The 72,089-nt window shown below is 38.9% G+C and overlaps 1 protein-coding gene across 3 annotated transcripts; it reads right to left on the bottom strand.

Annotated features, from left to right (window-relative positions):
* Positions 1 to 34,519: 34,519 nt before the first annotated feature.
* Positions 34,520 to 67,660, bottom strand: SS18 (SS18 subunit of BAF chromatin remodeling complex). Of its 3 annotated transcripts, XM_060775192.2 has the most exons (11): positions 67,453 to 67,660; positions 62,444 to 62,520; positions 60,231 to 60,315; positions 52,857 to 53,010; positions 49,622 to 49,849; positions 48,604 to 48,771; positions 47,566 to 47,670; positions 45,034 to 45,126; positions 44,211 to 44,327; positions 39,586 to 39,719; positions 34,520 to 36,147 (listed from the first exon to the last, which is right to left on the bottom strand). In XM_060775192.2, the coding sequence occupies exons 1-11, from the start codon at positions 67,519 to 67,521 to the stop codon at positions 36,121 to 36,123; spliced, it is 1,257 nt and encodes a 418-aa protein (XP_060631175.1). In that variant the 5' UTR covers positions 67,522 to 67,660; the 3' UTR covers positions 34,520 to 36,120. The 3 variants fall into 3 exon arrangements, with proteins under 3 accessions (XP_060631175.1, XP_060631176.1, XP_060631178.1); XM_060775193.2 differs by lacking the exon at positions 45,034 to 45,126 and having other exon boundaries at positions 67,453 to 67,658; XM_060775195.2 differs by lacking the exons at positions 45,034 to 45,126; positions 47,566 to 47,670 and having other exon boundaries at positions 67,453 to 67,658.
* Positions 67,661 to 72,089: the final 4,429 nt, after the last annotated feature.

The raw sequence follows: 72,089 nt of genomic DNA, 5'->3' as shown, positions 1-72,089 counted from the left end.
ACGTACAAAAACTCTGCAATATAATACTTGTTGTAGTATACTGGTCGTGAAGTGATTTATAGTTTCCAAAACACAACATCAGTGAACCGCTGCAAGCTAGCTAGCAAGTGTCTGAGAAGGAATCAAAAATACAGCAGAGTCCTTTCACAGCAAACACACGCTTCTCCCCATCTATTAGCAGAATCCAACTGCCAGCACTTGACCTTATCTACACACTTTATAGTAAACTCACAGATTCAGGTTTTCATCCAAAATATCCAAAGGCTTTAATCTTCACATTTGCAATATACACAAAATGTCCAAACAGGATATGCAGATCCACTTTCCTTGTACTTGCAAACTATCAGAGTCATCAGATAGTCACATACAACATAGGCAGATACTCACACCAAGTCACACAGGAGAGAGAAAGATGGATTCCTTCATCTACCTTATATAGCCACCTGCTGATTGGTCATCAGTAAGGGACACTGGCTGATGCAACCCCTTTGCAATAACCCTCACATGGTTATGACATATATGAGAAAATGAATTCTGTTCCCCCCACCTCTGATCATCATAATTTTGTTTCCAAATGACATCTCAGAAAAAGGTGAATTAATGCAGAGTAAACCAGGTTTTCCCAGTTTACTCTGCATTAATTAAACACCTCTAAAGATCCAGACCTTAAGATAGGTCTGGGTCTTTAGAGGTGAGGGCTCTGTGGGGATTGACTTCTTAGACTGCTTCTGCAGTCCCCACAGCCATACCACTTCTTCGGAGTCTCAAAAGGCCGGAGGAGCAAGAGGGCACCACTTCCCTTCCCCCCCTTCCCCCCATTTCACCCTCCCAAACTTAGCAGAGGTGCCTGCAGGCAACTCAGACCCCTCTATAGAGTCCTCCTGATGCTTGGAAATGATGAGAGAATGGGGGGGGGGGGGGGAGATGCCATCCCGGATCGATCTTTGTTTGACTCTGTATAGCATCTAGTCACCTGCCAAGGGAAAGCCCAAGGTTGTGGGTGGGAGGACTAAAACCCTGGAGAAAGCAGGTTATTTTAATCTGCTTCCTCCTGGATTTTAGATAAGTGTAGAAGGTCCCTAAGTGTGCAAAAAAATACTGCCTCATCCTCTGATCTCTGCCTCACCGCTTGCACTAACTCAGCCAGTGGAAAGGTGAGTATTTGGAGTGGCCATCCTAGCAAAGCAGTCCTATTCTCATCCCAACCTGTCAAGTTTTTTAAAAGAAGTCTAATTAAAATTAATGAATTTCTGTTTTCAATTTATCTTTCCTCGTTTTCTTTCTCTCCCTCTCCTTGTTGCTGGCAACCATCCAGGTGATCATTCCTCCTCCCTGTCCTGCCTCAGTCCAAGTTAGAGCACATTCAATAATGAGCAAGAGGAGAATGCCCTTTTATTGAAGAGTTACAATAAAAACTAGTAAATTATAGCTCTGACCATTACAGGCAAACCAAGACAAATCCTTGTAATTTACATGTCATGTACAACCGAAGTAAACAGATTCAGTTCTTTTGTATAGCATTCATTGCACACACAAAAAATACCCAAACCTCTCTGATGTTCTAGTATGATATGTGAGAGATATTGCACGGTCACATGCCATTATGATAGACATGTGAAAGCAATGTCCGACAATGGAGCCGGCGTACTTTCCCCCTAAACCCACCTTATATTCTGTGTGCTATGTGTTGTCCATTTCTGCTTTAGATAGACACATCTTTCTTTTAATACCCACTCCTTTCGGTGTGTGTTTCTGACATTTTAGGCTCTATGCCTTGATCCACAAGACACAAACTTTTCACTTCTCCCCTCCACTCTTGGGATGACAAGATAAGAAAGCAGGCCCTTGGTAAGGTGAGTCAGTGTGAAATTGGCCCTTACTTGAGAAATAATGGACTACTTTGTCTACACATTTAATATGTATCTGCTGTCTCTCAAGAGAACTGCTCCACCACTTATACTCAAAGGCTTATGCAGTTTGCAAGAAGATCCAAGAAAAACAAAGTGTAGACAAGCTGTTTGCAAAATAAATTTATATGCCAACATGCTTTAACATTTTAAAAACTTCTTGCTGAAAGGGAAATGGAGAAGAAGCCAAGATGGGTGATAAGTCTCAAGCGGCTTTTGTTTCCAGCAGCGGCACACTAGGGATTATTTACTAAGCTATTACAACAGCAACACACACAAAAAAGAAAATACTAAAGCAAAGAAATCCCTTTGGCTCCATTTTCTAAAATCATAGGCCTCTGGGGAGCTCTAGCAATAGACTCATGAGGCTACTCTTAAGTAAGCTAAAGATTTCAATCCATATTATCATACTACGATATATATATGGGCACGCACATTGCTCCTTCGACAACTACAACAACATTAAGCCATACTGAAAATGTAGTTTCCATCAAACAATTATCTGAACCATTTGGGCCAAGTTCCAAAACTTTTCTCAGTAAAAGGTCCCATCACAGTAACACAGGAAGCATTTAAGCATACAGGCGAAAGCAGACAAGCTTCCTCATACCACTAAAGAACCATCATAGACTACCATCCATTTTAGAATTATTTCAAAAAGCAAATCTATACTAGGTGGATTACTCCAGCGTAGTTCTGCCCCAGATCCAGCATGTATATGCTGAATTCAGGGCCAGTATCCAGAAAACTGAGACCTCATCAACCCTGTCACTTTGTCCTATGTGTTGCCACCACCAGAGCCACAGAGCTCCATGTGAGCACCTAGCCATCACTCATCATGTCTGCTGATATCAGAATGGATGCTGCATGATCAACAAATAGGGAGATAGACTACCTCCTTCTTACTAGTTCCATGGGAGCTCCATTCTGACTTCAGTAGATGTGTCTGCAACATCAGACACTTGGATGGAGCTCAATGGCAGCCAGGGAACAATGGTAACATGGGGCTGAACCATCCCTTTCCCCTTTAGTGATCAGCACAGTGAAAGGATGATGGTGGCAGTGTCCATCTGAACAGAGGATCAATCTGAATAAGGCCTAATCCAAGTCTCTGGACTGCTGCAAAGTCTTGGGATACTCCAGAGTTTTCTGTAAACTCCATAGTACTCCCTGATTTCACATAAAATGAGGCAAAATCAGATTAAACCTCCCAAACTCCAGATCCCCACTGGAATTTGCTGTGTGTTTTGAGAAATGCAAGTGATGGATTTATCTGAGGCCCCTTCTACACTGCCATATAATCCAGATTATCAAAGCAAATAATCCACGTTATCTGCTCTGAACTGGAATATCTGAGTCTACACTGCCATATAATGCAGTTCAAAACAAATAATCTGGATTTTATATGGCAGTGTAGAAGGGGCCAGAGTTTCTTGGCCAGTGTAGAGAAACCAAAAGTCTAAAATGCCTCTGACTCAAATTAGGGACTTTAACCCACACTAATTTCCCCATGTTTTCCTCACCATTTTTCAATACTGTGGCAACAGAGTCCAACTAAAGTCTTCGCATGACACACAGTCACTTTTACTTATTTATTTATTTATTTATTTATTTATTTATTTATTTATTTTTATTTTGAATACTTTTACCCTGCCCTTCGCAACCCTTGGGGTGACTCATGGTGGCTTCCACTTTGCATGACGCACAGCCACTTGCATGCACAGTGGTTGCATGTGCAAATCCATCTGGCCACTATGTGAAGATGAAGATAAAGGTCCAATGAAGACAGTGTGTGGATGTGGAGGAAAGAAGAGAAACGTTGTGGGATGGCTGGCCACCCTGGAAGACGAATTTTGCCAAGATAGACCACATCATCCCTCTTTCCTCCACTCCCCACTTCCCTCCTGCCTATGGGATAAAATCATAGATCTCATTTGAGAAAGTGCATAAGTGCATTACAACAACCTTATGGGCAATGAGTTACTTTGGGGTAGAATGGTGGCACAGCAGCATTTTGAAAAGTATTGTGACAATAAGCAAAGCCATGACCTTTTGAAGATAAGCAGCAATGTTTCATTTATGTATTACCACTGGCTTTACAAATACAAGATGGACAGATATTGCATTTTAATAGAACATTTGTGTCCTGCTCAACACCTCAACACCTTTTTGTTGTTTCTCCTTCCCAGTCCCCAAGACATGGCACTTGAGAGTGTAGTCTGCCTGGCAGCCAGGCACACTTCCTAAAGTGGCTAAAACATGATGTGTCTTTGCTCAGGTCTCCTTGCCTCTTGAATGGTTTTAAAGGAAAATGTCATTCTGAAGTAATGTTGTAAACTCTGCTCCATTGCCTATTCACCATTCTTGCAGCGTTTGAAATTTCATGGCGTTTATATCAGATTTCATGACTTTTATGCACACTTTATCCCTGTGACATAAAATGCTACTATTTCACTTACATTTTCATGCTCTAGTCTGTTGAAAGGAAAGTGATGCATAGCATACATTTTAGCAGCAGCAACAGCATAGGCAACTCTGACAATGGGCCCTTCCACACAGCCATATATCCCAAAATATCAAGGCAGAAAATCCCACAATATCTGCTTTGAACTGGGTTATCTGAGCCCACACTGCTATATATTCCAGTTCAAATCAGATAATCTAGGATTTTATTCAGCTGTGTGGAAGGGGCCAATGTGGATAGGTATTGCCAAGTTTAAAAATACAAGTTTGCATCATTAATTTCACCAGCTCATATGCTAAAGTAGGGGGTTCAGAATGAAGAACTGAGAGCCTAGTGGGGTAGCCATCGGAACCAATGATGCTGAATGCAATGCAAAATGGTCACATTCACTTTTCTAAGCATTATTATCATGACAAAAGAGAAAACAGGAAAAGATCCCTGCACCTGGGAGGTTTATGGCCTTTGTTGCACAAAGCAGGCGAACCACCACTGAGGTTAGACTCACCAAAGTTCCCTCTCCCATGACACCATGTATATCCTGCTAAAGGTCTGTCTGCTCCCTGTAATTCACCCATCTTTCACTATTGATGAGAAAAACCCATCAATGTCTCACATTCCTGCAACATTCCCCTCACCTACTTTATGTGCTGGATCAGTTCCACTTCTGTGCCGGCATACCACCAGCAAAGTGAAATCAAAGAGTAGGATTCCTCTCCATGATTAAATTGGATGAGGAATTTGGTATCTAAGAAGAATGTAGGTAAAATAAAGTTTTCCCCTTGACATTAAGTCAAGTCAAGTCTGACTCTGGAGGGTGGTGCTCATCTCCATTTCTAAGCCGAAGAGCCAGTGTTGTCTGCAGACACTTCCAAAGTCATATGGTCAGTATGATTGGATGGAGAGATGCTACCTTCCCACCAAGGTGGTACCTATTGATGTACTGACATTTGCATGTTTTTAAACTGCTAGGTTGTCAGAAGCTGGGTCTAACCAGTGGGAGCTCACCTTACTGCCCTGATTCAAACTGCCAATCTTTTGATCAGCAAGTTCAGCAGCTCGGCGGTTTAACCCGCTGTGCACCAGGAGGCCCAGTAAATAAATTTAAAAAATGAAATACTACAAAAGAAATAAAACATACGAATATTAATCTCTCAGAATAGGTTTGTTGTATGCTGGACACGCTATTTTATTGAGAAAGTAATGACACATAGTATTGGTATGAGTCGCAATTCTAGTGACAAAAGTATAGCCATTGCAAACTTCATTCCGTACACAAAAGAGATAATGATTATTCAACTAAAAGCAAAACCCACAATTATTAATATCATACACATGTATGCTCCAACTGCTAATAAATGTGGGGAAAGGGGGGTGGATGAAGAAAGCACTTATTAAGCACACCAATAAAGATGACATTTATATTTCATGACAAGATATTTTAATACCAAGATAGAGAAAGTAGCAAGATAAAGCAAATAAATGTGACCAATAACAATGTGAGACCTCGTTTTTTTAAAAAAAAACTAGGAGTGAATGATGGAAAAATATTAGGACTAATGGATGAGAGATGAAAATAGAAAAATAATGATCACATCAAATACAAAGAATTGCATAAGAATATCCAAAACAAAAATCAAGGGAGCCAGCAAGTAATGGGCAAAATCTGTGGGTGTTTTAATACAACAACAACAAGAACAACAACAAAAGAGCCACTACATTATCAATGTATACCAAAAAATCAAGTAAGTGCCAAACATATTTGTAATAAAGCATCTATGTCTAATATTGATAAATAGGAATAACTCTTGTATACTTAAAGATAAAATTGCAATTTGAAAATTAATGAGCTATTTGGAGATAATAAACCTGACTTCATTATACTTAACTAGAAATATAAACAAACAAACCAAAAAGAACCAAAATTTGAAATGCAATATGGTTGATTGGAAAACAACTATGCTTTTGGGTTTGGTGATGGTTTTGAAGAAATAAAAAAAATCAACAGTAGAAGATATTCAGGTATTGTTGTAAACCCTTTCAATCAAATCTGTAGATCTGGGTTCATTCTTGAAATTTGGACAGGGTTCATTTTTTACTATAGCACTGATAAAGGCCAATTATTTCAGTGACTAAGGGATGCTACAATGAATAAGCCATTAACTTTAAGGTTGTTAAAAATAATTTTAAAATTACAAGTGTAAGGAAACTGCAGTGCCTCCATCAATACATACACACAAGCTCACAGAAGCATGCTATGTTGAACTTAAGAACTTTAAATAATTATTCTGTATCAATTTGGGATCAAGACAGTAAAGACAACTCCCAGGACAAGCATCCCTGATACATGACCAAAGAAAGTAGGCTGTTGAATGTGCAAGACAAGAGTTGGTCTGTAGCAACACCCTGGCTTCATCAGACCTTACCTGGAATATTTTGTTCATTTCTGGGCATCATGGTTCAAGGATATTGATGAGCCTTACTGTGCCAACTAGGAGGCAACGAACATGGTAAAAATTCTCAGACAAGTCCTGTGTGGAACAGCCAAGATAACTCAATATGGTTTGCTTGGAGAAGAAAAAGCTGATAGATGATATCGTTGTCACTTTTAAATATATGAAGGAATGTACTATAGAAGACATGAAGCAAGCTTGTGTTCCAGAGATTAGAATACAAATGGCTTTATTCAAATTACAACAAAATAGATTCTATCTGGAGCCCCTGGTGTCACAGCAGGTTAAACTGCTGAGCTGCTAAACTTGCTGACCGAAAGGTCACAGGTTCGAATGCAGGGAGCAGCGTGAGCTCCTGCTGTTAGCCTCAGCTTCTGCTAATCTAGCAGTTCGAAAACATGCAAATGTGAGTAGATCAGTAGCTACCGTAACAGTGCTCCATGCAGTCATGCTGACCACATGACCCTGGAGATGTCTACAGACAACGCCAGCTCTTTGGCTTAGAAATGGAGATGAGCACCACCTCCCAGAGTCAGACATGACTAGACTTAATGTCAAGGAAAAACCTTTTAGATTCCATCTGAACATCTGGAAAAAAATTCCTGAATGAAAACGCTGTTTGACAGTGTCACAGACTGCCTCAGTTGGTGCACTATCCTTCAGAGGTTTTCAAACATCGCTCGGGATCAGATTAGCTGAACTCTTGTGACCCTTTCCTATTTTAAGATCCTATTATTCTATCATTTAATTAGTATTAAATTAGTATTAAGAATTATTTTTAGCTCTCTTCAAAACCAAGTATTTGTATACTTTTGTTATTCTTTGTTTTTCGGGCCCTCTTGAGTGAAAAAATGTTAGCGATATTTTAAATAAATAAATACAGTATACCACTGCATGTCTGTTTCTATCTCATTTTTTCAAGATGTTCATCAACTCACACATGTATATGGAACTATGACTTCTACTTTTGATAGCCAGGGACAAAAGTTGACCAACAGGTTAGGAACACATATGCTCAGGAATAGTTCCTATAGCAACAGAAACTATTTTTAAAAACTCATTAAACCCCCCAAATTCACAGGACAACCAGGATGGCTTTATTTTTAGATGTTAGTAACTATGATGGAAACCTAATGCTATCAGAACACATAGCTTCACAACCATCCAGTCTTTTTAAGCAATCGGTCTAATTGATTGAACGCATAGATCTAAAATCCTTCAACAAGGGATATTTAGAAGTTCTTTAGTGAAGACAAAACCTTTAATCAAAAGGTAATCTTTCATGAGGAGAAGACATTCAATAAGAACCATGCAAGATAATTCACAATTTCTGAGGCCTTATCAAGATTATTTGGGCACTAATATATGGAGTTTATAAAGAAAAATTCACTGAACTATTGGAACCACACATTCAATGATGGGAAAGATTAACAGGGCTTGATCTCTCTGGAAGCCTTACAAACAAAAAGGTAGGGAATTTACATTTCTGAGTTTATCCAGAAATGAAAAAAAAAATCTCTGAAAATGTTTGACATTTTCAGTTCTTTTCTTTTTCTTTTTCTTTTATCTGCATATTGGAGCCCCTGGTGGTGCAATGAGATAATGGGTTAAACCCTTGTGCGGGCAGGACTGAAGACCGACAGATTGGAAGTTCGAATCTGGAGGGAGCGCGGATGAGCTCCCTCTGTCAACTCCAGCTCCCCATGCAAGGACATAAGAGAAGCCTCCCACAAGAATGGTAAAACATCTGGGCATCCTTGCAGACAACCAATTTCTCAAGTCGCTCCTGACATGAAAAAAATCTGCACATTCCCAGGTTTGTATCTAAATTCCTTCTTTAAACGTTTTAGGTTCCCCTCCCTCACTTTCTTTTCCCTTGTCTTCCTCCTCCTCCTCCTTCTACCACTGACCATTTGTCACCTGAAACTCATACCAAATTGTGGAAACTGGTTTTCACCTTTTCTACTGAGCCTTCTTTATTCAGGAGTTATAATCAATATGCTAAAGTGCTTTAGCAATATTATCATCAGTTAAAGGATTGGATCATTTTGTTTTGGTGCAAATATTCCTCCTTTCCTCGCTTGATCTTTGTTGAGCCTGTCTTGGAAATACTGTATTAATTTACTAGACTTTAATACACCATTGAATCTAATACATACCTCCATTTTCAAAACCCTGAAACCAAAAAAAGGGGTATTTGCTGCCAAATGTAATGGGCAGCAACAAAAAGAGCACTCTTCATAATTTGGCCATTGCAGTTGCTGCCTGCTTAGAATTTCTTCTTTAAAAACAAAAGTGTTGGAACACCAAAGCTTCAAGCCATAGAAACCCACCGCTAGCTTAGCTGCTCAAGGCTGCTGGGCCTTGTACTCCAACATCAGCAGGGTCACATTATCCCTACCCCTGTTCATGGCAATATCAAATATATATGGTTCATTACTGCATTGCTCCATCACCTTGCTACTTCTATTTGACATATGCATAAAAAAACAAAGTGTTGCAGAAATTGTTATCTTATTATGCAGCTTCCTCCTGCTTTCTAAATCTTGCAGATGTTTGGGTCCCAGTGTTACATCTTAGAGGATGGAGTTAGCAACTGCTATAATTAAGCAATACAGTACCATTAAGTCACTTGAGAGGGAATTAAGAACTAAACTACTGCTCTGTGCCAAGGAACACAAGACACTGAGTTGAGATCTTTATTCAGCATATGAAGGTGGGGGTAACTTTACTTTCAAGGGTTTTTTAAAATGTCATTTTATTTTGAAAGAAAGTTTAAAGATATAGGCCAAGATTCTATATGATGCTCATGGAAGCTTATTCCTTTTCCCCACAACTGTGCAGTAGTAGCACAATTGTTACTACAGGACATTAAGGTTGGGACATAGCTGTGGTCAGGCATTATCCAGTTGCCATTATGTGACTGGAGTGACAGCATTGTGCAGGGATGTATTAGGTACTACCTTGTGCAACATCTGAAAAGAGCAGAGGATTTGGGTCATAGCCCTGCTCTTGATCCCACCTCCTTCGCAGGCGCAATTGGTGGGGATGAAAGACAGGGCCTTCTCAGTAGTGGCCACTCAGCTATGGAACTCCCTCCCCAGCGAAATCAGATCACCCCCCCCCCTCTCCTGACCTTCAGAAAGAAAGTAAAAACATGGCTCTGGGACCAATAAGTGAAGTAGAATTATGTGCAATAATTACCAGAATGGCATTTGAAGATGTCCTCAGGTTGCATGGTTTTAATGATGCGTTTTAATGTTTATATTGCTCTTTAATTTTTTGTTTTAATGTATATGTTTATTTTCTATTGTCTATTGATATGGCATCAAATTCCTGCCAATTGTAAGGCCGCTCTGAGTCCCCTTATGGGCGAGAAGGATGGGATACAAAAACAGTAAATAAATAAAATAAAAATAAAAATAAAATAGCCTACGAAATGCTGCTATTCTTATTCCTTTCATACATTTAGCCCTTTGTATTCACAGATTCTACATCCATGGATTCAATCATCCCTGGCTTGAAAGCAACTATGCTGTTTTTTATAATGGGACTTGAACATCCACTGATTTTGATAGACGCCGAGGTTAATTAAATAATACAGTGTGGATACAGTGTGGATTTAGATTAAAATACAGATTCAAATATAATTAATACATTTAAAATAACATTTAAAATGTACAATCTCACCCCTCCCCCCCCCCCCCAAATCCCAGCCAATAATATGAGCCCAAAGAATTTGAAGTGGAAAAACCTTTTAGTTTTAACTTCCTGGACCTTTGGGTAATTTTTGTCTGTTCCAAGTTTGAGGTGTGGTTTTTCAGCGTAGTAAAGCATCTTGGGAGCTGCACTAAAATTCTGCAGACCAGAATTCAAATTGAAAGTCAGCCATGAAAACCCTCTGGATTACTTTGCGCAAGTCTTGCAAACACACACACACACAGAGAGAGAATCCCATGATAAGTTCACCTTAGGATTGCCATAAATTGGAAATGACTTGAAGGCACACAAGAGTACTAGAACAATAAACTGCCATGCTTGAAGCTATCGGCTGTCATTTGGAGCAATTTTCAAGAGATTTTTTTTCATCCCTTCTCTCCTCCCCCCCCCCCCCCAAAGTAAATGTGGGGTTCAAGAGTTCTGGAAGTGGGGATACTTTTTGTGTTGCAAATGCCTGCCACTTCCCCACACATGGTCTAAGACAAGCAAAGTGAAGACGGTCCTGTCTCAGGAAGTAGAATATGTGAATCTGCCACTTTGTAATTTTATAGGAAAGGTTCTTTGTTAGATTTTTATTTATTCTAAAATTCAGGAATATCTAGGCTCCATAATAGTTCCTTATTTCTAAATAGAAGGTCTTTTTTCCAGGATACTGTTCAATATTTTTGGAAAAGGGGAACTGCTGGTTAAAGAGAAGATGAACACAGATCTGCTGTGTTTTATCCTTACCTGACGTGCAGCCTTTTCCATGGTGTATGTGAAGAGCTTGTTTTGGGATTTTTGTGTGCAGATCCTGAGTCTTATTGTAATTGTGCTCAGTAACCAAAATGCCATTGCTGTGATCCAGAATCTAGATATGTTCTATCTTAGGCTTGATTCTATTTCTCACCACAGACAAATATCTCTAAAAGATTTGTTGTTGTATGTCAGAGCAATTCCTGTAAAACAATTCTGTTTGTTTATTCTGACGGCTTCCTTGTAGCTTTCTCCTTCTGCAAGTAGCTTACTTTTGCCTTCACAAAGATCACTGTATATGCCCCCTTCCGATTTCTATCAACCGTTCAGCATCCCTTCTTGATGACCATCCACCATGTCATCATATGCTTGTTTCTCCTTCACTGTTTGTGATAATGGTATTTCTTGATTGCTTTTGACCACCAGTCACCCACCCACTAATTTCATTTTTGTGGAACTCAGCCTGACCAGCAAATATCAAGTTATATTTTGGCTAACTATACTTCCATTTTACAGAGCTTGCTATTGTATGTAAGTCACCCCAAGTTCAGTTAATCTATTGCAACATTTTTAGTCATGGAGCAAAAAACAATGAGTGGGTAAGAACACAGGTTGGCAAGCAGTGAGTAGGAAAAGAAACTTGACAACTCATTTCAGAGGAAAATGTTTGGGGGCTGACCCAGCTCTGCCTGTATTCAGAAGTCATTTTCCTAATTAAGAACTTTATCACACGGGGCAGCAAAGCAAAATTCCACCGAGATAGTTGTGTCTGTTGTCAGTAGTTATTGCATGGCATCATGTGCATCCTGTTATCATGTTGTATTCCTCCTGTGACTGTAGCACTACTTTTCATTGGTTGCTAAAACCCATCAATGCCTCCCAGTATCATTGCTTTTTCATTACTTACTTAAGTTGCTAACTTTGGCTACTGTCTTTTGTACTTTTGATCTCGAATGTTCTATATAGTTTTAAACTCTTGTCATGGCCTTTGGCTAGCACAATAAATGTACTGAACCTGGAATGTACTTGTGATATATCCCTTCTGTTGCAGTTCTGATATACCAGCAGCTGGTTGTGGACCTCCTTCTCTTCTTCTCCTTCCTCCCAGATTGTGGGACCACAGGTTGCCAAAACAATGCCATTGTACTAATTCATAGAGGTACATTACTAAACACTGAAATCCCAATACATTTCCATTCCTTACATTGCGATCGCGATGAGACAAAAAGGTGCTGTAATCAAGTCCTAAGACTTAGTGGCTTTCAGATACAGAAAAACTTATAGCTCTGATCATAGATGTTGCTTAAGAACAGGGGAGGAAGATAGTGGCTGCCAGTTTGCTACCGGGCACAATTCAAAGTGCTGTCTTTGACTTATAAAGCCCTAAACAGCTCTGGCCCAGTTTACCTGTCCAAACGCATCTTCCCCTACAAACCATCACAGAGATTAAGATCCGAGGAGGAGGCCCTGCTCTCCATCCCATCATTGTCACAGGCACAATTGGTGGGGGCGAGAGAGAGGGTCTTCTCAGTGATTGTCCCCTAGCTAAGGAACTCCCTTCCTGGTGAGATCAGATTGGCCCCCGCCCTCCGGTCCTTCAGAAGGATTGTTAAAACTTGGCTGTGGGACCAAGCTTTTGGGACAGTGCAATAAAGCAGCAATAGGGAACCTTGCGAGGCCAATTAGATTAGACGCAGATGGTCAAGACAGTTTTAAACAGTGTATTTTAGCACTGAGACATATGATTTTTAATGTTCATGTAGCATATAATGAATTCATGTCCCGGCATTGAATGTTTGCCATTTTTATGTTTGGCTCCGCCCTGAGTCCCCTTCGGGGTGAGAAGGGCAGAATATAAATGTTTTAAATAAATAAATAAAATAGTGAGAAGACAGAGAAAAGCTTGTGCCTGGACAATCTTAAAAGAACAAAAACTGGAGAACCTCAAATACAATCTATAAGAGCGAAGGGAGATATGTCTCAAGGTGCTAGAAATAGTCTATTAGCTAACAAGCCAGATACCCTGAGGCCTTCCTCAGGGGAATCTACAAAAACTCATAGAACAAAATGTATATCCAGGGATAGCTGTATTTGCTGAGCCGTAAAATATAGCAGACTCCATAAGATATTGCTGTGGTGATATCTTCATTATGCCAACCAAAAGAGGAAAAATACGTTAGTAAGGTTCGATGTAGGTAAAGCTGAGTTTGCTGTGTATGAGGTGTTTCAGACATAAAGGTAATGCTACTGTACATTGATAGATTGTTTTGTTGATAATGCTTCTAGCCACATATGGCTTTTTGTGAGGATTTGTAGGCAAAATACAGAAAGCCTTGTGGAGCCTCTGTACAAGTTGTTGCATACATAACATCAAAAGTAGCAAGGTCATTCGTATACTTGTACGAGTATTGTTAATAACCTGTGCTGTATTGGTTTTATTGTGAAGCACTTTGAGTCTCTTTTTAGAGACAAAAAATAGGATACTACTACTACCAAAACAACACAACCACCACCACCACCTGTATATGTCCGGTATATGTGGTGTTTTGTATAACTCCCTGAAGAAACCCTTAGAGGATAAAAAGTGTCCAGAATGAACACCATCTTCTTACCTAATAAACACCATCTTCTAACATCTTGAAACATGTTTTTCTTTATTCTTCAAGACAAAGTTACACGGGCATCTAAGAGAAATGTTATGTTTTAGTCTGCTGGTTTGTTTCATGCCATGGTACTGTAAGGACAAAGATGGCCGTTCTCCTATTTGTGAATCCACTTCCAAACTTTCAACAAAGCTCAAGTGACCTTCTAGTTTCTTTCAGGGTTTATGTTCAGCTATTTGGGAATTATTTGCTTGTTGTGGGTACACTGTACCACATAGAATTTCCTAGCCCGGGACTGAGGAGATCTAACCAGCCTATAAAGCTGCCTGAAAGACCCTGAGTCTGTTATTATGCCTTAACCCAAGCTATCTCACAAAACTGCTGTGAGGATAAAATAAGTGGGAGAAGAATCACTTGGAATAAAAGTACCATATATACTCGAGTATAAGCCGACCCAAATATGAACCGAGGCACCTAACTTTACCACAGAAAACTGGGAAAACGTATTGACTCAAGTATAAGCCGAGGGTGGGAAATGCAGCAGCTACTGGTAAATTACAAAATAAAAATAGATATCAAAAATACATTAATTGAGGCATCCATAGGTTAAATGTTTTTGCATATTTATGTAAAACTGTAATTTAAGTTAAGATTGTCCAACTCTAACCCATTATTCTACCCTTTTTCAATGTGAATGTACTTATATATCCTTCCAATAATAATAGAGTAAAATAATATACCTATTATTATTATTAATAATAATAATAATAATAATAATAGAATAAAATAATGGAAATGTAATAATAATATTAATAATAGAGTAAAATCATAAATATAATAAGAATAAAAAGTAAAATAATAAATGTAATAATAGAGTAAAATAATAAATTTAATAAAACAATAGAGTAAAATTATAAATGTAAGAATAACAATAATAGAGAAAAATAATAAATGTAATAATAATAAATAGAGTAAAATAATAAATAATTTTGACTCAAGTATAAGCCAAATTGAGCTTTTTTAGTCTGAAAAAGGGGCAGAAGAGCTAGGCTTCTACTCTAGCATATACAGTATTTTATAGAAATAAATAATATATATGTGGTTCTTGTGGGGGTTTTTTGGGCTATAGAGCCATGTTCTAGAGGCATTTCTCCTGACGTTTCGCCTGCATCTATGGCAAGCATCCTCACACCTCTGAGGATGCTTGCCATAGATGCAGGCGAAACGTCAGGAGAAATGCCTCTAGAACATGGCTCTATAGCCCGAAAAAACCCACAAGAACCTAGTGATTCCAGCCATGAAAGCCTTCGACAATATATATGTGGTTGGTTTATAAAGTACAAAAGAGGAATTACTTAATTACTATCTTGGAAAAGAAAAGAGAAATGTATATCCTGCTCGCTTCTCCACAGAAATACTAAATATGAGCCTGTACGCACAGCATTAAAAGAAGTTTTTTTAAAAAGCCCAAACCGAAAGTGGTAGCTAATTGCTACACATTTTGCCAGCATGAACAGAAACCAAGGGAATCATCATTACAATATATTGCTGCTCTGAGGGAACTAATTGTTACATGTGAATTTGGAAATATGGCAGATGAGATTATTAGAGATCAGTGTATTGAGAAAAAAAGTCTCAGATAAGACAATGCATGCCTCTAGAATCGCACTGAAATAAACCCAAGCCAAGCTGAGACAGCTACAGCGCAAGCAAAGAATAAGAGGCTTTTTAGAGTTACAATTCAAGTTGTGGGTATACCCTATTGTTAGTTCTAACTATAATAGACTCACCCAACCAGTGGATTTACCTATGTGTTGACCCATTGTTCAACAATTGATTAGATAGGTCAAGTCAAGTTGGGATGAACCAACTAGTTGGGATGCAGAACATTTGTAGAAAAATTCCAATGGTAATGCAGATAAATATTTGCAAAGGAATCTAAAACAAAACATCAAACACATAGCAAAGCCAAACCATAGGAATACAACTCTGTTGTTGTTGTTCCTGTAGCATTTTATAAGAAACATAAAATCTAATGCTAGTTCAGTGCAAACTCTGTAATAAGATGAGGCTCTGGGTTATGTCCAGCTAGCAAACACATGCATTTCCTGTGTTAGATGTTGGCATTTTAAGGACAATAGAGTCTCACTTATCCAACCTTCACTCATCCAACATTCTGCATTATCCAACACAGTCTGCCTCCTGCCCAAATCCACAGGTGTTTCAATACATTGCAATGTTTTGGTGCTAAATGCATAAATACAGTAAATACTACATAATATTACCATGTATTGAATTGCGTTTTGTGTTGATCTGTTGCAAAACATGATGTTTTGGTGCTTAATTTGTAAAATCGTTTTCCTTAGTCCCTCCTTATGATTCAACATTTTCACTTATCTAACATTCTGTCAACCCATTTACGATGGATAAGCAAGACTCTACTGTACAGATAAAATTGTCCTTGCACATATCACCAGGAAGAGGGTAGTGTGCTTTTTTGTTGTGCTTTGTTATAACCTCAGGAATGTCATGATAGCCATGTTTAAAAATCTGAATGTTAGATAACAAGCTTGTTTTCTGCTACTCTATGAAGCCAGGGCCCCTTCTACACTGCCATATAGTCCAGATTATCAAAACACATTATCCATATTATCTGCTTTGAACTGGATTAGATAAATCTACACTGCCATATAATCCAGTTCAAAGCAGAAAATCTGGATTGTATGTGGCAGTGTAGAAGGGGCCTTTGGTGCAGAGCAATGGATTCAAACTGCAGAAGAAAAATTCCACCTAAACATTAGTAAAAACATCCTGATAGTGAGAGCTGTTCAACAGAGGAATATGCTGCCTTGGAATGAGGTGCACATGCATTCTATTTATTTGGAGGTTTTTGAAGGGCCTATTTTCAAGAAAAACAAGATTCATCTCTGTGAGCTCATCTAGAATGCTTAATGCAACCTAGGCCCCTTGCACACTGCCCCTATATCCCAGGATCTGGTCCCAGATTATCTACTTAAACTAGATTATCTGGCAGTGGAGACTCATATAATCCAGTTTAAAAAAAGAAGATAATCTGGAATCATATCCTGGGATACAGGGCAGTTCAGAAGGGGCCCTAATGTTACATCTGCAAGAGAGAAGGCGCATTTTGCATGCAGTACTGGAAGATCATAAGAATGGACTATAGAAAAGATTCATTCTTGGAGGAGTGCATTTAATCATTAAGAATGATCATTAAAAATAGAGACATTTGCATTTGTTTTTGCATGGATTTTGGAGAGATGAATGAACCCCATTCTGTTTGACAGCAACTCACTTTGCATACACTGAAATAATTGCAATACTTTATGATGCAAACATGTTTCTATCTCTGGTTTGTAGAATGAGTATCATCAGGTTATATTGCACAAACACAACAGAGACCTCACTGCATTTGTGATGGACTATTTCATTTTAAATGCATTCCTTGTGGACTTGCATCAGCACCCATTGGAGAAATATGCTGCTAATCCTTAAGAAACACCATGGAGTCCATATATGGAGAATACTCTTGGTTTTGAAAACACTCCTGAATTACACGGAAATAATATACAGGTTTTATTAAACTGCACCACTGTGTGAAATGTCTCCTGTGGTTAAAACAGAACTAGTTTTCAGACATTGTCATGTAGAATTTCAGCAGCTGAAACTGTACTTAGACCATGTTCTGGTAATTTCAAATGTACATCATCCAAGAGTATCACACACCTTAAAGGTGCTGCCACATTGCTTTTTCTTTCGTCCCCTTTTACCCTCCTTATTCTTCTTCCTAGGATTCACATCATGGGCTGGGGACAAATTGCCACTCATGGCCATCACTCTACCGTGTGCCATCATTTGTCGATTTCTGGGAGTTTCACTTTAGCTGGGCTAGCAGGAGGTACATATACAGATGTATATGGTTACCTAAGAGCCTAAATACCCTAAAGATACTGTATAAGCTCTTGTCTGGTCTTGGAAGTCAAGTAGATTCAGCCATGGTTAGTACTTGGATGAATACCAGGTGCTATAGGGCATATTTCAGTGGAAGGAACTGGAAAAATCACCTCTGGGTATTCTTTGCCTAAGAGAACCCTATGAAACTCAGGTCATATAATCCAGATTATCCAGATTATCAAATCAGATAATCCACATTATCTGCTTTGAACTCTGAACTCAATTAAATCAGTTTATACTGCCATATATTCCAGTTCTAATAATTTTATATGGCAGTGTAGATGGGGGTCATAGGGGGTTGCCATAAATCAATAAGTAACTGAAAGACCCACCCCACCCCCACCCCCCCCCCCACACACACATTTACCCAAATGACTAACTTCTCTCTCATATTCAGTCTTTCTCATATTCAGATATCTAGAGATGTCATCTCAATACTGCCTCATGTTCCTAATGTCTACTTAGGAGTCATTTGAAGTGGGTCTTTTATTGTGATGGCTCCCTCTATGTGAAATGCTCTTCCCTTAGATCAGAAAATAGCAACTGTATTCTGTATTGGGGGGGGGGGTCATTTAAAACCCCCAAGCACCATTACTAGGTCTTGTGGCATCATTGTGTAGTGACGTCATTTCCAATATCATTTTTTTCCCTTGTTATTTTGGGAAGTGTTTGGGAGTGGGGGAAGCAAAACCATTCTGGAATATTTATCAGCAATGAAGGGAGATTAAACAAACCAATTGTTATTTATTTTTTTGGGAGTTCTGGAAGTTTGTAGGGGTTTCTGGTGGAGCACAGAGAACTGCACTTCTCCTTCCAGCTCGGCCTCAGATATTCAACATGCTCCAACTATTCTTGTTTTTATATGCATGTTAAAACACACACACTTATTTAGCCAAGTCTCTCTGTTTTGTACACATTAACACATGATTCACAAACATTATAAATTTGTATAATCCCCAAATATGCCAAAATCCATAATTGTGTCTGAGATAGGTGTCTGAGATAGTGACAGATTTGTTTTCTGGTTGCTCCATGTGCACAAACTTTATTTTATGCATTAAAGTGTTAAAGTATAATATAAACTTACTTTTGGGCTGTAAGATGTACAGCACATGTGTAAAACTCATGTGGATCAAATCTGGCCTGTCATATCATTTCATGTGGCCCTCCACATACTAGACTACAACTGCAAAGATACAGAATGGGGTACGTGAGGCTCGAGAGCAGTACGTGTGAAAAAGATCTTGGGGTCCTCGTGGACAACAAGTTAAACATAAGCCAACAATGTGATGCGGTGGCAAAAAAAAAAAAAAGCCAATGGGATTTCAGCCTGCATAGGAGTATAGTGTCTAGATCCAGGGAAGTCATGCTACCCCTCTATTCTGCCTTGGTTAGATCACATCTGGAATATTGTGTTCAATGCTGGGCACCACAATTGAAGAGAGATGTTGACAAGCTGGAATGTGTCCAGAGGAGGGTGACTAAAATGATCAAGGGTCTGGAGAACAAGCCCTATGACAAGCGGCTGAAAGAGCTGGGCATGTTTAGCCTCAGAGAAGGCTGAGAGGAGATATGATAGCCATGTATAAATATGTGAGAGGAAGTCATAGGGAGGAGAGAGCAAGTTTGTTTTCTGCTGCCCTGGAGACTAGGATGCAGAACAATGGCTTCTTTGGAAGCTTTTAAACAGAGGCTGGATGGCCATCTGTCAGGGGTGCTTTGAATGCAATTTTCCTGCATCTTGGCAGAGGGATGGACTGGATGACCCATGAGGTTTCTTCTAACTGTAGGATTCTATGATCCTGTATTCCTCATCATTAGACATCATGACTAAAGCAGATGGGAATTGTGATACAATAACATATGGAAGGTTGCCGTTAGTTTTGTTTAATAAGAATGTCATTTGACCTTTCCCCAACTTTAGAGGCACAAGTGCTCTTGGGTTGCAATTCCCATAATCCCCAGTTGTCATGGCAGATAATAAAAAGGGATGGGCATTGTTGTTCAATAATATCTGGGGACCTAATTTGGGTATAAGCTATAGAACACTGATATGTGTGTGTGTGTGTGTTTGTGTGTGTATGTGTGTGTGTAGACAGATAGATAATTGGCTCTCTGTATCCATGGATTCTTGTCCATGGATTCAATGGCCCTTTGAAGACAAGCATAAGACTGATGTGGCCTTCCATGAAAATGAGTTCGATGCCTCTCACATATATGGAACCTAAATGAATTTTGTATTTAGATGTGGGTCCATTTCCAATATCTCTTTATTATGTCTGTATATGCAGATATGGGTGGTCCAAAATCCAGGAAAAAAAATCAGGAATTCAAAACACTTCTGGTACCAAGTGTTTCAAATGAAAAATATTCAACCTGGATATGGCTTTGAAATGTTGGAATCTTAATGGTATCCAAATATTGTGGATTAATTAATTAATGTACACGTATTAATATTTTTGCTGCTGGGGCCATCGCTACATTAAATTCTGGTAGGGGCAAGCATTCAGCTTCCTTCTTAACATTTTAGTACTTCACTATTCTTTACAGTGGCCAGAGTTCATCCCCTGTTTTAGAAGTCACAACAACCCCTCAGAGTGAGATTTTGGTACACCAAGCAGTATGTATATGTGTGTGTATGTGTGAGAGAGAGACTGAGAGAGAGAGGGAAAGAGCTGACACTGTGGCCTCCCATATGACAGACAGAAGATGATAATATGTACTTCTGGGCTATCCTCTTTTGGGAAACGTAGTATTACACATACAACAAACATGCAACTTCTAAATTATTCATGATAACCACTGTCATCAAAGATATTTCTCATAAAAGAATAAAAGGAGGAAGAAGGGAGAGAAGTGTGCATTTATTTTTTAAGATACCCCTCAATAGAAATGTATCTAATGGCCAAGTTGCTCGTTATGGTTTAGTAATCTATTTCATAGAAACTTTATTTAAGTCAGATTTCACATTCCAACTGTAGGAAATGCCCCAGTAGAATCACCTTTTTTGCATACAATAAGTCTTTTGTTGCATGACACTGTACAGCTAACCTCAAACAGAACTCCGCACAAGCTCTCTTTGGGAGGCAGTAGAAGAGAAAATGTAAACAGAATTATTACACAAAGGCCTGGTGCACCTGCGATGAAGCAGGAAATTCACATTCAACACAAAGGCCTGTAGGTAACACTGGTCTTTCTGCACCTCTCTAATCTCTGTTTATCTAAATTCCCCCTGACCTTGCTCACCTGCTTCTCCCAGCATCTTGTCCCCTGGAAGAAAACGATAGTTAAAAGCAAATGGCATATTGATCAGCAGCGATAAAATCACAACTGATGCTTGCTTGCACAGTGTCCCCAGTAAATAGCAAATAATAATAATTTTGCTCAAAGCAAACTCTTGTCTGGTCCTAGAGAATAAGAGATATAAAGCTGAACAGCCTGTCTTGTGGAAAGAAAACACACACCTTTTGAACTTAACTTTGGGCATAACATTAAACAGCCCTGCTGTTTATAATGCTAAGTTATAACATTTAGTGTTAAATGCATTTTAAAGAAAATATTGGAAAGCTTGGCAAACAGTAGTTTGGAAATCCTTATTTTAATTATTCCTAACAAAATCTTCAGCTTTATGGGTTTCCATGCAACATTAAAAAAAAACTATATAGCACCTCAGTTTCAATAACAATAAGACTAAAAACCACCAATACCATAAACATACCCTCCAAAAATTTCCCAGTTGAAAATCAGGACACATGTGGACAGGTGACATCAAAATACAGTCAAAATGCCAAAAATTATTAATGGATTAGGAGATGCTGAAGCAGTTTGCTTTTCCCTGAGCATACTGAGAAGGGCAAGATACTCCCCATGCTCTCCTCTTCTCCTTGTTGTGTTGAATGCAAGTGTTGTGCTTAAATTTGTAACAACTGAAGCAAGGTGAGGACAAAAAAGGAAAAGTGGAAGGACTAGAGAAAAACTGGAACATTTTAACAATTACTGAAAAAGTGGAGTGGCAGAGGATTAACTGGAACCATCTCTACCAAATCAGAACAACTGGAGGATATGCCAGCCAGAAAAGAAACAATTAAACAGATGTAAATAAAACCAATATAAAATGCTTTATCAGGTAGAAAAGGCTTTACCTGAAAAGACTAATGACTGTAATAAATAATAATAATAATAATAATAATAATAATAATAATAATAATATTTCTTACCTGCCTCTCCTTGTGGTTCAAGGCAGGTTACAGAATAATTAAAACACAAACATTGGAAGAATATCACAAATACACATATTAAATGTATTTCTATAAAATATGTATTAAAATACCCAAACATAGAGTAAACAAAGGACACATGTTTAAAATTAATGTTTTAAAAACTGTCTGGGTAGGCCTGCCAGAAGAGATAGGTCTTTATTTGTGTCTTAAATTCCAACACCTGATCCAGCTGTTGGAGCTCTTCTGGCAGGTTGTACCACAGTCATGGGGCAGCTGATGAAAAGGTCTTCTGAGTTACAGTTGCCAGTTGGATTCTGGCAGGCTGGAGTAACCACCCTCCAGAGTGCACCCTTGGTGTGCAATGTGAATTGTATGGGAGAAGACGATCCTTTAGGTAATCTGGACCCAAACCTTGTAGGGCTTTAAAGGTCAAAACCAATACTTTGTATTTTGCTCAGAAACTAACTGGCAGCCCATGAAGTTACTTTGAGATAGATGTAATATGTTACCTCCTAGATGTCCTGTCTGGCTGCCATATTTTGAACCAACTCAATCAGGAATTGAATTCTCCTCAGGCTCCCTTCCCTTCTGTAAACCACCTTAATATTTAAACAACATCCCCCCAAATGCCCTTTCACCGCCCATAAATGAAATTGCCAAAGGAAAAGACTGGAATTGAGTCCAAAAGCAAGATCCCAAAAGCAGCAATGGTACTGAGATAGAGCATGGAGCTAGCTAGCATGTAAGTGGCTTTCTTCTTCTGATTGACTCAGGTAGGCAGCAGGGTTCACAGCCTCACAGGGAAACCTGTGTGAGCAGGGCTGCCTCCCTCCCTGCACTCTATGTGTAGCCAAAAATCCCCAAAGCAGCAATTTTGGGCAGCCACATGGTCTGTTGCAGCAAAAAAAAATGGCGATGGAGGTCATGCAGTTATGACTGTCTGAAAGCGCCAAAACAGCCGAAGCCCAATTTAAAAAACGGATCTGAGCACAACACTATTCATTACTACCCAGTACTTCAGCTGACTTTTCTCACCATCAGCTGGTGTATCAGTCTCAGAGTGACTAGTATCTACCCAGTGAACTGATTTTCTACAAATACAATATATAACACAATAAAATAGAAGTCCTCCCAGGCCTTGTGAACTCTTGCTTCCTCCTTGGAGGTTGCTGAGTTACACCCAGTTGGGATGGGGCTAGACTGCAGTCTACTCACAAGTAGCCCAGAAAACAGCAATGCTGGATGGAATGTTTCAGGTCTCTTGTAGAGTAGTAGTAGCAGCAACTGGAGTAGTTGCATCAGCAGCAGACTCAAGTCTTGCCAGGCATTGTGAACTCAGCTTTACACTACTCCCTCCTTGAAGGTTGTTGAGTCACACCCAGCTGGAATGGCTCTGGGCTGCAGTCTACTCACAAGTAGCCCAGAAAACAGAAAAATTAGATGGAATGTTTCAGACCTCTTGTAGAGTAGGAGTAGTAGCAGCCAGTCACAGCAGTGGCAACAGCAACAATAGATTAGTAGTCAGCTGAACTTCCTTTAGAAGAGTTTTCTAGAATTAGGGGACTGTCAAGAGAAAATGGCCAATGGCTTTCTACTAACAGTTTTTATATTGAGTTGTTGCGTGTTTTTCGGGCTGTATGGCCAGGTTCCAGAAGTTTTATATTCTCTTTTAAAGAATATATTTATTGTCAATTGTCTTAGGAGCACACAAATACTTTCAAACTGCATTATATGGCCGTGTAAATAGGGCCTAAGAGACCTCCAAGATAACTTGTTAATAACTGTCCTACTCAGGTCTTGCAAATCCAGGCATCCTTGACTGACTTAATCCACTTGTAATGTGGTCTTTCTTCTTTTCCACTGCATTCATCATGTGGTCACCAAAACAAGAAATCCAGTTATCACACAATAACAAATGCTTCATTAATATTTTTCCAGTCTTTTAAGTTCTGTTGGCTAACCCAAAGCCCTTCATCATGGTTTGTAGGCTGACCAAAGTGTGCCCAGAAGGCACTTTGTGAGAATTAGTAAATCAGAGCCTAGCAAGTAGACTAACAATATGCTCCTAAAATTGCTTTCATAATCAAAGAAAAGCAAGCTACAAATGCACAATAAATAAATAAATCCAGATTTTTGTCTTTTTCATGCAAGATTAAGCATCTCAACAGTCCAGCTGGAACATAAAGGAGGGTGCTATCCTTCAGGTACCTTATTCCCATCTGTTTATGACTTTATTATTTGTGAATACCTCTTGGGACTGAGCTCAAAAGTAAACTGGAAGCTAGTAAAAATAATTTCAAAGAATACTGTATTCTGTTGTATTTAACCAATTCCAATTGACTACCGAATAGGAATAATTGAAGCACCTTTACAGTAACCACTTTCTTGTACCAATCTGCAAATATTTTCTCTTGTTGGACCAGAATTCTACATGCATGGAGTATACTAGCCAGCATTTCATTTGTTTAAAAAATAAGTTCTGGAACTCTCCACTCAGGGAAGCCAGAAGGATAGCAGGGATGGGGCCATTCTGGTTTCCCTGGTCAGGAAGTTCCAGAAGTTATTTCCAGAAAGGAGCTACTATAAATACCCTTTGATGATTCTTATTCAACCATAAGACAGCTCATTCTGGAAAAAAAAAATTCTGATATCATTATGTAAATTTAGCTAATATGTGGACATAGAATTTGCACAAATCACCTTCCATTAGTCTTAGTAGAGGCGAGCAGTTGCGCCACACTGATAACTTTTTTTGCAAAAAAAATTATTAAAAGAGTATACAGTTACATGGAAAGTGGGGGGATATTGTAAAGATGATAGAAAAGTAGGAAATAAGCTGGGGTAGAGAGAGGCAAAAAATGGGGAAAAAACAATAAAAAAAAGAAACAAGAAGCATTAAAAAAAACCCTGTCCATAAGGTGCAAAGACCCCCCTCCAAAAAGGGAGAAAGGAGGGGGGAGAAAAAAAGAAAGAAAGAAAAGGGGGGAGAGAAAAAAATGACTTCCATCTAGTCTTTGAAGATAACTTTTACATGCACCTCAGTCTCTCTCTCGCTTTTGAACACACACACCACAGGATGTATTTGTACATAAGATATGAATGCCAGGTATTAAGCTTATCTATTACTATCTGTCCTGAGTGGCATAAACCACTTAAAGTCTTGTGTTCTTTTTGAGCCAGAGAGTCCTTTTGTCCTGGCAATGCTAGAGGCTTCAACCTACAAATTCCTATAAAACATACACCAATATGTGTTTGTGTTAAGACAATTTGCTGCCCTTATAGTCAGATGGATCATCTGGTCTGGAAGGACATGTCTCTACAAAGCATCTCATTTGTGCTTTAGGTCAGCTTCCTAATAACAAAGAAGCCATCCTCCCTCCATTGAGGGCTTAGGCAGTATCTCATGTTCTCAGTTTAAAGGTCTTGTCAGGAAAGATCTCTTCATTTTGATGTCTCTGCTGCCCGCTCAATTCCAGGTACATCTTGTTGCTTTGCTCTGTCACTTGTATCACTAGCAAAGCAGCTCCAGCACTCACCTTGCTCTTAGAAAGAAGCAATGGCCGGAACTGTAGAACTCAACTTAAATATTATTTTGATACAAGAACTATGGGGGAAATTGGCAGAGACCAAGGTTTTAACTGCTTCATTTTGCTCTTCCAAGCATGAAGATGGTGCTTTAATAGGCATTTGTATGATACTCTGCACAGTAGTATCTGAGCACCTACTGATTTTCAGAGCAGTTCCAGCTTTGCTTTCCATTTCTAATCTGAGCTCTGGCATTATCTGCTCCCTCCCCTGTGTCTGATCAGACTAAAAATAACACAAAACACAACTTGGATGGGGAAAGAAAATAAATGATTTCAACTCTTTAAATCAGCTATTCACCTGTACATGAAGAAGCTTTTGGCCTTTACCTGATGAAGTGTTCCTGGTGGCATTGATGTAGCCCTTGTTCTTCCTCTGCCATGATGTGAAGGAAGAAAGCAAGCATAATATTTAGACTCTATTCCTTAATATTGTGAATGTGTCTTAATACTAAGGCACTTCTTTGAACAGTCTTGGAAAAGTAGCTCTATGGAAGCAGATGTTAGATACTGCTGGTGGAATTGCTAAAAGGTAAAATAATATTGGGAAACTGTTTCAAACACTTAACATCACTGATTTTTAGATACCAAGGAATTATCTGATAGATTATAGAGATGGAGCTGAATAAGTACATAGCATTTATTAGAAGCTGAAAAGAGCAAAATTAGCTATCCTCTGAACCAACAGTGGGCAAAGGGTAGCCCTTCATGTGTTGATGGATCACAACTCCCAACATTTCTCATCATTAGCTATATCGAATTGATAGAAGCTGCAGACCAATGACATCACAAAGGTCACACTGTCTCCACCCTGCTCTAATTTAAATCTGTCTGTTATATTAGTCCTAGCCTGGATGATGGTTCACATTTTTATACACAGCTTAACTGGGCAAAAGTAACATAATCGTTTGTTTGTTTGTTTTTCTCCATGACATCCTTGAAAAGACAATCTTGTCATTTGTAGAATCACAATATAATTTTTATAACTGATTTTGTAGCTTGCAGAATTGTTAATACACACATTCTTCTGTATAGAACCACCTCGGAGATTAAGATCTTCTGGGGAGGCCCTGCTCTTGGTCCCACCTTCTTGGTAAATGTGACTGATGGGGTCGACAGACAGGGTCTTCTCAGTGGTGGCCCTCGGCTGTGGAACTCTCTCCTTGCCTTCCGAAGAAGAATAAAAACCTGGGTTTGGGATCAGGCCTTTGGAGAAGTAGTGCAATAATATAATTGGAATATGTGCAATGACTACAGAACAGCCTCAGACTATGATTTTTGGATGGAGTGATTTTAATATTGAATGTAATTTTTAAATTTTTAATATGTATTAATTTTAATTCAATGGATTTTAAGCTTAATGCATGTGTTTAAGGCATTGAGTAATTGCCATATGTAAGCTGCCATGAACCCCCTTGGGGTAGAGAAAGGCAGGATATAAATAGGATAAATAAATAAGTCAATTTAATTTTGTTTTGATAGCAATATCAAAATATACACCAACATGTTAGACTATATTTATAAAAGAGCTATGTGATGCCCTACACTTGACTGCAAGTAGCCAATACTGAGCTATGAGAGCTCCTGCCCAGCAAAAAGTGAAGATCTGCATTAGACACATCTCTCTCCACTATTTATAATCACATATTTCTGTTTTTACCTCTCAATCCCTTTTATAGCTATTGGGCTGTCTGTGTGATCAGCGTAGATCCCACAAAACCTATGTTTATAGTATTTGAGTCAACAATGTCCCTCTATTATTTTCTTTTTTAAAGCAAGGTCGAAAATATTTTTGCTGTCATAGGGTGCATCTACATTATAGAATTAAGGCAGTTTTGACACCACTTCAACAGTCATGACTCTTGTCATTCTACCTAACAGTAGGGCTGGCATTGAAAAATAACAAACTGACACAACAGGGCAGCAATTAAGACAATCACATGTTTTTGTTTTTTCTCCGAATATTTTGTTGCTTTTGAAATTATTTCCCATGATATGAAACACAGCGTAGTAGTAGCTGGTTTTGCTGAAGAAACTAATCTTTCAGGTACATATTCAATTAGTAAGGCTTAATCCCTCCCCACCACCACCCCCTACACACACACACACACACACACACACACTTCCACCAGCAAATCTTCCTCACTGTTTATTTAAAAGAATCTAGATCTTGGAGCCAGCATTTGCACTAATGCATTTTACATTAGCGGGCTGCATCAAGAAACCCTGACTTTTGGTGCCAGGGGGATAATTAATATTAGAATATGTTTGCAAAATGATTGTATTTATGTGGGAGTGAAGACTAAGCACTAACTTGTATGGATTAAAACAGGCATCCTGTAGTGGAGAGGGAGATAGAGTAGAGAGTAAGGTTTAAGACTGAACTATATTTTCAGCACCCCTCTTGTTCTTTAAAGATTAAGGCCCCTTCCATACAGCTGTATAAAATCCACATTCAACTGGAATATATGGCAGTGTGGACTCCAATAACCCAGTTCAAAGCAGATATTGTGGATTATCTGCTTTGATATTCTGAGTTAGATGGCTGTGTGGAAGGGCTCTAAGAAACAATTAGTTCTGTTGAATTTGGACTCAGCTTACAGTGGTTGATTATATCCTCATGGAAAAATCTGTTTAGAAAGCATACTTTGAGGGCGTTGGAAATGGCACCTTTCATGTTTATGCACATTCTCAGAAATCCCATCCGAGTTGGTAAATCTGCATGCTGTAGTTGTTTCATAGAGCAAACCCAGGTTTGTGCTTAGGACAGGGAAAAGAGTATTTGTAAATTCCATTTTCTCCCCCATTCAGATTTTGCAAGTCTTGTTTTTAGTTTAAAAATAAAGAAACTTGCAAAATACCACAACCAAAATGTACTTCCATCTGCATCAGCCAAAATCAATAGGCACAGCAAATATGGACAATGTAGCCTTCCAGATACAAGGGTCCCCAGCTCCCATGATCCTATTGGCCAGCCCCAGCCAATGGTGAAGAATGGTAGGAGCTGCACTCAAAGCCTATTTGCCTACCTCTGAGGACCGGACTATACCTACTTTAGTTTATTCCATGCATGTTCTTGTTTATTGTATCAGCATTTAAACTTCCTGTTGCAGATCACATACTCAGGAAAACAAATCTTCTTATTGAAATGTACATCTGATTTAGGATCATTCTTTTTATAGTCCGAGATCTGACAAACCACAATTATGATTTGTTATCTCAGTACTACAGTTGCCAGATGTCCATTGTTTGATGGTTGGAAACCTTTTCCTTTATAGGACTGCCAGGAGTTCCATATTATAAAGAACGTAAGGGATGTGTCCAAAAGCTTTTCATTTAACATAGATTGAATAAGATGTCAAAAGACAGTTCTGGTGCATTGTATAATTTGCAAAAGTGGACAATATGTTAATTTCCCAAAGAAACCCATGGCTAGGTTAACTAAAATCAATACTTTGATTCGTTATTTAGGGAGAACAGAAATCTGTTAAAAGCTGCTGTCTGATAGCCAACCCTAAACATCATGAATGTTCAGTTCTTTATTGCTATTTTGAAAAATTGATGGGACTACTCAGTATGTGAGTCCCAATTCCACAGTGATGTGGCTGCTCCTTGTTCACTTAGTTATGAGTTCACTTCTTCATTCCAAATCCAAAACTACCCGATGGTCACCTGGTTGCCTACAAGAAGCTCATGTTACAATTATCTGATCACAGAGGACTTGTTTTTTTTTCCTTGTAACTTTTTCAAACTGTACAAAAGAAATGTTCTAAGCACTGGTGTCAATGTTGCTACTAAATCATAGAATCATAGAATCAAAGAGTTGGAAGAGACCTCATGGGCCATCCAGTCCAACCCCCTGCCAAGAAGCAGGAATATTGCATTCAAATCACCCCTGACAAATGGCCATCCAGCCTCTGCTTAAAAGCTTCCAAAGAAGGAGCTTCCACCACACTCTGGGGCAGAGAGTTCCACTGCTGAACGGCTCTCACAGTCAGGAAGTTCTTCCTAATGTTCAGATGGAATCTCCTCTCTTGTAGTTTGAAGCCATTGTTCCGCGTCCTAGTCTCCAAGGAAGCAGAAAACAAGCTTGCTCCCTCCTCCCTGTGGCTTCCTCTCACATATTTATACATGGCTATCATATCTCCTCTCAGCCTTCTCTTCTTCAGGCTAAACATGCCCAGTTCCCTAAGCCGCTCCTCATAGGGCTTGTTCTCCAGACCCTTGATCATTTTAGTCGCCCTCCTCTGGACACATTCCAGCTTGTCAATATCTCTCTTGAATTGTGGTGCCCAGAATTGGACACAATATTCCAGATGTGGTCTAACCAAAGCAGAATAGAGGGGTAGCATTACTTCCTTAGATCTAGACACTATGCTCCTATTGATGCAGGCCAAAATCCCATTGGCTTTTTTTGCCGCCACATCACATTGTTGGCTCATGTTTAACTTGTTGTCCACGAGGACTCCAAGATCTTTTTCACACGTACTGCTCTCGAGCCAGGCGTCCCCCATTCTGTATCTTTGCATTTCATTTTTTCTGCCAAAGTGGAGTATCTTGCATTTGTCCCTGTTGAACTTCATTTTGTTAGTTTTGGCCCATCTCTCTAATCTGTCAAGATCGTTTTGAATTCTGCTCCTGTCCTCTGGACTATTGGCTATCCCTCCCAATTTGGTGTCGTCTGCAAACTTGATGATCATGCCTTCTAGCCCTTCATCTAAGTCATTAATAAAGATGTTGAACAGGACCGGGCCCAGGACGGAACCCTGCGGCACTCCGCTCGTCACTTCTTTCCAAGATGAAGAGGAAGCATTAGTGAGCACTCTCTGTGTTCGTCCACTTAACCAATTACAGATCCACCTCACCGTAGTTTTGCCTAGCCCACATTGGACTAGTTTCCTTGCCAGAAGGTCATGGGGGACCTTGTCAAAGGCCTTACTGAAATCCAGGTACGCTACATCCACGGCATTCCCCGCATCTACCCAGCTTGTAGCTCTATCGAAGAAAGAGATCAGATTAGTCTGGCATGACTTGTTTTTGATAAATCCATGTTGACTATTAGCGATGACTGCATTTGTTTCTAAGTGTTTGCAGACCACTTCCTTAACAATCTTTTCCAGAATCTTGCCCGGTATCGACGTGAGGCTGACCGGACGGTAGTTGTTTGGGTCATCCTTTTTTCCCTTCTTGAAGATTGGGACCACATTGGCCCTCCTCCAATCTGCTGGAACTTCTCCCGTTCTCCAAGAACTCTCAAAGATGGTTGCCAATGGTTCCGAAATGACTAGTTCCTTCAATACTCTGGGGTGTAGTTGATCTGGCCCTGGGGACTTGAACTCATTAAGAGCGGCCAGGTAGATTGTGGATTTCAGACTATTCAATCAGATTGTGGATTTCAAACTATTCCATACTCGTTAGACTGGAAAGGAAAGAGACAGTAATCAAATAAAGCTGGTTATGTTTTAGTCCCACAGAAAGTAATGGGGCTATTTTCTAGAAAAGCTATAGGTAAGGAACATTTGAACTGCTGTCTTATTACTCATATATTGAGAAAAGGCAGCCTTGGATTTATTGTTTCTTCCACTGCAGTTTGTAGAGGGAGACATCTATTTGAGTATTGAGAGCAGAACATCATAAGCTACTGTTTAGAACAGCAATAATGTTGCAAAATTATTGGTGTTTCCATGTGGATTTGGATCTTTGTCAAATCTGTGATGAACGCAAAATACTTTTCAAAGGATCACCAATGATCTTGTCCCTTAAGACTGAGATCTGAGCAATCACGGCTCCTTTATTTACATGTGGCTCTATTAGTCATCAGCAAAAAAATGAAATAAAAATCCTAGATGTGTTACAATTTATCTGCAGAAAGAGGAATCTATTGTTTATTTTGTATGGCACTTTCTACTCTTCATTTTCATGGAAAAGAATAAAAAGTTAAAACATAAGATCTTTATATTTTGCTGATGGCTGATGAGTTGGGATTACTGAACACTGGAATTTATCTTCAAAACGGCCCAACAGAGTATGGACAATCTCACTTATGGAGAAATTAACCCATCAATACAAACTTCCAAGCGTTTAATATCAATACAAACATAGTATGTGTTGATTATGTATAACTGCATCTATTTCTCCCACTATGATCCCATTTGTTCATCAAAAATACTAGAATAATGTTTCTAAATGGCTCTGGCCCAACTTACCTGTCCAAACGTATCTCTCCCTATGAATCAGCTAGAGCAGGGGTCCTCAAACTAAGGCCCGGGGGCCGGATGCGGCCCTCCAAGTTCATTTACCCGGCCCTCGCTCAGGGTCAACCTAAGTCTGAAATGACTTGAAAGCACACAACAACAATCCTATCTCATCAGCCAAAAGCAGGCGTACACTACCCATTGAAATACTAATAAATTTATATTTGTTAAAATTGTTCTTCATTTTAATTATTATATTGTTTTAAAGTGTTTTTTTGCACTACAAATAAGATATGTGCAGTGTGCATTGGAATTCATTCATGCTTTTTTCAAATTATAATACGACCCTCCAATTTGAGGGACTGTGACCTGGCCCTCTGTTTAAAAAGTTTGAGGACCCCTGAGCTAGAGTGTTAAGATCCGCTGGGGAGGCTCCACCAAGAAACTGGAAAATATGTTTCTAAAAATGTTTTAACAGTTTTATGGTATTTATGTTTATTTGAATATTGTTCTAATATGATGTTTTTATACATTGTATTGTTATGTGGCACTGAAGTGGCCAAATTGTAAGCTACTCTGAGTCCCTTTCCGGGTGAGATAAGTGGGGTATAAGTATAGTAAATAAAATAAATGAATAAAAATTGATAGCTGTAAAATACAGTATTTACTTGTGTAATTTCAAGTAAAATCAAAGCCATGTTCTTAGTTTAAAAAAATGAAATCTGAGCTGCTGAAGTGGCAAGTAAATTGTCATCAATTACAAAGAGGAAATTAGCTGTAAAAAGTCTAAATCTTTACTATGTAGTAGAACCTGCAAGAACCTTCATTGTTCTTGAACAAAACATGTGTGATGGTGCTTGAGGGCTACAAATGTGGGCACTAGAGTATAGTGTAGGGTACTAAACAACCAGGAGACTCAAATTTTGGAGCCTTTGGACAAGCTGTTTCTGACAGTTTTAGTCAGTGAATCCAGAATAATTTTATGATTGTAAGGAATCTATCCTATTATAGATGGCTTATAGTCGCTGCTTCAGAGCCAGCATAATTCTATTCCAAGATACCATAATAACTCGTAATTTGACCAGATGATATTATCACATCCAGTATATGCTCTTTGTAAGGTAACAGCGCTCCATGCAGTCATGCCGGCCACATGACCTTGGAGGTGTCTACGGACAACGCTGGTTCTTCGGCTTAGAAATGGAGATGAGAACCACACCCCAGAGTCAGACATGACTGGACTTAATGTCAGGGGACTACCTTTACCTTTGCCTTTTATGTTTACTGTACCTACCTTGACCTTCTAACAAACTTCCATCTCTTAACTTCTCCAGAAATGTGCTTCTGCTCAGTATTATTTTTCTTCCATGCTCCACAGTGAGCAAAAATAAACATGTGTTCAGACAAGCTGCTGAATGACCATTTGTTCACTGACAAAGTGGTTGGCATATTTTCCAGGGAAGTAATACAGTAGGGAAAGCTGCTAATCACTTTTGATAGCTCTACAACCCAAATTGTGGAGGTCATGTGAAAAACAAAATCATGATATAGATCAGCAGTACACTAACATGTTCAACAAATTTTCCTATTAATGTTGTCATCGGAGAAAACTGAAAACAGGAACATAAATCTTTATTTTGGCTATAGAGATTTATAGGCAAATTTTGTATTTTTCTTTGAATATAATTGCTATATTAATCATTGCCATTGTCTTTATTGTATAAAAAGCTCAAGAAGGGCAATCTCCCCAAACACACCCATGGAAGAAAGCCCCACATTGTAGATCCTTCATTTTCTCCTCAAAATTCTTATAAGTTTTACCACAATCATATTTACAAGGCAATGGCCATTTATGGGATATAGTGCATCATACTATTACCATGTTATGGTATTCTCTGGTTGGAATCCAAATTTATTTACCTAGAGTACACCCAATTAAATTAATGGGAGTTTGTCACAACTGAGTTACGTTTCACTGAATTCAGTAAGAATAATATAGAATTTAACCCATTGTTTAGGTATTTTCCTTTGTGTAGGTTTCAGAATACATTAAACAAAGTGCAAATAATCAAAAGGGATCTATGTTCTAATTTGTTGTTTTAAGACAATATCAGAGGAATAAGGTAATGTCTGTCACCACCAATTAAAAACTTTTATGAAATAGGACTGTTATAAAACAATTAAACCTTGAAAACACATTATTCCCTAGGAGAGAAACCCTAGAGGAAATTCTGCTTATTAAAACTGCAATTTTAGTTTCCATTAAAAATGGGAATAAGACAACAGAAGATCATCTGGAAAGACAAATTATTTCTTAATGTCAGCTGAGCTTATTTTAAATGAGATAACATATCTATAATAGGTTGAGTTTCGCAGATTTTTTGTCTCAACTCATTTATCTAATTCAGTCATCTTGACTGGCCTCATGGACGATCATGTTCAGAAAGAGTTGTGTAACAAACAGCCTTCACATGAAATAACATGCTGATTACTGAACAGTTAATTCTAATTAACTTGGCTAAAGCAAGAGAATTTTGATAAAGTTCTAGAAAACAAATACAATTTGGTTACTTTGAACCACTCATAACAAAACAAACATCCATAGCAAAACCTCCAAATGAAATACTAACACAATAGCAACCTAATTTAAAGGAGCAAATGAGAAAATTAAAATCACAAATAATTTATTCTTCTGTTAGTTGATGGAATACAGTTTTAAATAGCAATGAAGTACACAGTAGTGGAAAATTGGCACAGAACCTAGAAGTGCTTCAGTCATACCAATCTTCCTAACATTTTCAGTTTGAGAACTTAATCTTAATATTCAACTAACATAAAAAAAAGAAATTCATTCTCCATTCAAAATCATGGAGGAATGTGACTTTTGCTGTCTTATTAATTCAGGTTCAGCTATTACCATTTAAAAAATATAGCAACACATAATAAACAGACATAAGTCTTGGGCTAAATTTAGTTATATCTTTTAAAATATTTACCAACACTATTTAAAAGCATGTATTGGTGTGCAACACAGTATTCAATAATGTACCTGAACCACAAAAGCAGTACGGTCTTGAACGGTTGTGTTTTTCATGGTTTTGTTGCTGATTCAGATAGTGGCTTCCTCACAGGCAATGCTGTAAGTATTAATACGGTTCACAACAGAATTTGGCTTTTTTAAAAAAAAAAAAACTGCACTAAAATTTGCTCTTGGTCTCATACTAACCGGTACAAACATGGACACACACAACAAATGCCTTCTTTCTTAAAGATATTATCTCTTGGTGTTTAGACAAGAGTTTTACAAAAGTTTCTATAACTATTTTTGTTACATAGAAATTATGCTACTAAAAGTTAAATACACTTATGAAATAAAATATGTGTCAACCTATCTATAATTTGTTTTTAAATACTTTGCATATGTAGGCCAGGTTAAAAGAACACTTTTTCAAATTCCTTGTAACTGCAATCAGAAAAAGATCACAGCTTGAGTTATGTGGAAGCATTACAAGACCGTTACAAACTCAATTACCAAAAATACAGAAAATTGCCACTGCTAGAAACCATTTTGATAAAACAGCTTCACACAAAGAATTTCAAAATTAATTCTTCATACTAGACTAGTCTTTTATTGTCCATGATCATATTTTCATTCAAACAGTCCAGATACAAATTCTTCGTATAAACATCTGTCAAGAATGTATGGTGGGCAACTCACCTTCTCATATAACATCAAGACCAATACAATGAAGAATTCATCCTCTCCCAATCTATGTTCCCTATCTATATGGGTTTATGACCTTGCGTAGTGTACTGCCTTGCATATTCCATAGGAAAAAAATGTAATATATAAAATATTGCTGCTGTAAAAATTCCCCCCTTCCCCTTACAAAAGAATCTGTGGAAAAATATTAAATTCCCTTAACCTTCATAAACATACAATGCTGTTCACACATTTCAGTCTGTAACAGTTTGTTTGATATCCGATTCTAAGCTCACTGCAAAATTGTTTGTGAGTGTATTTTCTGTCCAATATTGCCATCTAGAGTACAGATGCAAAAATCTTTTAAAAGGGCTATCAGTTTTGTATATAACTAATGCAGAAAAGCAATCTACTGCAAAACAGCCATTTATCAACCATGTGGCATTATTGTCTTCTGTTTCAAAAACTAGACTGAATTGAAGATTATCTTCAAAAGGTGATATCCACAGCTGAAGTAACCATACAGCGGCTAACTTGTACTGGTTGTGGTACTGAATGTATTTTCTCATTGTTGGTAGTTTCCATACTGCCCCTAGAAATAAATTGAAATAGTAAATAGAACGTGGTTTTTTATTTTTCCCCAAATAAAACCAACATGTAGGTCTTAAAGCTAGCAGTCTTCAAGATTATACACATTCTTGAAGTTTTATTTCTTTTAGAGTTGATAGAATTTATTTATTCCATACATCAAGAGTACACTTCTTTGCTTCAACAAATGTCATTCTGTCACTTTTCTTCAATATTGGAAATTAACATTAGATTTCTAAAAAGTGCTCTCTAACTTCCAATGTAATTATTCAATGCCTCAGATTTTTTTCTTGTACTTTCACAACAGTGTTGCAAGTGTTCATAATTAAAATAAAGCTTGTGATTAAAATATATAAGTATAACATGTAATAAAAAACAAACAATAGATTAAAAGTAGGGAACTCAGCAGACAGAAATGTCATGCAATACAGCATAGTAAGAACACTATTCCTAAGCTTGTTAATGAGGCTGTTTTAACGATAGTCCTAGTTAAGTGTTCAAAAGAATCCATAAAGGCAAAAATTATACATTGGGAAAATATATCCACTGTCCAATCCTTTAGAATAGACTCTCAAAAGGGAGAGTCTAAACAAATCCAACAAGACATACTTAGCATTCACTCCACAGTGAGCAGGAATCCAACTCAAGAGTTGCTAATCATAGGGTGGCATTTAAGCTTAATCAACAGAACATGTATGACCCCGTTGCCCAATGTGAGGAGAATGGCAGTTTTCACACGCTGGGGACCAAGACATACAAAGATCTGCAGCCAGGCTGGTAATGGGAGCTGGTATCACACTACACTGCTCCTGAGACAGCTCTACTGGCTGCCTATTCATTTCCGGGCCCAATTTAAAGTGCTGGTTCTCACCTATAAAGCCCTATAAGGCTTTGGTCCAGCATACCTGGAACACCATGACCCCCTTTACACTCTGGTTGAGAGCTGAGGTCCAGCGAGGAGACCCTGATTGCCATTTGGTGCCATTCAAAATGCATTTACGCAAAATGATAGAAGGCGCCTTCTCAAGGGCAGCTCCAGCACTATGGATCTCCCTCCCGGAGGAACTAACGTCAGCCCCATCCTTCCTAAACTTCAGGAAGTGAGTAAAGACCTTTCTTTTTAAGAAGGCCTTTAACTAAGACATGTACCATAGGTATGGGTTGAGTTTTAAGGTTTACCACTATTTATTGAGGGGCTGATATGGGGGAGGTGGAAGTTGGTTTTTATCTTATATGTGCTTTTAATAAGATTTAACCTTTGCATTTTATGTTAAATCGTTGATATTGTGTGTTTTATATGCTGTAAACCGCTTTGGGTCCGGCCGCGGAGAAAGGCGGGGCAGAAATATCTTAAATAAATAAACAAGTCCCATTCAAGACTACAGCCTCTCTAGAATCTGTGCCCTCATACATTCTCTTGAAGACTTGACTAGAACCACTGGTAAGCTACAACCCTACTGCCTTGCCCACCATCAATGTAGTAATCGTACTCTAAACTAATATTTACAACACACTTCAAAAACCTACCCTTGAAGTCAGCATTTATGTACCCTTATGTGGTAATAATGCCAAAAATTAAGATTAAGGGCTAAATATAAGAACATAAAAACAATCTTTTCTAACACAAATAAATAGTATAGGCCTATCTTTAAAAAATAACCATACATCAAAAAAGGATAAGCTTCCTTTTATACATTATTATATGCATACCTTCACAAGACCTTTAGGTTTCCACAGCCCCAAATAGAAATACTGAAATTCACAGATGATGATTCATATTCTCAAGGTACACGTTAAATACTCCATTAATGAACTGGAGGTCCACCTGCAAAACCTGAGACTGCTTCTGAAAGTCTCAGTTTTAAAAGCTGTTTTAGGGGCTGCTTTGTTAGGAAACTAAATCCCAAATCTCTCAGATGTACGGAGCATCTCTGGATCCTGCTCATCGTTTATAGAGTGCAAAATGTCTTGAATTATCCATAAAAGGGTAGGATAAAAATATAAAAGAGCAATTCTCACAAGCACAAACTTCTTGCAAAATAAAATTGTAAAGCCATTATCAGTAAAACAGCCTGTGATAGTTTTCATATCTCAAGCGTGTGGAATTGATCTATTTCCTGTGGTAGCCCTCTGTGGAACCAAACACCTGTCCAGCCCTATGGAGCAGGATTATAAGGTGCATATGGGACTGAAGGTAGGAAACAGGGAAAGTCCCAATTGTGTGGGAGGAATGAGTTCCAGGGAAAATACACCACTAGATACAATACTTTTAAGTTCCGGAGTCCAAATATTTCAATATACAAACACCTGCCCTCTTCTGAATTGACTTTATGTTAGATCTAACATTCCAGTAGTGAAAGGAATACCAGAATTGTTGTTAGCACTTGTGTAACTACTAGTAGCACAACTTGTACATGAAGCCACTACTCTGATAAAGCTGTAATACGCTGTACAATGTTTTGTAGTGTAGCAACTTAAAGACAATTTTTTTGACCCAGGTATCTACTTAATCAGTTTTTATGCAAAATCCAAATAATTATAAAACCATTATTGTTTAATGCAATAGAGATTTTTTTTCTGGCCTTTGCTATAACAGACTGATCAGCTACACTTCTAAAAAAAGTTCCCTATTCAAATTTAGAGGGGAAAATAATGCACCAAGTAGTATTTAAAATACTCCTTAAATATCTATACATTCAGGTCAAATTCTTTTCTCCATATCAATTCTGAGGATAGTTCCATCCTGAAAAGAGGGCTTTGTTCATTTTCTTACTTAGATGAGCCACTTTCTTGTCAGGTTTACCTTTATTCCCTCCCCCACCACATAATTTCATATATGTAGATGTGAGCCTTCTCCCTGCTGCCACAAGGTATTGCTAGAAATGACAATGGGAGTTCATATACAATTCCAGTACTACTCTGCCATCCCTCCAGCTGAGAAGCTCAGCATGCAATATAGTGGCTTGACTTTTAGTGGCCCTGCATGTCCAAAATGTGGTCAGAAAAGGAGACTTCTTCACTGAAGCTAGGCATCCAGCCTTACTACTCTAGTCACTAAGATAGGGGTGGGGCTGAATAAACTGAGTAAACACGAATATTCTCAGAATAGCCCTGTAATCCTGCTGGTTTTTGCTTTATCTCTCAACAAGTGTTTGTAAGCAAATTTTTATACTGAAGTATCCAAAACGGGTAAATACTAAAAGCAATAGGATACACATATTTGATGCCTAGTTCTCTTTATTTCATATTTTTGGCTATTAGATATGAGTATCAATAACTAGATATGAATGCTGATTTTGTCAAATGGATGCTGGTTTAAGGGTTGTAAGAGTTGTAGACCAAAGCATGCAATGCTTTCTGTGTCTCAAAATATGTATACAAAATTCAAAGACTCGCAACACTTGAACACTAGAATACTAGAAACTAAAATTCAAAAGCGTACCTGATCATATCCATAAGGCCTCTGTTGTGGTGGCTGTGGGGGCCCAGGCTGTGCAGGCCTATATCCTCCATACTGTTGGCCTTGCCCTTGAGGATAATTGGAATACTGAGGTCCTGGGGCACTTTGTGATGGACCTGAAATATTTATGAATGCATGTTTCAACAAATCAAACATTAAAGCAACAAAACCAGATACGAGCAAATAATATATAATAGCACCAATACCCCCCTCCTTGAAGCAGAAGAAATTTATACTACTTTAATTTGTTTGCTTATTTACTTCATTTATATTCTGCCCACCTCATCCCTGAAGGGAACTCAAGAGCAGCCTTAAAAATTATTATTATTATTATTATTATTAACTTTATTTGTACCCCACTAGCATCTCCCGAAGGACTCGATGCGGCTTACACAGGCCGAAGCCTCAAAACACAATACAATAACAACATAACAACACAATAGCAAAGCAAATCAAACAATAAGCAAGATAACGACAATGGCAATACATCAAGACATTATTAAAAACTGGTTCGGCCGGCGCACTGGGGTACATGGGTTAAAAGTGCTGAAGTGGCAGGAGGCACGTAGGATTAAAAGGCAGCATTTTGATGCCAAAAGTAAACATACAATAAAATAAACATTTACATTAAAACCAAGACATTAAACAACCCAATTTAAATCCAATTATTAAAATCACACCGTTCCATTTATTAGTTCACTATTCTTTATTCTCTTGTTGCACTAAAAACTTGCTATCCCTAACCAGGTTTTTACTTTCTTCCTGAAGGTCAGGAGGGAGGGGGCTACTCTAAACAAATCCAGAATACTTAACTCTATTGTTTTACAAATGGAATCACTATTTAAAGAAGGCTCATAACTCATAGCCTTGGCTTTAACAACAACAAAGTATAATAAATAAATAATAATAAACTTTATTTGTGTACCACCCTATCTCCCCGAAGGGACTAAGGTCGGTTTCCAACATATATGGCAAACCCAACTGCCAAAAACCATACAGACAAATTACATCAAGACAAGCACATTAGACAATATAAACCAACCTAATTTAACTTAATAAACAAAATACAAAAATTGTGCTAAAACACACTAAAAATAAAAGTTTTAAAACCAATTGCATTGTAGCTCCATCAGGTAAGGTTCAATAAACCAATGGCCAGGATTACAAAATGGACATGGCCAACTATAAAACATCTGGGCAAGGGATAGTGCAAACAGCATATCATAGGGCCGGGAAAGTGGATGAAGTGCAGAAAAGACCTAGGGACTGGGCTAGGAATTAATGATTCTCGAAAACTTGCTGGAATTATCAAGTTCTTCTATTACTGCTCAAATTTGGTAAATTAACTCTGTTGTTTTTTGCCTCCTGGAAGGCAGGCAGTGCATATTTGTATGCATAACAGAAGTAAGTGAAAGAACTCTTAACTCTCCCCTTTCCAAGCAAAGCACTTGCTTGATGGCATCATCTTTCTTCTAAAATACATAGCTACTAGGAATTAGTGACATATTTGAAATTTCCTGTAATGAGTTCGTGAGAACCAATTAAACTAAAAACTATAAATATCTAAAAACAGTGTGGAAACTCTCACATATAATCAAGCCTATTTATGAAAATAAACTTAATTTGTAAGTATGTTTATAATACGTTGTGGATCTGTGAGATAACACAATGGATCCACAAGGCAATACATCTGTGATCTTATAATACCATTCACATGCTCTTTGCCTCACACAGCTAATGCTGCCTGCTGATCATATTGGTTCAGGACACACGTTTAACAACCCTCTGTCAGACATAGTGCTATTAAGAAAAAGATTCCTCAAGAGTAAATGTCTTTAAGAAACTGCTTGAAAACCAGTTTGAATGTCTTTTTAGCTCCAAAATTCCAGCAAGCTTAAAAAAAGGAGTATTGGCCAATTAAAAACAAAGCTTGTCCAGCAGTGAAGAGACTAGTAAACTGTTTTCCAGAACATGAGCCCTTTGTCCCACTTGTGTTTTAGAGGACATCATTTCAGTTCGGTTATCACTGTCTCCTGATGCATTTTGGCTTGATGGAAGTTAATAGAAAAACTCTAAAATCCAGTGCTTTGTGAATGTTTCAACTTCCTTTACACTGAACAGAAGACACTAAAGTTACTTTAGAACTTCTTTTGGAGTCCAATCTGTTTAAAAATGCACTGGAATTTACCATCATAGAAAAGGAGGAAAGCGAAGTTCGAGAAAACAAAAGATGAAAGATCCCTTCACCAGACAGAAGCAACTTGTGAAATCTGGTTCCCTGGAAATTTTCAATGGCCAGAATACCAACACAACTTAAAGTTAACTCAAGGTGCTATTGGCTTTTTGCAGAACATCTTCTATTCCAAGAAACTTTAAATATTTTTCATCTTACAAAATTAGTCAACTTTTTTTCTTCATTACTACCATTGATTCATATCAGTGAGCAGTATAAAGAGCAACAAAAATGTTCACATCTTTGCAGGCATGTAGCCGCGGGGGGGGGGGGGGGGGGGGGGCTTGAGGGGCTTCAGCCCCCCCCCCCCCGAAATTCTCATGGTGGTTCACAAAAAGGCCTTACTGGTGCATTATGTAAACTGTTATGTTTATTCATACCATGATCTGATCACCATACTCAATATATCCCATATGCATGGAGGTATTGGGGTAACGATACAAAAGGTTTGCTAAGGTAGACCCTCTTTCACTCAGACTCAGCCCCCCCCGAAACTCACCCCCCCCCCCAAAAAAAACTCCGCCCGCCCCCCCCCGAAACGAAATCCTGGCTACGGGCCTGCATCTTTGAGAAGGGGATTAACGGGGCCTGGTAAGACCATTTGTCTAAATGGGAGCTCAACTCATGCAAGTTATCTTTGCCTGGTTTTCCCTTTAATTCCATCAAACTGTACATCCATAAAATTTATCCCAAGTATTTTCCTGAAACTACAATAACATTTGGAAAAGTTTTTAAGCTGCTATGGCAAGGAGGGCAAAGGAAATTTCCCATACAGGAACACCCTTCTACAAGCACTACACTGTATAAAACTTTCTGTGGCTCAATTTGACATTATTCTTTCCTTCCCTTTCTCCCTAGATACCCATTTCCACTTCTAAACTCACCAACCAACATTCTCTATTATGTCTGAATTTGAGGGTCAATGATTAATTTAACCTTTTTATATTGACCAAATTAGGATCATGCTTTCACTGTGGTTTTCCTGAATTAAGCACTGTATCTAACTACTGTCCCCAAACTGAGACATTATACACGCAGGATATTCTACAATCTCCTTCATGCAATTATAAATGAGAGGTAAGGAGAAGTCATGCAAGCCCAGAACCAAATTTTAAAGTGAAATGATAAACCACAAATTTTATGTCTAATAGTGGTTTCTGTTTGTTTACTAGACAACAAATTCCTTCCCATCGTTTTCTATTTTACCTAGTTACTAGTTAAAATTCCAAAACATTCTAGAAGAATCTCTAATCAGAGGACATTTTTTTCCCTGAAGCCAAACATCTGAATGAACACACCCTGAAAAACTCTCTAATGTTAGTTTTTCACAACAGGCTTTTTGTGAAACCTCAGGTTTTTATCATTAATGTGACCTGCAATGTATGTTAAAATTGGTGGATGATTTCACTTATCCCAATGCTGAAAGTATTTCCTACAACAATGTTACATGAGAGGGTCTTTTTCTGGACAATGAGCATATTCTGCTACAAAAGAAGAAGAAATTGTGCAGCCTTCCAAATGCTGTTGGGTCACACCAACCAGCATTCCATATCATTAGTTCTTGAGACCAGCAGTTCAACATCATCTAGTAGACCAGAACATTACAATCCCTGTGCTATAAAACTAACTCTTGCTTGCTATTTCATTTGCTATCGGGGTGAACATATCCTTGGGGATGGCAACTTATCTCCTTGAGTCCTGGATCCAGTTTTGAAAGTGGCTTTTAATTCTGAGAAATTGGAAGTGATTATAATATAGACTCGAATCCAAAAGGGAAAAAAAAGCATTTTAAATTTTAAGTGATCTAAAAACCTAAGAATAAATCTGTATTTATTCATTATGGGTCATTCCAGAACATTTAACAAAATGCCATTTTTAGGGTCTTAGCAGAAAAAAACTGTACAGGATTTCAATTTACTAGCCATTCCTATACATTTAGTTTTAATTTTATTAGACCCCAAAAATGGCATTTTGTTAAATGTTGTGTGCACACTGACTGACTACCCTTCAGATAAGGGGGTCTAGATCAGCAACTATTGCAGTTAGAGACCTCAAATTCTGGGAAACTTAGTTTAACACCTGACTGGTACTGCAGCTAAAATTTGAACAAAACTGGAGAACATGATGTTGGGAAGTTTTTAAAATTTTAGACCACTTTGCATGGAATGACCCTTATACTATACACTGTTTCTTGATTGAAAGTTAGGCATCTTCTTACACGCAATGCTCTGTTGCACTGTAAGTGCTATTTTTTATACAAACATTTCAATGTCAGAAGAGAAGTATTAAGACCAACTGGAGTGAGAAAAGCAATAATTACTGGTTTTTGTATTTCTTTGATATTTTAAAAAGGAAGGTAGCATTTCTTCCTTACCATAGCCCTGCTGTTGTCCAGGATAACCTTGCTGACCTGGATACTGCTGCTGCTGATAGCCCTGCTGTTGAGGTGGTGCTTGGTACGCCTCTTGCTGTTGGGCATATTGCGAATTTCCTGAAATATGAAGTTAAAATAAAAGGAATTAAAGGCACTTTCTCTAGTTTGGCTCTTTTCTGTTTTAAGATGAACAATGAACATAACAAAAACAATGTAAATGCAGTCTTGATCTCCAAAACAGAACAAAACAGAGAAAAAACAAACCAAAACAGAAGGAATTCAGCCAAACAAACTGCAGTTAAAGCCAAATTTTGCAAGGCTAAACTGCAGCATTTTCAGCATCTCTGCCAAAAGAGCATTAAGTTTACTGGAACATGATGCCATGACTTGAAAAGGCCATGATTATGCTAAATGGAAAAAAGGACAAAATTAAAGACAGCTACATAGCACAGACTAGCTACACAAATCAGCAAGCTGTTTCCTAATGGCACTATATTTATATGTTTATGTGCACACAAAATACATAACTGGATCAATGGGTTTATGTTTAAATAAAAGACAACTGAAAAAATGCTGACAGTGTTTTAGTCATTTTACTGCTGTTAGAAGTGACAAACTTAAGGTTATAAGTTTAGACGTTTGCAAGAAACTAATCAGAATGCTTCAAGTTCCCTGCAATTTTCAACAGCCAGCAACTAATAAGTCTACAAGAGCTTTGCATGGGCAGGAAACAAGTCATGTTGTGCAAGAATATTTGTTCCTTTGTGGAAGGGGAGAGGAGAGTAATGTATGTGCGCATGTGTGTATGAAGGTATATAGATACCTCCTTCGTAGTAATGTTGGGAGGAATCCTCATAAGGCCTATCGTAGCCTTGTTCAGGATACGACGGTTGCTGATAACCGTAATCACTATGACCTACATCAATTCGACAAGAGACAGGAAGAAAAGTTAATGGCCTCTGCGTGAAAACCCTAAAAATATTTCATCTTACTGAAAACTCAGTGTCAGCTGGAATACATAAAAAGTACCTTCAAACTGAATTAGAAGGATTTACCAATAGGAATTCTCTTCATATTTAATTAACATGTGACGTGGGGGGAAATTAGCTGAAGTACTTTTAGCAATATCAGAGAGGAATTGACTTAGCTTTTAATAATCTTTGTTGGGGGAAAAGTATTTTGTCTTCTTTTTAATGAAACCATTTAGTCCGTTCACATGTAAACAACCTGCATTTCTTTCAAATGAACAGAAACCAATTATCATGCCTTGATGAACATCTGTTCTACTGATTTCTAGTTCAAAAGCATATGCTGTTAAAAGCAGTGTGAACTACAACTAATCAAGCTCAATGAACTTCTAAAATAAATCTTATACAGTATTTGTATGAAGCACCTATCAAAAAATTAATACAATTCCTAGATTGGGAAAACACATATTAACTCGCAAAGTCTCCTTTATTATGTGATTACATCCAGGAAATGTTATGGACACCTACCCGAGATCCAACAGAATTTATTTTTAATTAAATTACTTTCTGCTTTGCTCTAGGACCTCGCATAGTCCTACTTGAAGATATAAATTTAGTTCATTGTGCATTCCTGGACATAAATAATATAATAAATCTTTTATTTTAATGAGCACTAGATATTATAGAAACATCTGTATGTTCTATGGTCATTATCTGTTTTAAATTGCTTGTTTTCCTGACCATGGGCATCCCACATTTATTCAAACTTACGCATAATTAATTTTGTTAACAGTGTATAATTTCTATATCCTGTTATTTTTCTGGTGATTAAAGCAAGTCATTTTATAATTACTTCTTGGTTTGTAGATCATGTTTTACATATCAACTGTTGGTGAGCAGCACTCAAAAATAACAGAACAGTGACTCCTTCAATGGGTCTAATTGCAGATCAACTTCAGAAAACAAATTATCAAAGTCACAGTTTGATGTGAATCAAATACTGATTTTACTGTTAGAGCCGTCGCAAACTAGCCTCCTGCGGGAGCAAACTGTGCGAGCACGTCCTTGACGTCATGAGACTGCGCCTCTCTCTCCGCCCCTTTCTCCGCCTCTTTCTCCGTGCCAGAGTGGTTTTTCCTTTGCTAGGGCAGCATTGCCAGCATACTCTCTCAGTTGGCAGAATTCAACTGAGAGAATACGCTGGTCTTAGCGTATGCAAACATAAAGCAGCCAAGTGGGAGATCACTTCTGAGAATGATTAGCCACATTTTAAAGATAGGATTTTGTGGAATTCTGTCTTACCATTTTTCTTACATGTCACAAAATTGACTCCAGGCTGATCCGGCACAAGTGTTATTCAAGGCTATGTTGTGACATGCAAATTAAGTAAACCATGAACATGATGGTGACTAATGACAAATGAGCTGTTTTAAAACTTAGCAAAACCAACTTGAATACATTTAGAAAAAACACATACAATTGATTTGCAATAACAGTCACTTCGAAACAACTATTACATTGCAAGGTGATTAATCTACCATGAACCCTGAAATTTACACAGTAACACAAAGAAGCATCATACTTGCTCTTGTAGCAACCATGAATTCATCATTACCTTTTTTGTCTCTCCTTCATACCATTGCTAAAAATTAAATTTAGCAATTTAATTTACATCTCTGTGCATGTACTATTATATGGATGTTTAATTTAGAAAATGACTTCATAATCCCTTGAAATGAAATTCATATCAAAAATTATATTCTGTCCAGAATCAGATCTATGCACAAAGGAAATGACATTCTCTGTAGTTATGCAATGTTATTGCAGGTATAGCTTACCACACTTTTATAAACACACAATACATAAATACATACTTACATACATACATACATACATACATACATACAGAAAGAAAGAAAGAAAGAAAGAAAGAAAGAGAAATATAGGGAGAAAATACCAACTATTCTTGGAAGCATATCTGTTGTTTGGTTAAATGGTCTGAGCATCAATGCAAACAGTGAATTCTGATTCAAAATGAAGTTTTTGAAAAAGTAAAATTAGATTGTCTCTAAACTTTACGTATGTCTGTGAGAAGACATTCTTCATCAGCCAATCAATACAACGTGGAAAAAATGCCATACTTGTACACAAATGAGGGGATTCTAATTCAAAAGTATGAACATATGTACCATGTCAATATAATTGATTACAAATGTTATACTTTTAGTTATAAAATATAATTACTGAGCAGACTTCAAATTACTGAACTTGTAAGCTTCAGCAAATATAAGAAGTGTTCAATGATTAGTTACTTAAACCTGTTCAGCCAATAGTTCTGTTTACGGGCAGGTATGTAAAATGGGAAAGTTAACATTATGAGAGATTACCATCAGGGTAATATTGCTGGTTCATGCCTTCTGGAGGACCTTGTCCACCATGACTGTATTGGTCCCCATAATAGTCTTCCTGGCCTGAGTACTGCTGTGGTGGGCCTGAAAAACCACAACCAGTCAATACGTAAATAACTTATTTTTTCTGTTAGCAAGCTCACTTATGTCTAAATTTAATATGAGAAACAGCCCTCATCTATAGACGTCCCCCACCCATGTCACTGTGTTTTGAAAGCATACTTAATGCTTGGTAACTGCACATGTATATAATCACGCAATGCAACTGAACTTTGATAAATATCTATGTGTATAAATATTTATCAATGTAAATATATATTTCTAAAAGCATAGAAACAATATATATGTACTTTGAGGTCTTTTAAAACGAGGTAGAAAATTATGTTAACATTTAACATCCAGACAAATGACCTTTTAGGTTCAAATGCTATTTTGAGGAAAATGTAATTCTATAGGAGTGTAAATAGCCATTTGTCAGTGTACAAAGAGGGAAGCAAGATTTGTTCCCAAGTGCTAAGGAAGAAGAGCCTTAAAAAAGCTGACTCTTTTCTGTCTAAAATGGCCAACAGAGCAGGTAGGTAGGCAAGAAAAAACGGTCTTTGGACATTACTATCTACTATTACTAGTATGTGTTTGAAAAGTCGATAAAAAGAAATGTAGAAAGAATGCAGGAATTCAGGTAAACTCATATAGTAATTATGATCTGACTTTCTTCCAGTGCTAGGCTTGATGTAGCCAAAACAACACCATCCATGCTCAAGAGTGTCTCGGGCAATTTCCAGTATTTATAGGATAAAAACTGTTGGCAAAAAAACCCTAAAGGGCTTCCCCTCCCCCACAAAAAATGCAGAGTAAGGACTGCACATACTCAGTATACTGGTCATAGTATATTGGCATTGGACAAAGTGCTACACACTACAGCACATCCCACTAGTTAAGATATAAACAAGATACTCCAACTGAAAGCATCTCGTGTGCATTCAGTCAAATATTAAAACACGCAACTTCCAATCTCACCCTGCTGTGGCGGCCTGTATGGAGGAATCTGCCTCTGTCCCATCATATGGTTTCCTTGGTTAACTTGGCCCATCATTCCCATTGGTGGTTGCTGCCCCTGATAATGCTGACCACCTCCCTGGGGCATGTTGTACTGTTGAGATGGAGCCTGCTGGTGCATCATTGGGCCTACAAAGGGAAAATTGGTAGCAACATTTAAACCTTCTGTCTTGATGTAATTCAAAGTGAAGTTATTTTTTAAAAAAATAAACAAAAATCCAATATATGAAATCTATACTATATATATATATACACATACACACACACACACAAGTCTGACGTGCAAAACATCATACATTCTGCATTTTTCAAGTAATGTAGTTCACAGCAGCTAATTTATGCAAACATCATTTAAAGGCAAGAATAAGGTCTGGTAAATTCTGAAGATATTCCAGTAGAATCTTCCTGAGCTGAGTGGGCCTTGGAGTGTAGGTACAGGGTGGCAAAATAAGGGCACTGTTCAAATTATTCACGCGTAGAACATTTATGTATGCTGTGTTCATATTTCTTTGATAACTTTGCCTGCCCGCTTTTTTGGGTGCTAGAAATGATGCTAGAAATGTGAGGCTGATGGAAATTATTATGGGGGAGACAGTACTTTTTACTTGGGAGGAATGAACAATGTCTTCATTTTGTGCATTCCATAGCTACATTCCTAGTTGGAGCTAATGCAGTGAACACTGAATCTTAAGATTTCTTTGTTCAGACATAATCAGGAAGCAAAGAATGAAAATCCATTCACATTTTACAGGCCACAGCTCAATTCCAGATACCACCAAGTCCCTATGAATAGTATCTGATGTGCTTAATCCCACCCTAGAAACCCTTGAATAAGATTCTAAAAGGACATGCTACAGATACTAATATTTTCTGCTTTATAGACTGCAAGAACATTCAGAGAATAGGCAGAAAAGCTGTTCCAACATTGATGTAATTAATTTTATTTAATGAAAGACAGACAAGATATGTCTTCATTTACCTTGATTTGGTGGCATACTTATATTTGGTCTGGGACCATAGTTGGCCATAGGCTGTCCTTGGCTCATTGTCATTTGATTCTGTCCTGGCATGGTCTGAGAAGATGGCACTGAATGATTATAACCTCCCATGGACCCATGACTACTTGAAGGCATGTTCATAGAAGTGTTTGACATGTTAAGTTGGTTCGGTCCAGGTCCAGGTCCCTGCATAGGCATGTGGTTAGGTCCTTTGAAAAAAAACAAAATTTTGAAGAGACTTGAAAATATACATTATCTCTTTGATCACTCCATAATTGGTGAGATCAACAAAATGTCTCATTTAAAAATCTAGTGCACCACAATTGACAATTACCTCTGAGTCCCTCTACGGAGGTAGAGAAGATTGGGATACAAACGTTTTAAAATAAATATTTTACTCCCATTGAAAAAAAAAGATTTTATACTGGCCTAAATCCAACAGTTAGTCCCAACTGGAGAAGACACATTCATTCAATTGAGCAAACTAGATTTAGATCATAGTTAGCATTTCTAAATCTACCTGTAGGTTTGTACATGCAGATCACATACCTGTTGATGACCAAAATAGAAGAGACAAATTTATACAAGATTAAACACTTTAAATTCACACTTGAGAGGGTAAATCTGTGCCCCTTAAAAAAGGTTCTTTGATAAGAAAATACATTAAGAGAAGAGATTCTTCTGTAAGGAAAATTTGCCAGGCATGACCCATCTTCCTCCCTGCAACTTGCAGCCTCATGGCAAAAATTAAAACTGTGAAGGCATTCAGATGTTTTTAACTGAAACTACCAACAGCCCTAACCTAAATGATATTTAAATGCTGGGCCTTGCACAGAATTCCCTCATCTATTCTAGATTGCACAGGTTTTGTGTAGCAGTAGTCAAGTCACTTTTCATTAGTCATGCTAAAGGAGGATTAGAGCAAACTATTGTAATATTTCTATTCATTTGAGCATTTATTTTATTCTGAACAGAAAATACCTACATGGAAATGGGGTCTTCAAACTCCATGTTTTTCTGTATTTCATTTCAGAGGCTGGCTAGGCCTACTGGATTCTTCATGATTGGTATACTGCCACAGGCTTAACACCACACTTCCTTCACTTATTTCCAACATTTTTTTTCATCTCATCTAAAACCTAACTAGGAAATGCATGAGAGCCATAAATTTGGCATAGTTTCCAGGCTCTCCAGAACTATATATCAAATTTACTGCTCTCCTCTAGTGCATGACACCAATTTGAAGTTGAAACAGTTTTCTTTTTTCATTATTAATCCATTGCTTGAGGTATACATGCATACATTATTATGGAGACATTACTGACTCCTGGACCATTTCAAAGTCCAATTCAAAGTGCTGCTCATTATCTTCAAAATCCTAAACTGCTTAAGGCATAGAAATTAAAAGAGCCACCTTCAACTTTTTTCTTTGGACATTCAGGTAAATATCATGGGTTGGAGTTCTTGTCACCAGCTTTGACTGCTCCACCAGTTATACCTTTTTCCAGGCACGGTTCTCCTAATCATAGCAACACATGTGCTGATAACTTCCTGAACTACTGCAATGCTCCCCACTTGGGGCTTCTCTTGAAAAAGATTTGGAAGCTGCAGTTAGTACAAAATCTAACAGCTAGATCCACCGTGATATGAAAGGAATTTTGCTTGGCAGCAAAGATATTCCCAATCCGAATACAATGAGCTACTGATAATATTTAAAACCATAAACCTGTATGTCACCTGTTCTCATTTAAACAAATATGCAGTCTACAAAACCCCATCTTCCTTTGTGTCTCATCATTCTGGATCGGAACTGAGCCACTTGTTGACGTCCGGATATTTTATCAATGCAGTTCCCATCAGTCCTAGCTGGCACATCCAACACCTGGAGAGAGTTGCTCACCCTTTATCTTAAGAGCCGCCGCAAACTAGGCTCCTGCGGGAGCAAACCTTGCCAGCACGTCCCTGACGTCATGAGGCTGCGCCTCTCGCCCCGCCCCTTTCTCCGCCTCTTTCTCCGTGCCAGAGTGGTTTTCCCTTTGCTAGGGCAGCATTGCCAGTGTACTCTCTCAGTTGGCAGAATTCAACTGAGAGAATACGCTGGCAATGCTGCCCTAGCAAAGGAAAAACCACTCTGGCACGGAGAAAGAGGCTGAGAAAGGGGCGGGGCGAGAGGCGGAGTCTCATGACTTCAGGGACGTGCTGGCAAGGTTTGCTCCCGCAGGAGCCTAGTTTGCGACAGGTCTAACACAACTTGGATATATTTAAAATAACTTCTAAGCCTTTGTACTCAGAATGAAACCTTATCAAGTTGTACTCCAAAGTGTGCTGCAGACTGCAGCTTAAATTATTTGCTGATGACTTGTTGGGTAAAGTCTTGCAAGCTTTTAGAAATGTTGTTGGTATATTTTTCTCTTAGCTATATCAAGCTGGGTTCACTTATTTAAATAGTGAACCATGAATATAGAGAAGGCAGCAAAAGAAAAAAAATTAGAGTTGCTTTGAAACAGAATCAGCCAATACAAATCAGCACTAAGGCTTGTATGACAAATATATTACAAAACAGCCTTGCTAAAAAGAAAGTTTGAAATGACTTCACAAGGAAACCATCCCCTCCACAACTAGTATTAGCAACAAGGGGTAAAGCTGTTTTGTGTTTCTCCTTGCAAATACTGACATTTTTCATCCTTCTGTTCTCTAATAAAACCGTCTTTAGGATTAGACTTGAAACAAAGGTTTGGGGGCATTTTCCCACATCAATTGTTAAATACAAATTGTCTGTTTTTGTCTGCTATGCCCAAAAGAAGATTAGCTAAGATTTGATTTGCTGTCTAAGTGGTTTTTCAATAAGATTAATCTCTAACTCATCATCTAACTTAGTTGAGATGGTTATAATTTCTTGCAAAGAGAATTTGTTCAGCCACAGGCCAATACCTTTCTTTCTAAACACAGCTGTACTGAGCATGCCTTCAGACAGACTAAATTTAGACAGTTCTGTTCAGAGGAATGCTGCATGTCAGCTACATCAAAGCCCAAGGGCAGCCTGATAAACACAGAATACAGGTCATGTAGCTCTGTAGCTAACAAACTCTAAGAGAGCTTTTACTCTGGGGCATTCAAAGCAGTTTTGTCGTCAACAATCTTCTATTCCCTGTGTGCACATGCTATTTCAGTTGCTGAAAAACCGTAGTGTTACTGTCTTCAAGGAGAAAAACTTACCAGGCATCTGGCCATTCATCTGGTTCTGCAAGTGTGGTGCGGGAGGGCCCCCACCAACCATACCATCTGAACCCATATTATGAGACCGAGGGGGTGGGGGAGGGCCACTCTGACTCATTCCTCCTGGACCCATCGGCATATTCTGCGTAGGCGGCTAGAAGACAATTTAATGACACAGAAGCCATTAGTTTAATGAATACACTGCTTGCATGTGTTGTTGTAGTAGAGCCTGTGAGTAATGTTACAAACAGTAGTATGGGTGCCAGAAGGGGAAAAAGGGTTACTCGGGAGCAGGAATCTGATGATGAGCAGCAGAGAAAGAGGATTCGGGTCATATTTACAGCACCTACAGATGAGGAGTCGTTTGAGGGATTCTTTGGGGGTGATGGGTCAATGAGTGAAGGAGAAGAAGGAGACACCATGGACTGGACTAAGATAAGAGAAATGCAAGATATTTGTGAGGAGCCAACAACTAGTGATGCCTTTATGGGGTTCTCTTGGGGTGAATTCTGGCAATCAGGGGATCTAACTGAGTCTTGGGGGGACCCAAGTCTTGACAGGAGATGGAGGAATTGGAGGGAAGGACAAGGGAATTCACATGAAGAGCTGGGAGCAGCTGCGGGGGATAATGATGGGGCGGTGTTCAGTTCATCTTCTGATGATGATTTGTAAAGCGAGTTCAGGGGTGATGGGTCATTGCAGAAGGCAAGGTTCTGATGAGCGTTCGTGTGTTGGGTGCTGTGTATTGGAAAAGATTCTTGTAGACTTGTTGCTGCCTGTTTCGTGTTCGGCGTTGGTTTAGGTCTGCAGTTTTGGATCTCCTGATCGTTTGCATGCTATTGACCCCGATTGGCTTCTCGTGAATGTGGACTTCTCCCTTCCTGGACCTGGACCGGTTTGGCTAAAGATGCTGCTTCTGCGGACACTGGAGCAGCGCTGTTTCGGATTTCTCCCGCTTCAACCCTGGACTTCGGCTGACGACACTTCTCTTTCTGCGGCCCCTCCTTTTGTTAACCATTTGTGTACCGTGCCATTTTGTTTTGCCTCAGAGCACTTTGTTTGATTCATTTCTTTTTCATCCAGTTAATCTGGATTATATTTCTGTTAACCTTTTTGACCAGGTCAGGCTTGTTTCTTGAGTTTTGACCAGTGGCACTGCATTTAAGTACCTCTGCATCCTTTTTCTTTTGTTTTAATAAGCTCTGTTTTGAAGCCATTTTTGTGTCTGGCCCTTTAAGGTGTCCGTGATTCCAACATGAGTGGTACAACTACCATAGTTTTTGTTTTTTCAGACACTCAAGCCTTTCTTAGTACTATCTTACAGAATTATTGTTAAATTCAGAACGGGCCCAGAATTCACTTATTATTAACTCCTTAAGCCTCTTTCTTTACCTGTTTTAAAATAAATTAATGATTCTGTTTTAATTTTCATTTTCAATCATGAATTATTTTAAGCCACTGAAAACATGGGACCATTAGGTTATATTCAAAGATCCCAGCCACCGGAAGTCCATGCTTGGTGATTTTAACCAGTTCTCACATACTTAATAGTCTTGCTCATAAAATTTGTTTTGAAGACTGAGATGCCCTCCAAAATATCAATAGATATGGCAAGGGAAATTGTGGAGAGGGGAGTGACAACATGCCCCTGCCTGACTTACTGGGCTGGGAGGTTGCAGCACCAGGTGCTCTCCTTGACCGCCATGGTGAAGGAGGTCGCATCCTCCTCCTGGTGGGCTCTGATTGCATGTGCTTTGGTACACATGGGAGCAGCAACCAATCAGAGTGAGCCACGTAGTTCACTCTGGTCCACCAGGCGTACCTATTGTCTGCTTGCTGGCTATTTAAGCCGGTGCGCTGCTCCTCCTGGCCAGTTGCCTTTGAGCTCTCCCCTCCCACTCAGATACCAACCCTCAGTTCATTAGTAAGCGGGCTATGGTATTATCTTTGTCACAAGTTGGGGGCAGTTGGCATGGGTCTTGGATCCAGTGCTGGCTTGTTCTCCCTTTGTTAGGAAGCTCCAGAGTGTCTACCACAGGCAGGCTGGTGCAGGTAAAATGGGAAGCTGCACTATGCCTCCTCTCACTAGTTGTGTGTGCTGCCTTTTCCTGGGCCCTTCCTGTCTTCCCGAAGCCCTTTCTCATTGTGGCAAAGGATAAGCAGGTGGGCTGTCCAATATGGTAATCCAGGACCTCATACTGTGACCAATAAACAAGCTGTGACCTTGGTTTACCCATAACTATGTATGTGCGGTTCCTGGTTCGAGATGGTGGAGTATTTATTTATTTACTACATTTATATGCCGCCCTTCTCACCCTGAAGGGGACTCAGAGCTGCTTACAAGTTATAATTGTTTCTTATTTGTGCGCTATTTTCTTTGGACTTCAATCTGGTCTTGATCTTATACAATAAAGACACAAGGAGTCATTCATCAGGTGTTGCTATGGCTTGACAGTCAGGCTGTTGAAGCACTCTTGCCGCGACGCTATGGGGGCCATGGAGGCGCCCTGCCCAGGAGTTTTTTTTCCCTTCAAATTACAGCATTTTGGGCATGTGTGCCAAGTTTGTTCCAGATTCATCAATGTTTGGGTTCACAGTGTTTTTGGGATGTATAACTCCCCCAAATCAAGGTGAATTTTCCCCAACGACTTCCAGTATTTTTTGGCTAGTCATGGGGTCTCTGTGTGTCAAGTTTGGTCAAATTCTATCTTTGGTGGAGTTCAGAGTGCTCTTAGATTGCAGGTGTACTATTGGTCCCAGTACCTACAACTCCAAAATGTCCAGGCCAATTCCCCTCAAAACCCACTAGTATTCAAATCTGGTCATATCGGGCATGCATGCCAAGTTTGGTCCAGATCCATTGTTTGGGTTCATAGTGCACTCTGGATGTAGGTGAACTACAACTCCTCCTGAGAACATCGGTCTACAGTCTGGGAGTTCTGGATTCATTGCTGATGCTTGAAGCTTAGGTGTCGGTAGTGGCTTGGAGGGTCTTCACATAGTTAAAACTGGTGCGTCAGCTGCAACCATACCTCAAAAAAGGCTGACTTGATCACAGTGGTTCACGCCTTGGTTACATCCAGAATGGACTACTGTAATGCACTCTACTGGCTGCTTTTCAGACACTGTTCAAAGTTCAGGTTATCACCTATAAAGTCCTATATGCTTTGGGTCCAACCTATCTTCGAGACCACATATCATTCTATGAACTGGCATGGGGTTTGAGATCTGCCAGGGAGGCCTTTCTCCTGGCCCCACCACCATCTCAAGACATGATTTGTGGAGGCGAGAGAGAGGGCCTTCTTGGTGGTCCCCCCTGACTCAAGAATACCTTTTCTAGGAAGATTAGATCAAGCCTTTCGAACTCTCCAAGCCTTTCGAAGTAGTTTAAAAACATGAGTTTTTAGACAGGTCTTTGACCTTGTGTAATCTGTAGTTAGATTGAGGACTCAGCGATTGCTTCATTTCGACACTTTGATTTGTTAATTGTAGATAGCCACCTTTATTAATAGGTTTTACTTCATTTTATGAATTTTACAATTAGATGGGGTTTTATATGTGTTTGTTGTTTTTAGACTTATGTTGCTGTTTCATATGATTATGTATTGTTTGTTTTGTGCAGCACTTTGAAGTGCTTTTGTGAGCCGCCTCAGTTCCTTTGAGGAGATGGTGGCAGGGTATAAATAAAGTTTATTATTTATTATTATCATAAAAACTAGACAATGGCTAATTATATTATCAGAAGATGACAGGAAAGGCAAACACATAGGATATTCACTTTTGAGTAGCTAAAACCAATATGGATCTAAATAAATAAGTATCATTTCATTGCTGGGAAAAGCAGAAATCAATTGATAAAGTTCAGGCTTTTAGAAGTTAATTTCAATTTAATGTAAATAAAAACTTAAAAATAGAGAAATCTGGTTTATGGCCCTTTTTTAAAAAAAAAACCTTGTTACAAATGTTTTTATCTGGTTTTATGGTAAGAAGAGTTTTGAAACCAAAAGTTCTTTTATATTAACAAAATTGAAGCAAATCTGCAGAAAGCTAACCCTAACTGCACTGTGATTTCAAGAGCTATCAAATATGTTATCTATAGGTTGTAATCTTAAAAGCATCTGGAAAATCATCCTTGGAGCTATACAGTAGATTACATTTCCTCTCTATGTATAGAAAAGCTTGCCCTTGTAGAGAGAGATTTGCCTTTGTATGCTCCCATCCAGCTCCTGTAAAAACTTCTCAGGTCTCACCTTATTGCCATTTCTTGCAAAAAAAAACCAAAAAACAAACCTACACAGATTAGAAAGCCTTTTGTAGGCAGATTAAGGAAATTTTGAAACTCTTCCTGACCCTCTGGCAGGCCCATCACAAGTAAGACAGTTATGAAAAACCTGAATGATGTAAATTATTTCCTCTCTCATTTATTCAAACAGGAATTAGAATATAAGCCTGCAAAGTTGAAGGGAATCCCTTTTACAGATCTGAACCACTTCTCAGTGCAAGTCAACCAAGGCTTTGTACAATATAAACCTTTTTTCAATTTAGAATCCCCATAGGATTATTCTTATCCCTGTAGGGTTTTTCTTATAAAACCACTTACACAAAGTATTAAATCAGTCTGTTCAGGAGGAGATAGGTTGAACCAAATAATGGTTTAAACTGTACTTGCAAAAGACATGAATAAAATGATGTAAACATAAAAAATGTCCACAGGTCTTGCACTGTTCTTGCTTGTTAATAGTAACTCAAGAATTTATCCATTCTACATTATTTGGCTTTGAAAAAAGAACATCTACCTAGTGATTGTTGTTACATATTTTCAAATAATTTCTGATTTATAGTGACTTTAAGGTGGTGAACCTATCATGGAGTTTTCTTGGCAACATTTGTTCAGAGCAGTTTTGTCTTGTGCCTACCTTTGAGGCTGAGTGTGACTTACCCAATCTCATTCAGTGAGCTTCCATGGTTGAGTTGGGGTTTGAACACTGGTCTCCAGTGTCATAATTCAATGCTCAGAACACCACACCACACTGGCTCTCTAACTTATTGCTGAAGTTATTCTCTGCTGAGCCTTTTAAACAAGGCTTCTGTAACCTTGGGGTTTAAATTATTTGAACTGGGTAACATTCATTAGCTGCAGTCATCCTGGACTATGATTAGTGATTTAGTTGTAGTCCAAAACATGTAGAGCACTGGTTTTCAACCTGTGAGTGCCTAGGTGTTTTGGCCTACAACTCCCAGAAATCCCAGCCAGTTTACCAGCTATTAGGATTTCTGGGAGTTGAAGGCCAAAACAGGTTGAGAACCACTGACATAGAGGCTACCATATTTGGGGAGCTCTTTGAATGATATACTCAATTTAGACATTAGGGTGTCTTGTAGATGATAATCAGTCCTCATCTCAGAGGAGAATTGTTGCCCACAGCTGTGGTTAGGGAAGTCACATAGAATGATGCCATATAATCACTTAACATCATTAGGTCATTTATCTATGATATTTCAGGATTCATGCACTTCCTTCCTTTGCTCAATTTAAACATATGATGCTGATGAAGATCATAGGGAGACAAAAACTTCAGTACAAAGTATCCTATGGTTTCCTTCTCATCAAATTTAGGAATTCTTCTAGTCTGGGTGAAATGATAAACATCTGAATTGATTTATGTATTTATTTTATTTATATGCTGCCTTCTTCTGGAGTGGCTCAAAGTAGCTCACAAAAACAATCAATGAAAATTTGATAATACATGAAGAACAATTAAAATCACCACATTAAAACAGTATAGCATTATTTTAAAAGCATACATTTTTAAAAAACCGAACACATGTGCCATTACATATAATAAAAACAAGTGATTATGTATTAAAAGCCCGCTTAAACAAAAAAGGTCTTTGCCTACCCAAAAAAGAGAAAAGGAGCCAACCTAGTCTGGCATGGAAGGAAATTCCAGAAGATTGGAGCAGCCACTAAGAGGGCTCTGTCGCATGTCCCCACCAAGTTAGTCTGTGATGATAATGGAACTGAGTGAAAGCCCTCCCCTATAGATCTTAAGATTATGGCCAGTTCATATAGAAAGATACAGTCTATTAAATAGTTTGGGCCAAAGTCACACTGGTTAGTACTTTGAATTGTGCTTAGAAAGGAATTGGTAGCCAATAAAAACAGTTTGAACAAGCAAGTTACATGCTTTCTGAAACTTATTCCAGTCAGTATTCTGACCACAATATATCTGACCCACTAAGGTTTCCTAGCAGATTTTAAAGGCAGCTCAATGTAGAGCAGTGGTTCTCAACCTGTGAGTCCCCAAAGTTTTGACCTTCAACTCCCTAACAGCTGGTAAACTGGCTGGGATTTCTGGGAGTTGTAGGCCAAAACAACTTGGGACCCTCAGGTTGATAACCACTGATGTAGAGATTGTTACAGTTGTCCAAATGGGATGTTATCATGGCATGGGTCATCATAGTCAGATTGATGTCTCATGGAACAGGTGCAGTTGGTGATACAGTTTGAAAAACAGCACAACACACTCCCAGCCACTAATCAAAACTGGACATTTGGGGAAATAAATTAGGTGGTATTTTAAATTGTTACATCCACAATGTTTGCATAAGGCCACATCACAGCTCTTTGGAAAGACCTTTATTTTTTCAGATTATGCACACCACATATTTTCTAACTCAGTTTTAGAATTCGCTTTTTAAATAGTACCATTATACCATCTAACATGTCTCTGCCCTTGTTTTCAAAACTAGAAGAAGATTTCCTGCCATTAAGAGTGTGGTTTTCTTGTTTGTTTGTTTTTTACCTTTTTGGCAATTTATTTCAACATAAGATCCACAAGTTGACACATATTCTAACATAACATTCAAACTAGTTGTTCAGTGAACAGAGGATTTTTTTTTAAGCAGAAAGGTATCTTAGCATATGATGTAATAGTTTTCACCAGCATAATGTTTATTTTCCTTGGCAGGAATGAAAGTGATAATTAAATAATTCCAGTAACTGCATAACATTTACATTCTAATTAAGCAGTTTTGGAAATCAACCTAGAAACAGATATTTTAAGGAGTGACTGATAAATGTATTTTCTTTTCTAAAAGAAGAGATAATGCATAAAAAGGTATGCTAGAATTACATAGATGATCTAATCTCTAAAAATCTCAAAATTACTAGGGTATTTCTAATGAGATCAATCTAGCAATGATTTTTTTAAATATACCTTGTATAGGGAAATATGAGGCTAAGGATGTGCAATATGAGACAAAATCAGTCGGAAGCATAAATAGCATGTTCGTGTAGTAAACACAGTACTTTCATTAACTACATCTTAATGTAAGAAAGAGAATACCACATAATTGTCACAGAATACTTACTGGTGGCAGTATAGATTGCATATTTTGATTGGAGTCTGCTATCGTAGCTAAGTAGACCAAGTTTGTATGCAACAACTGCTGATATCTATTTTTTTTAAAAAGAGGGAAAAAAAGAATATATTCTAAATTCAAATTTGTTGCATATGTTAATAGTTTTGCTGCTGCTGTTATTAATTCATTTATATCCCAACTTTTTCCTGTACTGGAACACACAATTAAAGCACTTTAAAAATGCATATATGCCATTTAATTGTACATAGAAATAAAAAAAATACAAAAACATCAAGATCAACCAAACAATTTTGAAAAAAAAAAGCTGAACAGAAAGGTTTTCACTTGTTGATAGACAGCAAGGAGCAAGTCATTCCAATCTCCCTTGTGAGGGAATTTCGAAGTCTAGGAGCAGCCACTGAGAAGGGTCTCTCTTCAGTTCGCACCAAAGAAGATAGATCTGAAAGAAGATCCTTTCCCAATGATCTTAAAAGCCTAGCTCAACACATATTCAAAGATATGGTCCTTCAGACAGCTTAGACCAGAACCATATAAGGCTTTTTAGGTCATAAGCAATTATTTGAATTGTGCCTAGATATGATGAAGAGTTCCATGCTCCCAGTCTCAGAGTCAAAAATTCCAGCACCATGGGCTGGATGTAGTATTGTGGCCTGACTGTTTTACAATAAAGTATATTAAAATATTTGGTTAGCAGTTCTTTGTTATATGTCAGCCAAAACCAGGATGGCAAGGTGTGATTTGTCACTTCCTTTGGATATTTATAGACATTTGCAGGTTGAATTAATTTCTCTCATTCTGGGTTTTTCCTTAGATATTTATAAGGGATACTATGAGATGTATGTATTTATGAGATGTATGGATTTATAAGGGATACTATGAGATTTATAAGGGATGAGAAATGTAGGGACATCTAAAAGTAAGGTTTGCATGCCATCCTTCTTCAAGTAAACCTGATGTGTTCTATGCTTTCTAAACTTAATCTAATACAAGTTTGCTTCACTCAAATTTTACAGAAATGTCAATGAATGATGCCAAAGAACTTGATGTACACGGTACAGGGATATAATCTTGTATGAATGAGTTTGGTTTTGCTTGTTAAACAATTAACCATAGTCTCTGCAAAAAAAAATCCAGTCACCACTGTCCAGTAATATAAATTAATTATGTAATAATAACCCATTATATAAACTGTGCATCAGGTTGCCCAGTTTGGAAGCAGCAGCTGACGCAGAATCCAACAGACCACTGATAACAAGGGAACACAATATTTGTTTATGCATTGGCAACCATTTATTTTAGGAACTGCTTCAGGGTGTTGGTTTTCACATTTAAAACCCCGAATAGGATGTGTTTATCTAACACCCACCTTTTTACATTTCTTTAGAAATAATAATAATAACCCTTTATTTGTACCCCACTACCATCTCCCCAAGGGACTCGGTGCGGCTTACATGAGGCCGAGCCCAAACACAACAATACAAGCAATAATAACAACAATACAAGCAATTAAAAAACATAGACAATAAAATACATAACATTATCAATAAGACAACACATAATTAAAAACAGTAGGAAGGCCAAATGTAGAGTTAAAATTGGAAATAATGCTGGGACATGGACAAATGTGATACTGGTGTTTGTGGAAGGGCATACGAGCAGACTTAAAGAAATGTAAAGTGCTTTGGAGGACAAAGTACTATGGGATCATTATTCCAGGAAGGCACGCTGGAACAGCCATGTCTTCAAGCTCCTCCTGAAGACTGCCAGAGTTGGAGCCTGTCTGATGTCTTTAGGGAGTGAGTTCCAGAGTCGAGAGGCCACCACCCCTCGACTAATAACAATAAAAGTAATAATTTCCCTATGAGCAGATTGTTTTTGCAGAGTTTATAGAGATGTAGCAATGCTGCAAGAGGGAGGAACTTGCTTTTCTTTTAACTTGCCAATTTGGTACTTCACCAGCATGCTGGCTTATGCTTACCTGTATTTCGCAAAACAGATATAAGGGCAAGTCAGTTGCCCAGGAGGAGATGTTACTTGTGCCAACGGAATAACTGACAGGAATGCTGTGTAACCTGATGTTAGGTTGGTTTCTCCATAAAGAATCCACAGGCTAGCTTGCACAACTTATTTCATGCTACTGATAGACCTGCTCCACTTGCAAACCACAGTTCCCATGCACTACATACAGATTGTCAACTTACTGAGAGCATTCAGTGGCTTTGCCTTTGTTCTGGTAGTCCATTATACATTGAATAAGATGGTTGTTTTCATCCAACATCTGAAAACAAAACAGATGCTAAGAATAAGACTAATCTACTTCAACATACATACAATTCTATTCAGTTTCTTTAAATATTCTAACTTAAGATAGAATACTGTGTACATTCAGATTGAACTGGAAAGAAATTTCTAGGTATTCTTCTAAACTTCCTGAAACTAACTTCACTTTAGGTCTTAAGACATTTAACATTTACTGGTATTAAAATACATTTACCAAAAGCATTCTGTCATTTTGGAATTATCACCTATCAAAGTAACAGATTTCTTCATTCTAGATACAAGTAGAGTTGTACTTTATTAGCATTTTACTTTCAGTTGAAACCATACTCTCTCTCAGCCCATCTTGGAGAATCTTGGAGAATCTTATTGCCATTTTCTTTTGTTTACAAGATGAATTCAAAAGTTCATCGCCTACATGATTTAAGCAACATGAAATGGGCAAAAGGGATAATCCCCTCATTTGCTCTTCTCTCTTATGTACTTCCTGCCTCTTCTTGCAGCCCTCCAGAAAGTGGAGGGATTAGCCTATGTAATATGGAACCATATGTAAGCATATCATTCCCCTACAAAATTCAGAATGCTAGAACTTGAGGTTCTAAACTACACAAGGAACTAATACTGCTAGAGACTTCTCTATACGGGGTCTTACTGTATCAGAATTAGATATTAAAACTTTGAAAAGAAAATAAAGTATTACTTGAATAGGTGATAATAACTTTAAATATGGAAGCACTAATGCAATAAATGCAGCTTTTAGATTTCAAAACAGTTTTGAGTAAGAGACTTTGTATCGGCAACATGTACCAACAAGAGTTTTACATTCTCAGTACATTAATTACCATTGTCATGAACTAAGAAACTCCAGAAGCTAAAACACCTACACATTTCCATTACTAATCTTTCCAGTTTCACATGTAATTGCAAGCTATGCATTACATGGTTGCAGTCCTATTAGCCTTCTACCCACTACTATCAAACTTATGTTTCAGATGCACATTTATTTCATGTTGCAAATCCAGTGTTCAAGTATATATATTTATTTAATCACAGCTACATGTTTTAAGAGTTACAATAGTATGTTCACTGTTCTGTTCACCTTCTTACTCCCTCCCACAATGTGAAAGAATGTCTATTCTCACCTTCCGTGAACCCATAAAACTTAGATTGTTACTTTTCCAGACAGTTTAGCTTATAATACCTTTCCAAACTAGTGTTCCTTCGCTCCTTTGCGGTTCACTTACTGCAGACTTGCTATTTCGCGGTTTTCTCTGCATGGCCCTCCTCCTCCTCCTCGCCTCCCCTCTCCCCTTGGCAGCTCAGCAGCTCCCAAGTGAGGGAGAAGTGGAGGGAAAGCAAAGGAAGAAAGAAGGCAAGGAGGGAGGGAGGGAAGGTGAGGAGGAGGAGGGCTGCACAGACAAAAGTGTCCCTCTTGCCAGGGGAGGGTGGCATGGGTGCCCGAGGGAGGTAGGGTGGGGAAAGAGGAGAGGAAAGAGAAGGTGAAGTGAGGGGGGGGGAGTGTCCCTATTTCACGGAACACCTGCGATAAGTGAGGGAACACTGTATTCCATTTATAATAGCATTACACTGAACTAAAGCATATAGTCCTGAGGCAATGCCCTGCTCCCTCTGATCCCAGCAGACTCTAAAGCGCCGAACACTGAAGCAGAGAATGGGACCTAAGATGAGACCTGTGACTGCCACTATCTTACAACTAATACTGTAACCCCAAATATAGGTTGAGCATCTCTTATTCCAAATCCTGAAACCCAAAACATATGGGTGGCTGAGATAGTGTCACCTTTGCTTTTTGAAGCGTCAGTGAACATTATTTCATGCATGAAATAATTAATATTGTATAAAGTTAACTTCAGGCTATGTGCATAAAATGTATATGAAACATAAATTAAATTTTCTATGTGGATCTCCAAGTTATCACATTATATATGTATATACAAATGCAGATAATTCAAAATCTAAAAATACCCCAAATTCAAAATACTTGTGGTCCCATGCATTTTGGATAAGAGATACAGAACCTGTATATGCATTGCCTAATATCTACCCCTTGGAAGGGAAATCCACTCCTGAGTTATCATGGAGAAAAGGTGTCTCCACTGAAGTTTTATCTACCATCCTTGTTTCCACAACAACTTACATTTTTTCAAAACCCAATTTTCACAGGGACAGAAAGTGAGATGAAATCTTTTGAACAGGGGCACAGACAGCAAAACAAACGCCACAGAGCTGTTGATGCTTCCCCAAACCCTTCTCCAAAAGCGAAAAGATAAATATTTTTGGCTGTAGTTACACTTAAAAAATGTACCTTTTCTGACTTACAAACAAGTTCAACTTAAGAACAATCCTACAGAACCTTTCTTGTTTGTAACTTGGGGACTGTCTGTTTTTAACTTTGAATATGTTTTAATGGATTTTAACTGTGAATGTTTTAATGCTGTTTATATTTAATTCTGTTTTAATGTTTGCATATTTTAAATTGTTTGCTAATACTTTTATGTTAAGCCTCTTTGAGTTTCCTTTGGGAAATATAAAGCAGGGTATAAATAAATATTGCAATAATAATAATAATAATCTAAATTGAAAAGATAAAAAACAAAATCTAAAACACATTTGGTTCCAAACATTTCAGGTAAGAGACAGCCAAGCTGTACCTGTTTCTGCAAATGCACAATGAGATAGCTTGGAGATGGGGCTCAAGTTTCAACATGAAAATAATTCAGGTTTTTCACACACCTGATTATTATATACATTGCTGGAAGGTAATTTTTAATTGTGTATGAAACGAAGTATACATATAATGAACCATCTGAGAGCAAATACTGTAGAATGATTGCAGCTTGGCACCACTTTCACTAGCATGGCTCAATGCTAGAGAATCCTAGGAGTTGTAGTTTGGTGACTCTGTGGCAGAGAAGGCCATGGGCCTTGTAAGGAATTGTGCGAGTTAAAGTTCAAAACACCTAGAGGGCCGTAGTTGGCCCATGCCTGGTGTAAGTAAAGGTTTCCCCTTGACATTTAGGGCCCTTCCACATAGCCCTATATCCTAGAACAGGGGTCCTCAAACTTCTTAAACAAAGGGCCAGGTGACAGTCCCTCAAACTGTTGGCGGGCCGGATTATAATTTGAAAAAAGCATGAATGAATTGCTAGGGACACTGGCCATATCTTATTTGTAGTGCAAAAAAACCCACTTAAAAACAATACAATAATTAAAATGAAGAGCAATTTTAACAAATGTAAACTTATTCAAAAGTATTTCAATGGGAAGTGTGGGCCTGCTTTTGGCTGATGGGATAGGATTGTCATTGTTGTGTGCTTTCAAGTTATTTCAGACTTAGGTTGACCCTGAATGAGGGGCAGAGAAATGACCTTGAAGGGCTGTATCCGGCCCCCGAGCCTTAGCTTGAGGACCTCTGTCCTAGAACATTAAGGCAGGAAAACCCACAATATCTGCTTTGAACTAGGGTATGTGAGTCCACACTGTCATATATCCCAGTTCAAAGCAGATGTGGGATTTTATTCAGCTGTGTGAAAGGTGGTGGGGGTCATACTCATCTCCATTTCTAAGCTGCATGGGGTGCTGTTACCTTCCCACGGAAGTGGTACCTACTGATCTACTCACATTTGCATGCTAGGTTGGCAGAAGTTGGGGTTAACAGCGGGAGCTCACCCCGCTCCCCGGATTTGAATCACCGACCTTTCGGTCAGCAAGTTCAGCACAGTGGTTTAACCCACTGCACCACAGGGGGCTCCATGCCTGGTACAGATGCCACTAATTAAGACAATTTGGGAATATTAGGACCAGGCATGGAGCCCCCTGTGGTGCAGTGGGTTAAACCACTGAGCTGCTGAACTTGCTGACCGAAAGGTCGGTGATTCAAATCCAGAGAGCGGGGTGAGCCATTTTCAGAATTGGGGATAAGGAATGATCAATGTGGTCCTTTCCACACAGCTGTATAAAATCCCACGTTATCTGCTTTGAACTGAATTATATGGCAGTGCGGACTCAAGATAGCCTAGATCAGGGGTCCACAAACTTTTTAAACAGAGGGCCAGGTTACAGTTCCTCAAACATGAATGAATTCCTATGCATTCCACATATCTTATTTGTAGTGCAAAAATCACTTAAAAACAATACAATAATTAAAATGAAGAACAATTTAAACAAATAGAAACTTATTAGTATCTCAATGGGAAGTGTGGGCCTGGTTTTGGCTCAAGAGATAGGATTGTTGTCGTTGTTGTTGTGTGCTTTCAAGTCATTTCAGACTTAGGTTGACCCTTAGCAAGGGCCGGATAAATGACCTTGGAGAGCCGCATCCGGCCCCCGGGCCTTAGTTTGAGGACCCCTGGCCTAGATTTAAAAAAAAAGATATTGTGGGTTATCTGTCTTGATATTTTGGGGCCCCTTCCACACAGATGAATAAAAACCCACATGATCGGCTTTGAACTGGGACATAGAGCAGTGTGGACTCTGATAATCCAGATCAAGGCAGAGATTGTGGATTATGTGTCTTGATATTCTGGGTGATAGGACTGTGTGGAAGGGCCCTCAGTGGAAGGAACAAAGAAGGACTCCATTCACATAGCAAGAAGGGTGTATTCCTCTCGCCATCATTCCCCTCAGGGCCTCGGCTACCTTCCTGGGTTTCGGGAAGGCCACTGTCCCATCTGCACTGACCATTTAGCGCAGTTTGAAGAAAGTGATGACACAGGAAACCCAGGACCCACTTTGAGGCCCAGGTGGTGGTGGTGGTGACAGAAGCCAGAGAGCAAAGAGGCGTTTAAAGGGCGAGCTGTGGGGGGAGCGTGTTTCCTGGCTCCAGCTGCGAGCTGGTCTAAGCGGCCAGTGCGGAGGGAGGCCTTTCCCGGACCCGGGTTGCCCCGCTTCCCGCCCAGGCCCTTCCGCCCACCTTCTGGATCGCAGCCGGCGTGATCTCGCCCTTCCCCCTCTGCCTGGGGGCGGCGAAGGCCACCGACATCGCGAAGGACCCCCACGCCGCCTTCTTCCCCGGCTGCTCCTCGCCTTCGCCTTCCTTTCTCCGCGCCCCTCACACGACGGACGCCTCTCTGAGGAGCAGAGCGAGTCGGAGGAGGAAGCGGCTGCCCGTTGGGACGAACCATTGCACGGCGCGGGGGGAGGCAAGCCTTGAACCCGCCTCACTCAGTGGACACAGCCACTCACCCCGCCTCGCGTTTCATTTAACTGTGTCCCAAAACGTCACAGGCGTTTTGTTTCTGGTGGCTGGGAGTGTGGTTTCGAGGGCGCTCAGGCAGTCGTCCTCCCCCATTTCTGCGTGATAATGGTACGTTCCTACCCGACCTCCTTCGAGAGCTGAAAGCGACAACAAATGGTCCTGCCCAGAAAGAAGAGGAGGAGGAGGGAAGAGGAGGGAGCGCATGGTGTCCTCCCACTCTTTCTCCTCCTCCTTTTTGCCCAGAGTGGGCCTCTTTTCCTGTCACGAGCCGCGAAAGGGAAACTCCAAACCCGCCTCTCTCTCCATCTGTCCATCTATCTATCTAAATAAATAAAAAGTAATGTTTGTTTGTGGGATTAACAGAACTCAAAAACCATTGGACCAATTGACACCAAATTTGGACAGCATACACCTAACCACCCAATGTATGTCCAGCATCCACCTAACAACCCAAATGTACCTGATGAACAGCATATTATTTGAGAACACAGAAATGCTGGACCACTCTCACAACCACCATGTCAGACTACACAGAGAAGCTATTGAAATCCACAAGCATGTGGACAATTTCAAGGAAGGAAGAAACCATGAAAATGGACAAAATCTGGCTACCAGTATTTTAAAAACCTCTAAAATTACAACAACAAAACAACAGAAGGGAAACAACCAGGCACATCTTAACACCTCTCAACAAAAGATTCCCCCAGGCTCAGCCAGGCCTACAAGTGCTAATGAAGGTGGTCAGCTGAAACATTCACACCTAGCTCCAGCAGAGAAGAGCACTTTGCCCCACCCCAGTCATTCCACAGATATATAAACCCATTTTCCTAATTCCAACAGACCTCACTACCTCTGAGGTTGCTTGCCATAGATGCAGGCGAAACGTCAGGAGAAAATGCCTCTAGAACATGGCCATATAGCCCGAAAAAACTCACAAGAACCTAATGATTCCAGCCATGAAAGCCTTTGACAATACAAAATAATGTTTGTTTGTGGGATTAACAGAACTCAAAAACTTGTGGGCCAATTGACACCAAATTTGGACAGCACACACCTAACAACCCAATGTATGTCCTTCACTCAACATTTTTGATTTTGTCATTTGGGAGTTGTAGTTCCTGGGATTTATAGTTCACCTACAATCAAAGAGCATTCTGAACTCCACCAATGATGGAATTGAACCGAACGTGGCATACAGGACTCCCACGGCCCACAGAAAACACTAGAAGGGTTTGGTGGGCATTGACCCTAAGTTTTGGAGTTATTATTATTAACTTTATTTATACCCCGCAAAATCTCCCGAAGGACTCGATGCGGCTTACAAAGGCCAAGGCCACCAAGAAACAACAGCATACAAATACAACAGTAAAACTCATAAGCAAATAATAAAACATCAAGCAAAACAATAAAACACTAAAAACAATGACACCATGACATATTTAAAACCTAAAGGCTGGGCCAAATGTAATGGACAAAATTTAAAAAGTGCTAGACTTGACAGGTGATATGTAGAGGTTTTTTGGAAGTAGGTGCAATGTGCAGACATTCCTAAATCACTAACAAAGTGCATTTGGGACATGATGCCAGGAGTTTCCTATTCTGGAAAGGCACACTGGAACAGCCAGGTCTTCAGGCTCTTCCTAAAGACTGCCAACGTTGTGGCTTGTCTGATGTCCTTGGAGAGAGAGTTCCAGAGTCGGAGGGCCACCGCAGAGAAGGCCCTGTCCCTCATCCCCACCAAACATGCTTGCGACGCAGGTGGGATCGTGAGAAGGGCCTCTCCAAATGATTGAAGGGAACATGTGGGTTCATATATGGAGATGCAGTCACGCAGGTAGGTGGGTCCCACTCTGTTTAGGGCTTTGTAGGTGAGCACCTGCACCTTGAATTGGGACCGGAAGATGAACGGCAGCCAATGGAGCTCCTTAAACAGGAGGGTTGACTTCTCTCTGTAAGGAGCGCCGGCTAACAACCTGGCTGCCGACCATTGGACCAGTTGGAATTTCCGAGCCATTTTCAAGGGCAGCCCCACGTAGAGTTGTAGTTCATCTACATCCAGAGAGCACTGTGGACTCAAACAATGATGGATCTGGACCAAATTTGGCACGAATATTTCATATGCCCAAATATGAACACGGATGGACTTTGAAGGAAAGAGGCCTTGACATTTGGGAGTTGTAGTTGCTGAGATTTATAGTTCACCTACAATCAAAGAGCATTCTAAACCCTACCGATGACAGAATTGGGGCAAAATTCACACACAGAACCCCATGACCAACAGAAAATACTTACGGCCATCCAGTCCAACTCCCTTCACCTGGGCAAGAAAATGTAATCAAAGCCCTCTTGACAAAGAGCCATCCAGCCATTGGTATAGATAGATAGATATGATTCGCGCACAGAGAGAGAGAGAGAGAGAGAGAGAGTATGCTAGATTTGAAAGGGACCCCTATGGAAGGGCAATGATATGTTGCATGTTCCAGAGTAGGCAAACCAGACGATCTCGACATCACTGATAGATGTGGAATATCCTGCCTTGATATTCTGGGATATAGGATTGTGTGAAAGGTCTGTCTGTTGCTTGTTTTAGGCCTAAAACTATCTAGCAGCTTGTGATCCCTTTATTTTATCAGTTTTAGATAAACCATTTTATGCAATGCTTTTGACACGAAATAAGAGAAATAAATTACTGCAGCTGAATGCTATGGGATCCTGGGATTTGTAGTTTGGTGAGGCAGCAGCACTCTTTGACAAAGGAGGGTAAAGACCTTGTAAAACTACAACTATCATTTCACGGTCTCTACATTCTTTTCGTGTTTTTTGCCATTTCTTTTTTTGAAAAGATGTTGAGAGCTAGTTGATTGACAAAACATTACGCCACCTTTTCTAAGAATATAGCTACATTGTAGAATTAATGTAGTTTGATACCACTTTAACTGTCAAAGCTCAATGCTATGGACTCTGTGGAGTTGTGGTTTAGTGAGGTACCAACACTCTTTGGCAGAGAACGCAAAAGACTTTGTAAAACTACAACCCAGGGTTCATAGCACTGAACCATAGCAGTTCAACTGGCGTCAAACTGCTCTTATTCTACAGTGAAGATGCACCTTAGTCCAACACTGAAAGCACTATACCCTACAGAAAGAGTTTGAAACCCTTTATGATTCAAGTTGGAATGCTCTTGTAGAATTTTGTTCAATTTCTTTTGCCCAATACAAATAACATACAAAGTGGTTCTTTGGTTGCAATAAAAAGAGGATAACAAAGATTAGGAGAGAATCAGAAATTGTTTTGCTACAAATTGTCTCAGAGGCTCTGTTTTACTTTGAATTTGTTACTGATGATATTGAAAGTGTTGCATAATGTTTTGTGCAACATCATCTGCTACTGCCTGGATTTTCATTTTGTGTGCTTTCATACATTGTTTTAATCACCTACTACAATAAAAATATTGATGACGATACTGTTAACAGTATAGCTACACTATCTGAGTCAGACCTTATTAACTCTACTTCTATGCTTTGGAGCCTAGGAAACTTATTTTTTTTAGATCAGTTCCCAGAGCTCCCCAGTCAGTGTCCACATTCACTGAGGGATTCTGGATATTGTAATTAAAATCTATTTGTATTGTCCGCGAGTTCATCTACACCAGGTATGAGCAAACTTTGGCTCTCCAGGTGTTTAGGACTTCAACTCCTACCATTCTTAACAGCCCCGGGCCCCTTCCCTTTCCCCCTTAGGCTCAGTCTACGTCTTGAGGTCAACAGATAATCAAATTACATTGAGACAGGCATGGGCAAACTTTTGCCCTTCAGGTGTTTTGGACTTCAACTCCCATCAGGAATTATGGGAGTTGAACTCCAAAATACCTGGATGACTGAAGTGTACATTCTACACTGTAAAATCAATGAAATTTGAAATCACTTTAATGACTATGGCTCAGTGCTATGGAATCATGGAAGATTTAGTTTTTTAGTCTTCTCTGCAAAAGAATACTGGTACCTCAGCAAACTACAACTCCCAGGATTCCACAGCACTGAGCCATAGCAACTAACGTGGAGTCAAACTGCATTAATTGTATAGTGTAGACTGACCCTGCATGTGTTACATTAGAATTTCATTGTGCTGAGTTTAGAAACAGAAATGGAGAGAGTTAAAGACTGTTGTATATTAACACAAATTGGACCTCAAAAGCAGCACCTCATGGAAGAAGAAGAAGAAGAAGAAGAAGAAGAAGAAGAAGAAGAAGAAGAAGAAGAAGAAAAGGTACAGTATTTGGTAAGTGACAGGGTAAACATTAGGTAACTGAAAACCTAATTTCTTCCAAATAATTTCATTGGGAGATCTGGCTT

This window comes from Anolis sagrei, chromosome 4 (assembly GCF_037176765.1).
Source record: "Anolis sagrei isolate rAnoSag1 chromosome 4, rAnoSag1.mat, whole genome shotgun sequence".
Classification (NCBI taxonomy): Eukaryota; Metazoa; Chordata; class Lepidosauria; order Squamata; family Dactyloidae; genus Anolis; species Anolis sagrei.
This window is presented reverse-complemented; position numbering and strand designations above follow the sequence as displayed.

Bases quoted from the DNA above. Each gene is read 5' to 3' on its own strand.
- SS18 (XM_060775192.2), bottom strand. From the start codon at position 67,521: ATGTCGGTGGCCTTCGCCGCCCCCAGGCAGAGGGGGAAGGGCGAGATC. The intron at 53,011-60,230 runs GTAAGTATTCTG...ATTGTCTTCTAG, and splicing joins TGCAATCTATACTGCCACCA to CCGCCTACGCAGAATATGCC. The intron at 44,328-45,033 runs GTATCTATATAC...TTCATATTTCAG, and splicing joins CCAACATTACTACGAAGGAG to GAAATTCGCAATATGCCCAA.